Raw genomic sequence first — 70,965 nt, 5'->3', positions numbered from 1 at the left:
TTGAAGGGAATGAAATCCTCCTCCGTAGGGTAAAAATCGCTATTTTTTCAACTTTCGCCTTAAATTTTTTACGAATTCCCAGCATAGCACAAAGTGTCTCAGGAAACGTTAGTTGGACTTGGACTACATAATTTTGAAATTTTAGCCAAATTTCAGCCCTTACACTTAGCACCATGGCATTGTAAGTGGTAAATACCATCAAATTTTGTTTCTAATTTCTAGAAAATAAATGCTGCTTTTAAGTATTAATTTTACAATTTTTCTATCTAACTATTAGAAGGAAACGTGACACATGGGGGAAGATGAGATAACTCAACCTTAAAAAGCATGTATTATATACTCACCAGGATTCAGAAGGGATTTGATTTTTGTAAAAAATTCATCGTAATTTTGTTTCCCGACGTGCTCCAACATTTCGATGATCGAAATGCGGTCAAATTTGCCCTCCATTCTTCTCCAGTGTTGAGTCTTAATGGTGACTTTACTCCCGCGGCAGTGATTCGTTGCCTGCGTGGCCATCGACTCGCAGACCGTGACTCCCGTGACCGTCACGCCGTAATTGTCCGCCATGAATTTTGAGAGACCGCCGAAGCCACAGCCCAGATCCAAAAGCGTCATCCCTGGTTTTAGTTCAAGCTTGGATGCGATCAGTTTGAACTTTTCGATTTGGGAGTCGGCATACGTGGTGGCCCCGTTGACGTAGATACCGCACGAGTGTTGCATGTGCTCCTTGTCCGTGAGCAGTTTGAAAAACTCGACAGCTAGATTTATAAATCGAAAATGCTTAATAATCAAAATATTTGTATAATATTTCTACACCCACAACTAAAAATACAATGGTGTGAAGTGTAACGCTCGGATTTGGTTGAAATTTTGAAATTAGGTATGTAACTACAACCAAAGTTTCCTCAGGCAGTTTGTGCGATGGTGGGAATTTATCAAAATATTTGAGTTCAAGGTTAAAAAACGGGCGATTTTTGAAAGGCGAAGGAAGCAAACTCTGATCATTTTCTCTACAAATCGCATATTTTTTATCTTTTCCCTCAAATATTTTGCCATATTCCAACCATCGCGCAAACTCCTTGCGGAAACGTTGGTTGTATTTGCTTGGACCACACAGATAATTTCAAAATTTCAACCAAATCAGAGCGTTACACTTGACACCATCGCATTGTGAAATGAGGGTCACGTACGTAGTTCGTATTCCCGCGCCGCGTTGAAGTTGGTCCCATCTCGCCCCGTGTTGAGCACGCCCCATCTGAAGAGCCCCTCCCAGTAGGATATCTGGAGGCGGAAAAGCCATCGGTGCTTGTCACCCAGGGAGAAAAGCTTGTCATAGAAAACTTCCAAGTTTCCCGAAGTCCACCACCCCTCGGCGAACATTTCCTCGAGACCAAAAATCTGGTCGGCCCATAACCTGGCCAAACATGTTCACATTCATTCATTTCATGATGAATTAACAAGTTATTCATTCAGTATTCAAAATTTGAATGAATATTTTATTCTTAGTTTTGAATAAATGAATTGTGAGTGAATATCTGTTGGAATGAATAATGAATGAATATTATTTTCATGATTCATTTTTAACTCAATGCATAATACGTATGTCGGGAAGTTGAGAAATTCATCTAAGACTGTGATTTTTGAATAAAATGAATAATGAAGGAATGGTGAATAATTAATGAATATTTTTTTACAAATTATGAATAAGGAATGAATTTTTTGGCTATGAATGAGTGAATTTTGAATGAGTATATATTTTTTGAACAGGTACGAACCTGGCGTAGAATCGTTTGTCCAAAATGCACAGGTCAGCCTTCGGACTCGAGCCGATCGTCACCCCGAGGCGGGACAAGGCATGGTCCGTGATGACTTTCAAAATCGGGGTAAACGGGAGCAGGAGGAAGAACCGGGCTTTTCGAAAAATTGGGATCAGAGTGTCGTAAAGGTGCACGCCGACCGTGACGAACCTGTCGGAGAGAGAGCGGGACGTTTAAATGTTACATATTTACTATCGACTTTTTATAGCCTAATTTTGCATAATGTGACGGATTAGCGAGTCATAAAAGTTTATTCAACATGGAAAGCCCGCATGGGCATAGTGAGATTTACGCAAATGAGGTGACACACTTAAATACGAGGATAGGACGTCGTCAATTTCTTCAATTACGACAGGTGACCCAGTTTTGACGACGCAATATGTGTACACTGGGTATTTCGTTGATTGACTAACAATGCAAGCCTTTTACGTGTAGAACTCAGATCTCAAAGGGACCAATTTTATTTTGTTCACCACAAAAAATAAACATAACCGTACTTTTGCATTTTTCCGAATGCGCTAATTTGAGCGCGAATTGTAAACAGTTTTCCAGCCAACAGCTCGATTTTATAAAATTCGGTATATTTTTGAAGTTTAGCGTGTACAAAAAAATTCGAAAACATGTCTCTTCAGAATGATTTACCTGACTTACTTGAAGCATCATAAAGTTTTATATTTCTAAAAATTTTGCAACTGGATTTTTAATACATCAAACAAGTCAATCTGTAGAGATATGTCTTGGAGTTTTTGAACTCCTGCTAAAATTCTAAAACTTGTGGGATTTTTAAAAATCGAGTTTTTGGCTGGAAATATATTTAAAATTCGCGCCACCCGTTCAAAAGAGCATTGTGAAAAATGCAAAAATATGGGTGTGCTTATTTTTTGCGGTGAACAAAATAAAATTGGTCCCATGTAGATGTGAGTTTTACACGTGAAAGACTCCCCGCTTACCATCCGTCCAGAATGTCCAGCACCATTTTCCAACACCAAGTAGTTCCAGACCCGTGACGGTAAATAATTCCTGGCCGAGTCCGACTAAAGAATAGTCTCACTTCTTCATCTCCATGGCATCATAAGGAAGCAGAAACCTTGAAGCATCGTGGTGGGGGAGCGTTCATATATTTCGTCATAAAAAACCCGGTCGTGCTTCAATTTCTTTGTCCTGCCATGCTTTTTTCTAGCTCTTCAATTTCATGTTCTTTACTTACTCATGTCAATTTTAGGATATTTTTTTGAATCCGCGATGCAGACTGTGGTTGAATATTCAGATTTTAATCCAAAAACATAGTTTTTTATGACCCTACATATAACCTACTTTTCGAATTATGGATATCCGCATTTAAAAAAGTATGTGGGCATCATTTTTGCTTAGAATTTCTTTCATGAATATAAATACGTTTCAAAAAATTGGGTAAATTTGAAGTCTAATTTTTATAATGTTCCGGAATTAATTGTAGTTTTTTTCATCTCACGTAGTCATACTGCTTGAAGGGTTAAAATATCTATTACAATTCAGACAGGATTTATTTACTTGGCCGCCCGGGTGAAAAATTTAAGGGATTTTATGCAGAAATTTGGCTGGGTTTTATGCAGGGGATTTTATGCAGAAAAATTTATGCCGAAACAATTTGTGCACAAAATATGCAGAATTATGCATAATTATGCCAAACATTTCTGGAGAATAAACCTGTCAGAAGTTTTATGTAGAATCATTCCTACTTTTTCTGCACAAACCATGGTTCCGGGCAGATTTATGTCAAATTCGACAAACAATTTTCACCGGAGAAGATGACATTATTTTTCATAGGGGACATTACCACGCGGTAATGTTCGGTGTTATGTATGTACGACCCATTATTACACAAGGTTTCCTCCCAGTTGTTACATATGCATAACGTGAGAATAAATATGTAAATACATGTGTAAAATTCACCTGATTAGTTTTGCGTGTGAAGAAAGAATTAAAACGTATGTAAATCAACCTTCCCCTGGAAAGGGATCGTTCATATGTTGCGTCGTCAAGAAGGTTGAGTGGGCAGTTTTTTTGCCTACTCGTGTTAAGCTTAACGAATTTACATAAGTAAACTGGAAAAGAAAAGGTTGTCCCAAAATCCGTGATGGTTTTATGCAATACGTAATGTGTACAAGCTCCCCTAAAAAAATATGGCTCCAACAAGGAAACTAAAATTCAACCTGTGGGAATCAAAATTACGAGACTTGTGTAGCACGAGTAATTAATTCTTCCTCGTGGTGAATGCCTGTTGCACAATTTCCCACGCGTGGTACGTACGTACGTATGTGCATATTTGCATAACAATGTAGAATACACTCTTAATAACCCGGTAAAGTTAAAGATTTCTCGGTAATAAATTTGGGAATAATATGTATTTTACCAGGTAATAAAAATTCGCTATTATGCAGGTAACCCTTTATTACAACACGGCACAACTTATCATTACCACTGTGGTAGAGTCATAAATATACTTGTGCTTTTTGGTAATGTTTATTACCAGATTATTTACGGTGTAGTTAAATGCTTAAGTAGTGTAGTTATTATGTACATACAATTTGTGAAGAATGATACATACTGTGTGTACCCAAGCAACTGTGTGTCGTGAAATCCACATTTACAAAAATTTGAGGATGGCGCTGACGTCACGAAAAGTGATACTACCTCCGCTGTTGCATAAGGACGAGTTTTGCCGTGCAATCTCTCGTTCAGCCAGATTGGAGCAGTGGACAGAGGATGAGACTCAGATATATTTTTCCTGGGTTCGAGTCCTTCCAATGTTTATGTTTTTTGGTACTTTTTTGTGATAACACGCTTTTTCAACGCATATTAAGATTATTTTTGGCAGGAAAATTTATTCTATAATTCCACCACCATGAATTCGATAAACAAAATTTATTTAATTATCACATTTCTTTTACCATGATTTATATCTGATGGATGTAAACAATGAGGTTCATTGAAGCCTCGTGACGGCCTTCATTAACTTTCCTCATTGTATAGTTGGAATTGTTCAATTCATAATTATATTCGTTCTTGTATCACCCATACCATGCATTGTGTAATCGTTGCGTATTGGTTTTTAGTGTTAATAAATGCATAATGGAAATGTTTGAATGTCGTAATAAGTTTACAACAATGTGTTTACGTCAATTAACTTTACATAAAACCCAGATCGATTTTTTCACCCCCAGCCATTCAATATCGACATTTTCAAGTAAACTCACGACTTAATCTTTAAGTTTTCTGCAAAATTCTGTCTAATCTCACTCCACCACAAACCAAACGCTACATTATTCCTCGAAACTGGACAAAAATGTTCAAAAGTGAAAGTAAGTTATATGCCAACTGTACTGTGAATCCTCATCAGAGAATAATCATACGTAATTGATAAACGTTTCTCTCAGAGTTGCTGCTGTTTGTTTTTCTTCTTACCCCATGTCTCGTCCCACAGGATTACTTGTATTCTGAAGGGTAAGTTTATCACATATTAAGGGTAATTATGACGTAAAAATTTCGCTTTCTCGATTATTCGTATAATCAAGGTTAACAACTGATTTTGCTAACTAGTACCATTGTTCATCCACATAGTTTTAAAGCATGCATGCCATTGTGTTTAATAGTGTACACTTTTTTAAAACACTTTTAAAGGATGTGCATTTCGTCCAAATCGGTGCCCCCATTTACAAAGTTCAACAAGTTGGATCATGAGGATCTTCAAGCAATAAGCAAATTTGGAACGTTATCATGGCCTTCAAGATTAGTTCTTCATATCAAGACCACTAATACGAGCTCGGCAAAATATGATTTTTTTATGAACATAAATCTTGCTGCAAAAGGAAATGGACTTATATTCAAGATCAGCTTATGCGACAACGATAAAGCTTGAATAGTAATGAGGGACCCTACTCAATATTATAGTGTTGAACTGTCACAACCATTGTGCGAAATCTTAGGCTACTCTCTGTGTATTTTTGAAAAGAGTGGACAATATCCAGCAAAAGAACCAATCAATGAAGTTATGCTAAAAGAATACAACGATACTGTTTCTCTCACAATAATCAAATGGACACCTGAAGCCGTAAATATTTTCCCCCACACAACAAATGGAAGTACAGGGAAAGGGGTCATTACTATACTACACTCCGTTGACAGGTGCCAAGTCGCGATTATAAACTCCAACCACACAGCCCGATTTACACCTTCCCAAGACTTTGAAAGAATGTTTAACGTCCCCCACTTTATCTCTGACTCTCCTTTGTTGGTGTACAAAAAAAATACCTACACAAAGCGAGTTTGTTCCTCTGTATTTCCTGTAGAAAGTAATTGCTCCATGAGTCTTGCCATAACATACAATTATAAAGCCATGTCTGTGGGCTTCAACTCTGTCAACATCTCGGTTGAAATGTTAGTGGACGACATTAATTCCACTTATTTTGGAAATGAAATCAGTTTAACAATTGGTATGAAAGACAATAGGACCACAATAATTATGAGTGATCCGTTTGACACATACAGCTTACACTTGTCTCACGAACTAAGCAAAGTGTTGGGCTTCAGTAACCCAAACCTCACAATGACCGGAGTGTTTACCTCTGATGGCTTTATTTACAATATCCCGTTGCAAGGTTCAGAAATGGCAGACCTGAAGATAACAGTCATGCGCACTACTCACCATAATATCCAAATAAATCCTAGGGGAAATACACTGGAATCAGTGATTGCAAGCATAAATGAAGCCGTGTGGACCTTTGGAAATCATTTATTACGAGTAATTCAATCGCCTGACTCTTCATTTTTGGAAGTAAATCTAGCGGAATATATGACTCTCCAGTTTTCCACATGCTTGAACGCATATGTTGGATTGGAAAGCAGTTTTCAATTTTCTCAATCAACTACTACAGTTTCAATTGTGCCACTTATTGCCGCCATTGAACCTGGAAGTTCCGATATTTCGTTGCCATCGAACAGTGCTATATGTTCAGGCGACTCCCTTACACCTTCAGAAACTCATCCAGCTGTTACTGAAGAAAGTTACGAGGAAAATGATGTGTCAACTGAAAATAGCTTAGTCCGGTCAAATACATCGTCGGGCAAAAAGGGTTGCAAAGTACTTCTTAAGGAAATTTTACCCGGGGCAGTGGGTGACTTGTCAAACATACAGTTTATCGAGTTGAAAATGGTTTGCAATGGCGTGTCTGTTCCAAAAAGAACATCATTGGATGGTTACGTAATATTGATTTTGGAAATGAGACCTATATTGCAAATAGTGTTTAGTGCGCATCTTGCGAAAGAAAAGTTTGTGAAGGTGACCCGCACGTCCGCAGATGGATTGCGTCCCATGGAAGGTTGGTTTTTCGTTCTGGGAACAAAAAATGTGTTATCGGTTACATCTGTTATTACGTGGAGCCAATATGTTACCGATGCTTTTCGAACAGACTCTATCATTCCGTCGGACAAAGGATATCCTATCGCTATCGTTTTATTACGGTTCACAATCTCCGACATTTGTGCTGGTTGACAAAACAAGTGAGTTTGCCAGCAAGTCAAATGAAACTACGCGTAAATGACGCCATTAATCAGATAATTTCATCCAAACTGGTGGATATGGTCGTTTATGGCAACGAGTGTGGAGATGAGGATATAAATTACTTATTAGAGATTCACCCAGATATTCCGAAAACTTGCTCCGACTTGATGATTTCGACAAACCCATCAGCTTGTCAGGTGCATGGTATCAGTCGATGCGGTAATGGAATACCCTTGGAGTTTAATACATACGTCTCCTGCACTACGTCACCATTAGCAGAAAATTCCTGCCCGAATTGGGATGAGAAACAAACATTACAGTATCCCTTTTTATTCCAAGGTCGCCCGTTGCAGAGCACTGCTCAACAGTTAGCCCTGAACGTATGGTATTCTGTTAAAATGCTTAAATTATATCCTGCCATACTTGAAGGACGACCAATACATATTGCGGCACGTTTGCTAGGAGTGGGCACAACAACCATATCTAACAAATGCTAATAATGCTCTAAGGAACAACGCGATAATTACACCCGGGAAGAAACGGAAATCATTCTGCCGTGTTCAGTCAAGCGTAGATTCATTCGACAGAGATTGGCTTAGGAATCTGATAATGTCTTTCTACAAGAAAGCACAAATTGCAATTGTGGAGAACTTGTATAACGCGTTTATTAACTACAAACGCGATTCGTCAGCAAAGAATAATAGCCAAAGTCTCTGTCCAGTTTTTCCCGATCTCAATCTAGATGCTGGATTCGAAACTTATTCTAGTTCAATAGCCGCATCATCAGGTGCAGTAGAAACAAGTGAAGGAAAGAAGGAAATGTTCAGATGCAGTCGACAAACCTTTAGAAAAATTCTGCATGCCGAGGGATACAAATTTGGGAAAATTGATACAAGAGTAGGGCTGTGTTACCGTGATGATATCGTCAAGTGGAGAGGAAAGTATTTACGAACATTGCGACTAAATGAAGCACTGGAAAATCCCATGAAACTTGTGTACTTAGACGAAACATGGTTAGGTAATAAATACTAACAGATTTTCTTCTCCTTGCCTCAATGTTTTCAAATTATGAATATTATTCTAGTTATTGCTTTGTATAATAGATCCACACCAGAGGGTAAAGAAAGGATGGTTTCCAAAGAAGTGTGCGAGAATAAAGGACATGGTGGACTTCACGTGGAAGGATCATAAAGTTTCTCGAGGGAGCAGGTGATATGTTTGCCTAATAAACCACCTTTAGTACTATAATATTGCTAAGAATTTTGTGGAATAGGTTAATTGCTCTGAGTGCCGTCAATGAAGATGGAGTAATTCCGGAATCGAGTCTTGTGTATGAAATATTAGGCTTCCAATGCAGCTGCAGATTACCATGAAAATGTAGTAAACGCTCAGCCTTGTTCAGTACAAGAATGATTGTTGCCTTTGGTTAATTAAATTTTATGTAATAGGTTAACAGCGAGCTGTTCATGAGGTGGTTTAAAACCCAAGTGCTGGATGTATTGGACAAAACTGGTGATAGATATATCATAATCATTGATAACGCACCGTATCATTCAACGTCACTGAAGCCCAAGGCAAGTAACAAAAAACAGGTGTGGTACGATTTTCTGGTGAAACACAAGGCCCAATTGACACCTCCAGTCGTCGTTGGACCTATTAACATGTATTACAAATGGGAGATTGAAGAAATGGTTCAATCAATAGTAAAAAAGGATGGCATGCAAAACAGCCTATACCAGGTTGATAAGGAGGCAGCAGTGAGGGGTCATAAAATCTTACGACTGCCCCCTTATGGATGTGACCTTAACGTTATAGAGTAATTTTGCCATATATATTGTCGCAGCGTAATGCTTAAAAGTTTAATATATAAATTTATCACAGGTTTGTTTGGAAAATGATAAAGGAAGAAGTAAGGAAACGCAATATTCATCAGAATATTAAGGAGATCAAAAAATTGGCGGAGGAAGTGCTTTCAAAATTTGGGAGTTGCAGATCGTTGCAGATCAAGCCGTTCTGGGATCACGTTAAAAAGTACAGTCAAACATTTCTAATATTTCCATTACTTTACATGGTTCATGAACAGGTTAGAGAAGCGGTATTGGAAGGAAGATGGGTGGTTTGATGAGGCAATGGCTCAATCCCCAATAATTATTACCGAGGATGACGACGATGATGAAATGTTGGATGAAGATGATGACAGCGGAGTGGAGGGGAACGACGACAATGTAACCTTTGACACTTGCCATTCCCCTATTGATATAGTTCATGATTGAAACGTCATGAGCGATCCACAGTCTGAATATGAAGACAAATTGGTAGCCATATGTACAATAAGAAGAATCAACCCCCAAAGAAAAGGAAGAGTTGCAACAGAAGACTGACTTTCGCTGATTCATCACTGCCAGGTGAAAGTTTAAAATACTAATTAAAAAATTTGTATTTATTTATATAAGTTGAAAATTAATTTTTTAATGTTTTAATTTTCAAACAGCGGAGGACATGGAAGTTGATGATTAGTTAAGCCTAGTTATATAGTGTTGCTTACTTCATGTTTGACTATAAACTAATAATTAATCATGGTAAAAGAAATAATATGAAATAATAATGTGATAATTAAAAAAATTTTGTTTATCGAATTCATGGTGGTGGAATTATAGAATAAATTTTCCTGCCAAAAATAATCTTAATATGCGTTGAAAAAGCGTGTTATCACAAAAAAGTACCAAAAAACATAAACATTGGAAGGACTCGAACCCAGGAAAAATATATCTGAGTCTCATCCTCTGTCCACTGCTCCAATCTGGCTGAACGAGAGATTGCACGGCAAAACTCGTCCTTATGCAACAGCGGACGTAGTATCACTTTTCGTGACGTCAGCGCCATCCTCAAATTTTTGTAAATGTGGATTTCACGACACACAGTTGCTTGGGTACACACAGTATGTATATCAATTATGTTCAATTTGTATAAATATGTAAGTCGAGGTGGCATTTTTTCAAGATTATTGAAGTTTGCATTTATTTGTTTAATAGCGAATATTAAAACGGGTCGTAATTATTGCACAGAATATTATTTCGTATGAATTCTGAATTCGTAAGATGGATAAAATTATTTATGTAGTAGTTGTCAATATGTAAATATATCCCGTGAATGTGTAATTTTAACCCGTGACAAATTTAATGCGCAAACAAAGATTACTCCGGTGTATTTATTAAACACGCCGCCCTCTGGTTATTAGTAAAAAAAAAATGGACTACATATGTAGACATTTAAGGTATAATACACATGTAGTGACGCTAATGGAAAAAATCACTACGCGTGGGAAATTGTGTAACAAGTATCACCATGCAGGAACAAGTTTATCCATATTCTTTGCGACTCGTGTTGGACAAGTCGAATTTTTTTACCTCTTACAGATTGATGCTTCTATTTTATTTTATTTTCCTCGTCTTCAGACAACGTGCATACATAAAACCACGGATTTTGAGACAATCGTTCCCTGATTAGGTTAGGAACATTGTAAACTTTCAATAACCTGAACAACGAAGGAATAGTGAATACTGAATAAATGTTGAATAATTAATGAATATTTGTTTTACAAAGTATGTATGAATTAGTGAATGAGGAATTAATATTTAATAATATATTAATATTAATAATATTAAAATTTATCTTTTGGAAGTTTTGAAGATTATTGCAAATTATAATAAAAAATTTGAAAAATTGATATCATTTTTGCATATTCGTGATCAGGATTAAATTACGGACGGTTGGGATATCAATATCAGATAAAGAGTAGCGACTTGATGTGTGTCTGATTTTTTGAACGAGATTTTCTCCCGGCACTGGGGGCAGGTTGAGATAGGCCGAGATAGCTATTATGCACTATTGAATACTGTTGATTATCTATTACACACGCAGGGATGGGCAGATCAGTAAAAATTTAGATAAAGATCGTAGATCAGATTATTTTACGATCTTAAAAAGATCTAGATCTAAGATCAGATCACCTTTATAAATAATAAAAGATCAAGATCAAAGATCAGATCACCTTTTTAAATAAAAAAGATCAAGATCAAAGATCAGATCACCTTTTTAAATAAAAAACATCAAGATCAAAGATCGGATCATTTTTTGAAATTAAAAACATTAAGACCAGATGAAGTTCTGCTTACCAAAGATCATGATCAAATAAAATTTGGAAATTAGCTTTGCATCATTTTTTGCAGCAATTGTGTGCAATTTTATGCAAAATAATTACTCTGGCATGTACTTGATTTGAAACAATTTAAAATTTATTTTCGTCAAACCAGTCTCAATATCTAATCTAAATTAACTAAACTAAGTGTTTAGCTTCAAGAGAAGTGACATCTCAAAATTCTTGTCAGAGATCCGCTGCCTTTTGGGGTCCAGGATCATTTGCCCAAAATTAAAAATCCTCTCCACGGGTCCTGAGGATGGGAGTGGAGTGTTGAATTTAATAAAAATTTCTTTCACATGGGAAAATTGATGCAGCATAGACAAATTAGACTCTGCGGAGGAGAGGAACCTTTCACATTCAGATTTCACTTCATCAATTAGAGTCATTTTCTCACCACTTGCGCGAAATGGTACAAAATCAAAGAATTGATCGTCGGCTGACTTAGGCGATAATTGATTTTCCAATGAAACGGATTGTGTTGATGGTGTAATATTTGGGCTTGTGCTTGATTTTTTTTTCATCACATGCTTGACGACAACATTAATGAAGATGTCCTTCGTTGAAAATATTTTGTTCTCAGGAACCCAACGCAGTTTAAAATACGGGTGTGATACGGCTGCTATAATCGCGTCCTCGTGATCAGACGAAAAAGACAAGTATTTTTCAAATCTGCGGTTGAAATGTTCGAGTAGGATGGACGGAAGTTTCTCACATAAATCTGGAGTCCTGTGATTTATATTTGTAAGGGCTTCTTGAACTCTAATCAACGTAGGCATGACACATCCATAATAGGATCCACATCCATTGTTGATGTTACCCTTTTCACCCTGAAGGCGATCAAGTGCTTGAGCAATTGGCTGTGTACATTGCTTGTATTCTTGTAAAAATTGGATTTCTGGGGCGGTAAGTGCAACACACTCTACAACAAAAGAATAACGAACTTAATGTCAGCTGATATTATAACTCAATGCATATTTCAGTAACTCACTAGCAGCAAGAAAAGCTGAAGACAAGTCTGATTCCAGACTTAGTAAACAACTTATTGAATCGTAAAGGGAATTCCATCGTGTTACAACAGGGGTGACTATGGATTTGTTGGTTATTTTGAAAACGGCCTCATTTTTCTGGACAGAACGACATAAGCAGTTCCAAAATGCATGGCATTTGGAAAATACTTTACGCTGGACTCGATTTCCCCTATTACACACATCCTGGCTTGTGCAGATAAGGCTGAGTGTATGACTTGTGCAGGGATGGCAACGAGGCATTGTGATTTGCTCATTTACTTTTTCACAGACCAAAACTTGTTCAAGGCATTCCATTGTAATATCATTAACATCGTCGCCGATACTTTCATCTTCTTCTTCCACTTGATCCTCCTCCTCTTCTTCATCCTTTGCTGAGTATGCGTAGAAGGCCTTAAGGAAATTAGTTCCATTATCACACGTGCCCTTAAGCACCTTTTCCATTTTAATGTTGTAAACGTCCAAAATGTGGTTAAGGAGTTTCGCTATTTTGTCGTAGGTATGAGAACCAGGAAAACGACGACAAGAGAGACAATCGGACATACGTTCCAAAGTATGCTCGTCGATCTGAAACATTGAAATTAAATTAACGTCACGTCAACCATAAACATTATAATAAATTTATTTACATCTCAAAATTCTCACCCAGTGCAATGTGGAACCTAGAAATCCCCTTTTATTCCCCTTTGTTGACCATGCGTCCAGAGTCACGGCAAAGTACGGAACCTTCGCATACTTCTCTTTCATATCGTCGATCATTTCATCGTACAGTTGACTCACGCGCCGTCCCAGGGTCCGCCGTGTTACGGGGTTTATTTTTCCATCGCTCAATCCTGGGGGCAGTTAAACACTTTGATTATGTTTACCACGAGTTAGTAGATGAAACAATGTGTTGTTACCAAGAATTTAGGCTTTATATGAATCCTCCTCAACGGTTGAATAGGGATGAAATCCTCCCACTATAAACTTAACTTGGAGCCGCTCTCCCGTGGGCATCACCATCCTTGGCACCTTCGAGAAAAAATTAGTTACCGTAGGTTGGTCGGGGTTACGCAGCTTCCTTTTATTCCCCCTTTGCTCTCCATCAGTTTTCTTTTCTCTCTTAAACTGATCCTCCAAACCATCATGTTCCTAAATAATAATAAAATATTTTACTTGTGAGGATTTCAGGAATTTGTGTTTATTAATTAATAATTACCTTCAAATGTCGGTGGAAGTTACCAGTTGAATCTAGGCTCCCTTTCACTATTTTCTTACATGATACACACTTAGCTTCCACTTTTCCCTCAATTTTAGATACCACTTTAAAGAATTTCCCACGAAGAATGAACGGCACAGAACTAGAATCATTTGATTCCTCAACATTGTCCAAGACAGTGTTCTCCATTGTGTTAAAATTGTGAGGGGTTTTACTTTTAAAATAATTTTGTGAAACTTTGAAATATAAAAAGGTGTAACCAATAATTAAAATGATCGAGGAGAGAGGAAGCAGTTCAGTTGAGAGTGACGAGTAGGTACTGATTTTGGAATTTCATTATCCCACGCTTGCAATGTGCTCTTGTCTCCCCAGGTCGTTCTATGTGAAGCATGTTTTCACTTGAGCGTAATCAGATGAGATTAGATTGCCAGATAGTTTTTAAAAGATCAAGATCAAAGATCAGATCAGTACCTGGATATGCAGATCAGATTAAGATAAAGATCACGCCGAAAAATTTGATCTAGATCAAAGATCATAGATGATCTTGATCTTGATCTGTGATCTTTTGATCTAAGATAATTATCTGCCCATCCCTGTACACACGTATAACTCACAAAGCAAACGCTAAGGTTTATGAAATACAGTGGGTTGTCAAAAGTGTTGGTGGTCCATTTTGCAAATTATTGCATTGCATTCCACATCGCATTCAGCATGATACATTTGGCTGTCTTTATCCGGACTGTGGGTGACCTTAAGAGGAGGATAATGTGGTTACAGCCTTCAACTGGAGTTGAATGTGGGGCGGAGCCTCACAAATTTGGTCTCTATTTTGTATGAAGAGGTAATCTGGTTACATATTTAATCTGATTAAAATACATAATTCTGGGATTGCATATCCCAGAGAATAAATAAACATCTTTTAATAGCTTGAAAACTACTTCGTTAGAAACAAGTATAGAAAATTTATTCATGGATTCTGCAAGTCGGCGAGTCACAAAGTAGTTGAATCAGAGCTATTTAAGTGGTTTATCTGATTACAATTTGAAGGCACTGTAAAATAGGAAGCATAGAAATAAATATTTTTGAACCACAACTTATTTTTTAAAATTGTATTACTTAAATGTATGTATACAAAATATTGTAATTAGTCCGCCACGAATTCTTTTGACAAACGTTTTTTAGTATATAAAAAGAACGGGTAATAATTTTTATTTAAAATTTTCCGCAGGGATGCATAACATACCTGTATATATTATAAAAATACTAAGTTTCAAAATTTCCTCTTCTGGAGTACACAAACTTAAAAAATCTGACGGCAAATTACTCGCTCGGATTACGCACGGTTTCCAGTGGAAATTTGTCACACGCGTTGAGAAAAAAATTTTTGAGCACTTCTGCACTACTGGAAGTTTTAGTCCAGTCCTTGGTCTCAATTTTAAGCCACAAGTCGTAATTCAGATTATTAAGGTCTGCCATTGCCGATAAATTTCTTGTGACCAAATAAAATCAATGAAATGAGCTCATAGCCAATTTTTGATAACTTTTGCACCTTATGACTCAGCCGTGACCTGTTTTGAAATCAAGTTACATTTTTTAATAGTTCGGACTTCAAAGGTTTTTCAGTGGGTTTGGAAGCTTTGTCCCTATAACTCTTGTTCTCCACTGTAACCCTTTCTGGAACGAAACAGCGTCTCGCGTTATCCTGCCGACTTGTTCTAATCCAAGCCATCACAGAGATAGGGGGATGAGATCTTCGACATTTTCTTACTCCCAGGAGTATGTATGATAGAGCTCGAGATAAATCTCGCAGAGCTCGAGATAAATCTGCAATGGAAACCGTGCGTAATCCGAGCGACTAATTTGCAGTCAGGTTTTATAAGTTTGTGCACTCCAGAAGAGGAAATTTTGAAACTCTGTATTTTTATAATATATATAGGTATATTATGCATCCATGTGGTAAATTTTAAATAAAAATTATTACCCGTTATTTTCATATACTAAAAAACGTTTGACAAAAGAATTCGTAGCAGACTACATAGGTATTCATGTTAACCCAGTAAAATTTCAAATCCTGAAAAACGTGCTTAATTATTTATCTAGGGTTACACAATTATCGTGATTTCATGAAACTCGCATTGTAAGTTTAACTTTTAACCAAGCTACAAAATAATTTGTGAAGAATTTTTCGGAAACTACGGAATTTGGGTATCAGGATGTGACGTTTGTTTAAACAAAATTCGAATATTTTGTCGACAACTACCTCAGTGTAAGAAAGAAGGTCCACGAGGTCGGTACTATGTGCCCTCAGCTTGTATTTATTTTGTCATGAAATTGATTTCATTACATTAGTTAAAATTGGGGCAATATTGAGACTCAAAGAATAGAGTGGCCGTAACTGTGTAGCAGTACATGAAAAGTGGACCGTGAGGAAATATATAATTTGAGTTCTACAGGTAGACAGTCAAGGCAGGGTCAAGGTAGCTCAGAAGTATAAGTCATGTACGAAGATTTCATAATATTTAAGAATTATTATAACAAGTACAACATTAAGTAAATCACATAATGGAATTAGAGATAAGATTACGTTAGTCTGGAAATTAAAATATATGATAAAATATGAGACATAAGAGTTCATGCATCAATATATATATATATATCTTAATAAATATCTTTCTTATACAAAAAGTATAAGACATAATTCTGATGTCGAAATTTTTTTTCCGTTCAAGCTTAAAATTTAAAAAATTCTCACTCCTATTTCGAAATGTGTGAAGAACAATTCCCTCCACTTTTTAAATCCTAAGAATTTGTGTTTGTTTCTACATAATTTATAAACTCATATTTAAAGTAGAAATAATATTGACAAGCTGCAAATACTAATTAAATTGTAGATAATGATATTTTACACATAGCTAAAGTAAGTGTGTTGAAAATATAATTAAAGCGGTATTAATCTCTGCATCGTGTTGAGAAGAAGCGTTACTACCAGAGATAAAAATGTGTTCTAAGAATTTTTTACCAAGTTGCTAAGATTGTGGTCATGCATTTATCGCTATTTATTAATTTTTCGCATTTTTAGGATATATTTAGAGACCTTCCTTAAAAATGCGGTGGAAATGACGAGGTTCCAATTGAAATTTATTACTCATTTGCATGTTCGACATCTCAGTACATTAAGATACTTAAGAATTAAATACAATCTTTCCCCTCCACCCATTCCTTCTCAACATTATGTCTTGCGTTACCCTAGTGGGGTGCAGATACAGCTTTCACCCTGAGCCCCAGTGTAAGCAGAGCATCCAAATTTCTCCACGAAGAAGGACATGATTCCTTTAATACCTAAAAAAATAAATAAATAATTCAACCTAGAATGACAAATATTCGTTCTCATACCAAAGTTATAACCTATAAAATACGTATTAAGGAGGGGAGCTTGCGAGGTCGATAATAACAGATCTTGATGCCCTTTGGATATGTGGTAGGGACCCATGAGTGTACTAAAACCCTGAATTGGTTTGACTCCATGGCCACATTTACGCCCGCCACACAGAGCCGTACCGTGAAATTGTCAGCCCTGGTATGAGCTTCAGTGCCGGGCCTTTTCATAGGTTCAATATCTGCGATATTATGTTATCGTTTTCTCTCCAGAATACTAGAGCATTCTGAAACCAAGTAGATAATATTCTACGAGTATTAAGAGCACATTATTTTCCCAGTTCCATGGGAAAATGGTGACAATTTACTTGCCCTCTTAACTCAGCCATATTTTTGAAAACATCGGAGGGATAGAGAAAATTCAATTATGTGCACCTAACTTGCTTAAATATGCGAATATGACATACTTTTCGCTTACCTCCCAAAGCTTCCCTCTGCGATTAATTACTTTTCTATCCTTTTTAAAAGTTTGAAAAATTGCCAGACTCATTTGGAATTGACGACAATGCAAGTCCCAAAAATCAATTCCATTTAATTCTTAGAACACTTATTGTATTATTCCTTGAATTTAGGTACATATTCAAAAACATACACTGTTTTGAAAAGCCAACGTTTTGGTTGGCTGAAAATACTTTTAAAATTGTACCAAGCGGTAAGAATAAAAAATAAAAATTGTAAGCATTTGGACCTGAAGCAGTCAGACTAACAATTCGATGACGCCAGCGGTATCTTTCCGATTTTGACGAAATCACGATAATTATGCAACCTAAGACAAACAATTGAACACGTGTTTCAGGATTTTTCATAATTCTCAGCTTAAGCGAAGTTATGACGGAATGTGTGAGCCAGAATTTCTATTTTTACCGTGACAATTCCTCGCGAGGATGAAAAATACAGATTCTCGCTAATCATAATTCCGGTTAAACTTAAAACGCGTGGACATAAAACTGTTTCCTCCGATTTTGACCCGACCAATTTTAAATTTCTCACACACTGAAACAACCCGACCCGTAATTCTCGTTTTCCTGAATGTTCGTGTTTTCGGGTGTGACAGAATTTTTCATAACATTTTCAGCCAATTCAGGATTTTTCAAAAAGTTGTTAATCTTCAATTTTTAACGCTATTTTAAAAATGAAAGAACGTAGTTGCTCAAAATTACTTCTATAAATTTACAACTGTCTTTCCAAAAACTTTTAACGTTCAAAATTTGTATACTATTTCGGGATTTTCAAAATATGCTCCAGACCAGAAAATCCGAAAACTCTTTCCCTGAAAATTCGAAAAAGTTTTTGAAATTTAGAATTTTCTTCAACTTAATATAATTCTGTGCGAAAATGTTCTTTCACTTTTTGAACAGGGTCAAAATTTAAAAAATTTCATCACCTTGAAAAATACAAATTTGGCTGATAATGAATTCAAAAATGTCCTCACTTTGGACCTGTGCAAAAATTGAACAGATCCAAAGTACAACTACTTAAGTATATCATGGCATAAAAGTAATATTATTAGGAATAGCGGATGTTCGTCGTAATGCATATTGTTTAGATATCCTCACGAGGGTAGAACAATAAATACTCCGAGAAGGTAGGAAGAAAACGGATTTGAACCAAAACTTTTGCATGATGAAAACCCTCAAACATTTTTAGAAAGTTTTGATTTTTTCAACTTCCTAGGTTAACCGCATCGGCTACACTAAATTTCCAAAATTTATAATCTGACGAAAAACGGCCGATTTCAAAATGCTACTGTAGCAGTGTAGTTTTTACTTTTCAATATTTTGCAGGCACTTGGTGTCACAAATTCACGATGTTAGGTTTATAATGTGCAATGAGAAGTACACAATTCAGGAAATAATATACAACTGAGTTAATTTATCTTAACTTACATAGTGGGGTCATAAGTTCTCGTGAATGCATTTCCGGTAATAAATCCCAAAGTATTAGAGCTATCTGTTCGAAATTTTTATGGATTAACAAGGTATTAATATTGTTTAGAAATCATAACTTCTTTGTCAAGATTTCGTCCACGGGCAATTAGACAAGACATAACTCGTGACGGCCACAGGTTGATCGTGGTACGCGCCAATTTTCGTGCAAAAAGTATTTCAGACTTTTCACCGTTGGCAAAAAATTTAATAGAAAAAAAGGCCAGATATTTGTTGTACAGAAGTCTGACATCCGTTTAAGTATGCGGAAGTCAATACGAAGTCATCACCGTGGTGTGAATGGGAGCAAGTTGGCTGGAGAAATGAAATCTCTGTTTTTTACCGCAAAGGGTACAAGTTGAAGCCAAGAATTATTTTCAGAGTGTCCTAGAGACAAACGTTAATAGCCTGAACCCTGGACCCTCCGAAAATCGACATTGGACCTTTCAACAAGAGTCTGCTCATGCGCAAGGTGCAAAATTGTCCAAAACTGGCTTCAGACGAATTTTCATGACTTTTTTTGCTCAGTATCTGCAGACCTTAATCCCCTAAATTATGACTGGTGGTCAAAATTATAGGTACAAGTATGCTCTAAATTTCACCCAAGTGTGGAAGGGCTGAGGTCGCACTTACTGAAGATCTGGCGCTTTTCCCTGGAAATCCGTGCGTGCCGCGATCGAGCAGTTTTCGCCACGACTTATGTCTTGTGTACAAGCTAATGGACGAAATTGTGAAAACGAAGTTATGATTTCTAAACAAGATTAATACCTTGTTCATCCACAAAAATTTCTATCAGATAGCTCTAATACTTTGGGCTTTATAACCGGAAATGCATTCACGGGAACTTATGGTCGGACTATGTAGAAAACAATAGTCTGGAGAAAAAACGGCGAAACGCCATAAAACCGGTTTGAATACCTTCGCAAACTTGAAATACCCTGCACTGATTTTGATAAAGTATGGTAAATTATGCAGCCTATGCAGAAGGATTGGCGCAGCTGCATACAGGGTGCAAGGTTTGTAACCGTGTGGTCCACAAATAGATTTAATGGCTTTTTAAGAGGGGTAGGCACTAAACGTTGTATAGGGATTGTTACAGGCGATTTTTTTTACAAAATTGATGCAATAGTATTTAATCGAATTAATCCATCGTATGTGCATTGTAGAACTAATAGCATAGATGTATTTTCTGATAATATTTAAAATCGAGATAAAGGAGAACTAATTTGAAACCGACAACAAGGTAGAATCGTAAATTTTAGATTATTTTCTGAAAGTGCAGTGTAGCCGATATACATAATTTACCTAGAAGGCTTAAAAGATCACAACTCCTTAAATGCATGTGAGGGTTGTTAGTAACAACCCTCGATTTCGACGGTTAGTGCGATTGACAATTGTTGCACTACGAAATATGTAAAACATATCAAAAGTTGGGGTAAACCGCATCGACACTACTGGAGAAAATTAGAATTATTGGTACTTAGCGGGAACCTCTGCCAAAATCGATCTTCCTACAAAGTACCCTTAATATTTGACCTACGAGGTTCAATGAAACGGCATTCGAAGCAGAATATAGTGTTTCTGTAGAGATATGAAGCTAGAAAGATACCGTTTCATAAATTTCGAAAATATTTCAAAAAAACGAAAAAAATTGTCAAAATTTTCAGGTGGATGGCATTACAAATTTTAACCTAGGCAGCCAATTCTCTGGGGCGATGTGACGAATACGAAATGAGGATAGCATGCCAAGTTTGGAGAGAATTAACCCACTAGTAATGTTGAAATGTGGTTTTCGAGTATTTGGGGCACATTGAGAAAAAACGCTGTTACACGTATACACTAATTTTTGATTCTACTGGACACGTGTAAGAGCGTTTTTGGTTTCGCGACAACTCTGCACACACCATGTACCGGTTTATGTGAACCTAGTTAAAGACATCGAAAGAGACCCAAAGACATCGAAAAAACCCGAGTTTGTCTAGGGAAGTTAAAGTCCATTAGTTTTTTGGAGGCTTGTATGTTTCCTGTTAGACTTTTTTTCGGTGGGGGCGCAGTCGACTAACTTCTTTTATCATATTTATGATATTAAAAATTTTAACAAATGACTTACAATATTATATTATAATATTATATCTGCGACGCGTGCGCCCGTCGGCGCCTCAGCGCCTACCCTCTCCTACCCTCGCCTATCCTCTCCCTGCCCTACCCTCTCCCTGGCCTTGTAAGAACGCGATTGTATAAATTATTGTGTGTGTTTGTGAATTACTTTTAAGATAAGAAATTAAGCTATTAAGAAATTAACACCCACTCAAAAATGCCCAAAAAACGCTTTCACTCCAGTTTTCACTCACTCAAATCCACGCCAAAAATCCAATTTTACTCGGATTTTGAAATTTCTTTCACCAATATACTCCCAGATAGTTTCTTTCTTCAATCCAATATCAAACTCAATTTTTTCGAAATTTTTAGTATTTTTAAAATTTAAATTTCTGAATGAGCATTGTTGTAGCAATCAACAAGGCAAATTATGCCTGCGAAATAATAATCAGCAAAATTGAGTTTGATATTGGATTGAAGAAAGCAACTATCTGGGAGTGTAATGGTGAAAGAAATTTCAAAATCCGAGTAAAATTGGATTTTTGGCGTGGATTTGAGTGAGTGAAAACTGGAGTGAAAGCGTTTTTTGGGCATTTTTGAGTGGGTGTGCCGGGCGTAAATGTGGCCATGGAGTCAAACCACTTCAGGGTTTTAGTACACTCATGGGACCCTACCACATATGCAAAGGGCATCGAGATCTGTTATTATCAACCTCGCAAGCTCCCCTCCTAAGTGTGATTAACATATTCGAAAATATTTATGAACTATGAGGGGAAACTTTAAAATGTAACTAACATTAAACACAAACTTGGCAAATCCAAACCCATTTTTTGCATACAATCTAGCCCATTTAAATACGTGTTAATCTGGACGCACTACAATTTATATTGAGGGTATTCATTATCTCTTCGTATCGTAAAATACTTACTAGATTTCATAAGCGTCGTAAGATTTTCTCATCGAAAATCGCATTACTACGCTTACGATTTTTACGAAACCCGTCCCCTTGTTTTTTCTTTGTAAATTTTTATTTTACGATACTACGGATACGAAGAAATCACGAATACCCTCATTATAGTTTAAATCCCATCCGTCAACACTTACATATTCCCTCTTCCGGAAAATTGTCACACACTGCCCAACCCTGGAAAATCTTACCTACCTACGAACCTGGTTAGTAGTACACTTAGACCCCGGGTAGTACAGTTCGACCGGCCGATAGCCGGTCGAAATTATCTTCGAGCAAATATATAATGATGAGCAGAAAATACACAAGACCAGTTGGAAGTACACTATAACTAGTACAAAATTGATAGAAAAGCACACCAATCGTTAAAAGTAGTACACATGGTGTACTTCACATCGATCACTAGATAAATAAATAGAACATTCACCTGTCCTCGATAATGTAGTACACCTCGGCCGATACAAAATGAGTAGAAAATGCACATTACTAGATGAACTAGTACACTTCGACCAACAAGAATATGGAGAAAATTAATTTACGACCGAATGGAAGTAAACTTCGACCAACACAAGATCTGGAAAAAGTACACGATCGATTGGTAAAGATCATCCACTATCGAGTTGGACTGCCCCGTAAAGGCACGCTAGGCGGGAACACAGCGAAATTAAATTTCGAAAAAAATTATTTTTGAATAGACCAAGTTATAAGCTTTCCATTGATATATGTCACCAATTATTGAGTCATGGCTAAGACTAGAAAAACTTGGGTTGAAAGGCAAGAGTTGAAAAAAGAGTGATTGAGTTTCATAAAAATCGAAGAAACTATGATTCTAAAATCACTTGGCACTTTTTCAAGCAAGAAGGTATTCATCATTCAAATGTCAACTCTTACATAAAAAAGTACGAGGAATCCAATGAACTCAAATTCAAAGTCGCCACTAGTCGATCTGTAAAGCTAGCGACGACAAAAGTCAAAAGTCACATAAAAAAAATCTTCAAAAATCATCCATCAACGACAATGGCTGCAGCGGAAAGTAAGGTCAAGATTTGAAAAAGCTATCCGAGCAAAATCAAAGTCCATAAACTAGGGATTGTAGCCAGGGGAAAGAAACCAGCACCAAATTACAAACCAACACAACAGGAAAGGATTGATGCGTTCTGCCAGAAATTGTTGAAGAAGACTTGTGGAAAAGTGGTCATCATGGACAATGAGCCCCACGTCACAGCTGACCCTTCAAATCTTCCAGGAAGGCATTTTTTCCATAGTTCCAACCCCTGTGATTAAAATAAATATGAAGACAAAGTTCGGAAGAAAGACCAATTACCAAAAAAATGAAGAATTTGGCAACACATGGCTAGAATTGGTCATGTTTTCGATCTCATCATTTTGGAGGGCACTGTAAACCAGGAGGTTTATCTTAAATTCTGCATTAAAGGGGGATTGGAATCGTTTATTACCAAGGAACATAAAAAAAAAGTTTTGTTTTGGGCTGACCTCGAAAGGTCTCATGACGCCAAAAAGGTCACTCAGAACCAAAATCTAAAAAAAAATCGAATTTGTGCCGAAAAATTAAAACCCACCAAATTTTCCTCAACGGAGACCAATTGGGAAATTCTGGGCGCTAACTAACTCCAAATATTCTAAGCTTTCAGAATCGCTAGATACCTTACGAAAATTTAAGAACAGATGGAAGAAAATGAGCTTGAAAGTAGGTGCAGTCGATGGTCGGAATTTGACGCGAAGTCGGAAGAAGAAAATGCAATCTGCAGCAGACAGCGGAATTGAATCATTAAAATTTGAACTGTATGGCAATCAAAACCCTTTGGTAGTAAACATATGCAACTTTTTTGAAATTGCATTAACTGTGTAATAAGTTCTGACCATTTTATTTCGTCAGTCCAACTCAATAGTGGATGATCTTTAGTACACTTCTGCCAACACAAAATCTCGAGGAAGAATGGTCGAAAACGATAAGACGTCAAGGTGTGAAGGCAGAAATTCGACCGGAAGAACAAAGCCTGGTAGAGCTTAATGGAAGTGTTCTCACTTGTTTTGTATTGTATGGGGTTATGATTTTGCTGGCACTGGTTTTTGTACAAATAGAATTACGTAGGCAAATTTTGTCAAACTCAGCAAAATTACAGTGGTTGCAGCTAAGAAAAAGATTAAAAGAATGCCAGTGGCGTAGTTATTAAGTAGCTTCAGCTACTTTATGTGAAGACTTTGTCTGTCTGTCTGTCTGTCTGTCTGTCCGTCTGTCTGTCAGCAGGATAACGGGAGAACGGATAAAGATAATCGAAATCGGTTTTCGCCATCATACATAATACCCCAGGGGGAGGATCCTATCAACTTTTGGGTGCAACCGGACCACACCCCCGGTCGCCAGGGGGTGTGGTCGGGGCAAAATGAGATTTTTAGTGCAATTGAATCTATGGATGAAATGGAGTGAAATTTTGATTTCCCCGGTTGTGCCACACCCCCCGGGCGCCAGGGGGTGTGGTCGGGGCAAAATGAGATTTTTGAAAAAATTGAATGCATAGATGAAATACAGTAGAATAAAGTGCTCCCGAGTTGTGCCACACCCCCTCGTCACTAGGGGGTGTGGTCGGGGCAAAATGAGATTTTTGAAAAAATTGAATGCATAGATGAAATACAGTAGAATAAAGTGCTCCCGAGTTGTGCCACACCCCCTCGTCACTAGGGGGTGTGGTCGGGGCAAAATGAGATTTTTGAAAAAATTGAATGTATAGATGAAATACAGTAAAATCAAGTGTTCCCGCGATGTCGTGGGAGTGCTTGGAGTGAAGTAGTCTGAAGCTACTTCCGTATGCGCGTTTGCGACGGTTTATTATAATGTTAACGGGTTGAGAAATAATCAGAAGGATTTCAGATAAAAATTTGCACAATAAACTTGAATATATTTATCTTAATAAACTAAAAAGTTACAAAAAAACAAGTATTAAGGCTATTATACTCATTGCTTTGACATCATGCTCAATTTATGGAATGTCATGTTTTTGAATTATCTATTTTCTGTTCAATCTGTATTTGTGAAAGTTTACGTTTGTGCAAATTATTTGAAATTTTGACCAAATATTTGAAAAATATGTAGCTAACAATCTCAAAAGTTCAGTTGCTTCGAATGAAAGATAAGATTTGGGGTTCGAAAGCCGAATATTTTTCACACTCACTAATAATTTGCAGGGTTTTCGTTCGCTAATTGTGAAATATTTCGCTGGGATCTCAATTTGCGTTGTATATTAAAGATTTTAGTTAAGCAAGCTTATCGGTCGAATGAAATGAATTTAAACAAAATCTAGTTTCGGTTAAAGTTGACTTGTCCGAAGTACAAAATTAGACTAAAAAAGTTGAATTAAAGACAAAAATTATGTATTTGAATTTATTAAACAATGAATAAAATAACTTTAGGAGTCATAATTTAACAGAATAAAATTAAATAATTCAATAACCAAAATCCACATCACGATTATCTAAATTTTGTATTACGCGTTTTAACATTTGTTGTTAAAATGATTGGTTCATCTCTCTCGTCCCGAAACATATGACTGATTGATAGATTCACAAACTCTTGATTAATATTGACAATAGTGAATAATTTGATGGTTAATTGTCCTCATTTGTGTTGCTACCATACTTGTGTAATATTTCTGTCACCCCTTTCTGCGCAACCGCCATCGTGGCGGCGTTCAAGTTGGCATTGGTAACCTTTGGCATCACACTGGCGTCCACAACTCGTAACTTTTCAATGCCAAACACCCTGAAAATGAAATAATTTCATTATTTTCTAGAAAATACGTAATCCCATTATGTATTTATCATTAATAAGCTTAATTAGTAAACTAACAATGGAGGTCTCCCAACGTATGCTCACAGATTTGGACCAAGCCGGTGTCAATCGATCACAAATATAATTAGTACGAAATTTGCAAATGGAATTATCTGCCAATACGCAGGTTTGGCGGAGATATTTGCACCCAAAGCGAGAAAAATGCGCTGCAAATTTGGCAAATTAAAAATTTGTTAGCCGTGGGGATGTGTTTTCTCCTATTTTTATGCAAATATCTCCGCTAATCTTGAGAATTGGGAGATAGTTCCATTGGCAAATTTCATCCTAATTATATTTATGATCGATTAATGCTTGTTTGGTCCAAATCTTTCAGCATACGTTGGGAGACCTCCGTTGTAATTAGAACACAGGGGTAGTGTGAGAATTACTCTTTCCCAGAAACTTACTGCATTTTCGAATTAACCACAGCCATAGGATCGCTGGCCTTGCCCATCTTACAAGTTCCCGACCAATGCCACTGCGTCGTCCCCAACCTTTTCAGAACACACTTCCACATCTCTGCTGATCTGCTCGGAAACTTTTTGCATGCCGAGGGAACAAATGATTCATCCAATTTGTACCCATTCGCCTTGAAGGCTTTCGTCCCTTCCATAATTTTGATGGCGAGATTGATCCCCTCGACCATTACGTCGAGGTCGGTCGAATCATTAAAATACTTGAAGTTGCTGAGGCCCAATTTCCCATTTGCGGTTTCTCCCTGAACGTAGGCTGAAGCGTTGAAGAGGAATTCGCCCGAGCTTTTTGGGCGGGATAAACTAATTTCCCAGACAGCGCCGCCCGGATTTTCTTCAATGAAGGGTTGGTCGATCATTTGGACTTGAATATCCCCCCATTCTGGTTCACCGTCCGTTTTAGCGCGAGAGGAAGAGGCGAATGCTTGGGTGCGACGTTGATGGGCGAAGTAACCGGTGCGATCGGTTTGGAATTTTTTAAGTTCTTCGAGGAAATTGGGGTCACGGTAGGAAGGATCGTTTCGGCGAAAGGTTAGAATGAGCATGACGTGATCCCATAAATTTTTTCCGACGCCGGGTACGTTTTTCTTGAGGGGAATCTGGGGAAGGAGGATTAAGATATTGGTGAAAAATGCTAAAGATTTTTTGTTACGAGGGTCACAAAATTTCTTCTATTTTTATGTTCAAATTACAATACTGTTCAGTTTGTCCGGGCTCCTTAAAATGAAGATAGAGTTTTGGAAGGGAACTCTGCAAGGTGTGCAGCTGCTCCTCCCCTGCCTGATGAATCGGCGATTATATTAGCCGAATCTGCCGAATATTTTTACTATTTAACACTTATTTTTACTTTGAAGTTAAAATTATTCAATTTCCTACGACTTATACGTCAAAATAAAAATAAGTGATTTTAAATAATAAAATAATTCGGCTGGTTCGGCTAATATAATCGCGGATTCCTCAAGTAGGGAAGGAGCAGCTGTATACCTTATACTGTTCCCTTGTAAAACTCTATCCTCGTTTAAAGGAGTCCGGACAAATGAACCAGTAGCTAGACACAATTTTTCGATTTTAACTTCGACGATTAATAGTTGTTTGCTCAGTTGTTTCAAGAATTTTTCTTGTATTTTTTAAAAAATGTGGCTTACCTTTGCCGCCTTGAGAACATCTTGTTGCCCAATCCCAGATTTTGTTAGAAGGATTGGGGATCCAAATGATCCCGCCGAGACGATAACTTCCTTCTTAGCATGAGCAATTTGCGGGATTCCGTGACGTGTATAAGCAACCCCATAAGCGTTGTTGTTCTCGTCGATCAGTATCTGCGGATTCATTAATATTGACAATTTGTTGGAAGTTTAGTATTTTAAAATTTTAGTGGAAACATTGACCAATGATTTTATATTTACCCTGTCTGCTTGTGAATATCGGTGGATTGTTGGTTTCCGACTTGTCTTCTTTTTGACAAAGGCGTCATAAGTGCTTTCTCTAATTCCATTCCGAATGGAAACGCATTGAGGAGTAAATGCTAAGAGCAGAATTTATTTTTAAAAAAGCTCCAAGCAACATACCCACCCTAATCACTTACAAGGTGCTTGACGAGCATTTGGATCGCTAAAGTTGAATCTTAGTTCATTAGCAGCCATCCGCCACTTGCTTAAAAAGTCGGGGACGTCCGTGTCCACCCGCAAGGGTCCATTTACTCCGTAGTAGTCTAAATATCAGAAATCAATTTTAACTCTTGAAAACTTCAACTGTGTATCACTGCATATTGTACCGGAACGTTGCCTCTCGTTGACAAGTTGCCCAACAAAATTTTCAGTATCCTTAAAATGCTCTAACATATGGTTATAGTCCCAGGTAACGTCGCCCAAGAGTTTGGCCCAGTAATCAAAGTCCAGGGGAGAGCCGCGGTTGTACACGTTGGAATTGTGGGAACCAGAACCTCCCAACATCCGACCGGCGTGGACGGTTGCAATCTACATATATACAGTTTCAAAAATGGTTACGGGAAAATTTAGATGGAAACTTCAACTGGAAACGTTGTGTCAGTGCCATATTTCTAAACTCCGTCTGGACAGGGTAAGGAAAACCCCGGGGTTTAGCTATTGAAAACCAATACCCAGGGGTTTTACGTGGGGTTTGTGGGTAGTCGGGGTAGTCGGAGTTAGTGTCTAACGTATTAAATTGTGAAAAAATCTGTTTTTCAGTAATTTCGTAACAAAAGTGCTCATGAATTACATTTTAATAAGTAATTAATTTGTAGAATGCCCTGTTACCAAATTTTGTAAGATTTGAAAACCCCGAGTACCCGTGGGTATTGCTCAAATTTGCCACCCTAAAACCCACTAAAACCCGCAATACTTCAATATTCCGGGGTAGCAGACCCTTCGTCTGGGTATCCTTGGTAACCTGTTTCTATTAAAGGATTTATATACTTACCCCATTGTCATCTAATGCCGAAGTGGACTGAGGAATAGACTTGTATATTTCGTTAATTGAGGGATGCGTCCTTATATCGTAGGACTTGATGGAACCAATATACGCCGGGTAAATAACGGGAGGTGGGTCGCCACCAAGTTCGAGTAAGAGAACGTTAAAATTGTCCGCTAATCTACCCGCCACTAAACTACCCGCCGTTCCGCCGCCAACTTTAAAAAAACAAGGTCAAAATTTATGAATAATTCAAATTTTAAAACGACAAAATATGTATTTTACTTACCCACAATAAAATCATACTCGTCAACATGCGGGAGTCCAAGTTGAGGTTCGACGTCACATAGGGTAGAAGCTAAATCGCGTTGCTTGTAGTAATCAGCATAATGCTGAATTAGCACGGGCAACCCGGCAAATACGAAAGTGGTTAAGTTCATTAATTAATTAGCTAGTTGTAATTGTATAAAGTTATTTAGTAGCTTCAGGATCGGGTTTGGGAGAACTGGGCATGTCACCCTTCGTTTTTATTGCCATCGTTTTGTGTTGCATAAATGCACGTTTATTTAAACAGTTGGAACTTGACATATAGAAACTCAAAAAAATATTCAGATGGTCTAAATCTATTTGAAGAACTGAATAGACGGGCACATTTTAAGGAAAACCACAAATTGAAATGGAACGGAAAATTACAAAATGATAATACGAAGGATTTGCCAAGAAACGCATACAAAAATTGCGGTTTAATTATATAACACCGACCAGAGATTGGTGGAGAGGTTTGGAATTACGCCGTAGAATTGCTCAAAGCTTGCCATTTATAGAGCCAAATGGTTGACCTGGTGAGAAGAAAACTTTTTCTAAGAAATAGATTTTAGTTTTTGCAGAAATTCGCTGTGCATATTTTTTTGTACATTATTTAGTAACAAACACGCCTTGATATTTGTAAAAAAAATGTATCTCTAATGTAGTGTAAGCAATAACTTTAGGGTGTCAATATTTACATATAACTTGGGAGTTATTAATTTATGTATCTATTTAAATAAAGTACTAAAAAACTAGATGTGACAAAAACACTGAAATTTCTTGCAATTTTTCACGTAACGAAAGCCACATTTTTTTGTAATTCTGCGAAAACCTCTCACCTACTATAAATTTCGTTCAGACTTCCGAGCCATGTCCTACGAGTGAGAAAAGTAAATAAAGTTCTTCTGGTACGATCATTTTTAGACGAACCTGCACGTGTGGTGCAAGACCTTGATAATTTTCCAAGGGCATGCACGTGCCAGTATATCGCGATTGTATAGATGATTAAATATAATGAATACAATTATTGACATGTCTGCGGTTTTATGTAGCGAATAATATTCAGATTTTATTTTTCAAAGTTAATCCAAAAATTCCGTATTCCTCGGACAACGGTATTAGAAACAGCTTATTCGTGTCACATAAAAAATAACGGACGCTTGCTGCTTCGTAACATTATTTTGTTCTTTAGCTTGATTCACCCTTTAAAATTACAAGGACATTTCTTACTATGATTGAATGACTTCTAATTAAATAAGTGTTTAATTATATACCAGTCGGTTTCAATTATATATAATTTTATATAAGGCAATCTTATCCAGTGGCGGAAATAGGGGTACGTAGGGTACGTCCCACGTATCGGCCCCCGCTAGGCGACGGCCCCCGGGCCTCAGATAAATTTTTCAATAATAATTCAAAATTTCCAAAACAACACATAATAAAATGAGAAACAGTTTAGTAGTTAACAAGGGACTTATTTAACTACTAAATCTGTTAAACTTTGGGCCCTCAAGCGGCTACGGTCCTTTACATCGCATTTCTAAATATACTTTGCTGAAACCACCCACTCCAAACAAAAATTTGTCAAATCAACACCGCCGGTGTCAATATATGACTTAACCGGCTTGGTTACAATTGTGATTCTGAGTGGTAATGAAATTTTTCCGTCCGGTGGTAACATTATAACTACCAGTACCAGAATCATCATAACTCGGAATCAACGTTTTAACCAGGGCGGTGAAGTCATATTTATGTATATTGACACTGGCGGTGTTGATTTGACAAATTTTTGTTTTGAGCGCATAAATAAATTTAACTATCAAGCTATTATTTACTAGCGTATAAGCCCGTCTCCCCCTGGGCGAGAGTGAATTTAATGTTAAAAATTTCACCAATTAATATTATTGCTTTCTCTACTATCACTTCCGTCACGGAAAATTATTTTACTTCCGTTGCAGACAAACATTTCCAGTTTATAATATAGATATTTCAAGGTAGGTATTCCTAACTAGACATCAAGTTTGACATCTAGGTACGATGTTACCGTTATCGGCCCTGATTTTGAATGAAATTCCACAGGAGTTATATTATTAGTAGTTCAGAAATATGGGAACATGAGAATTATTATCTTCGAAAATTCGCCAAATTCGTTTTTTTAATTCAGCAAAGTGGCAAGAAACAATTTCCACAAGTACCAGTTTTTATAAAAACTACTCTACCAAGTTTTTTTTAATTTACAAAATGTTTTGAAGACATCGAAATCTTCTTAATTTATACAGTTTTCTGGAATTATGGAAATGCGGTTAATTTGTACAAACTTTTACAAATGTACAAATGGCTATATTTTAAATCGATAAAATCTTTGTAATTGTTTCGAGATTCTGTAATTTTTGAAATTATTCTTTTGTTTGAAGATTTGTTTGATGAAGAAATTAACGCATAAAGATTTTCGTTGATCATTGGTTCTGGAATTTCGAGTTTTTGGAATAACTTTTTTTTAGTATGAGTTTTTTTATTTGCAAAAAATTGTGCAAATTATTTGAAATTTCAACACAATTTGAAAAATTAGCGAAATTCTTGGGCTAGGGATGAACATCGGAAAAATGATTTTAGCGCTGGAAATCGGTTTAACCGAAAATCGGATGTGTATTAAAAAACACTTCAATGTGAGTTCCTCTTTGGCATCCAACCGTGCACGACTATCTCTCTCTCGCTCTGCAACTGGATCCTCTTCCATCTGGCTCGCGGGTGTGCCAGGGCAAGTAAAGTTTTTCCCAAGGCCTTATCGCCATGTGAGCCTCGTCCACTCACACCCCTACCTGCATGCCTGGTGACACCCCCTGCCACACCCGCCCCAGCAACGACAAGCTGAGCCATCAGGCGAAGATGGATTTGCCGGACCCAGTGCACGGGAGGATCTACGCCATGGAGGACTCCCCCAGGTAGGTCATTGTTTGGTATATCGGGGTAGTGACCGTGGTGGTTGGTGAAGAGTGAGGACAGGGTCGTGCATGGCGGTGGGCAGCGTAGTCGTGCCTACGGGGGTCCCATGATCCGGTTGTGTTGTGAGGGGTGGGTGAAGGGGCAAGTGGGTAGTGTCGTTCGGCCCTGGTCACACTGTGTGACTGTGAAGGGGACACGTAGCCCGAACCTGAAAGGGTGCTAGGGAATTTCGTGGTCCGTAGACACCCCGCCCAACAACCTACGCTCGTCTTGCTTCCGCCTTCCCGACGCCGTCCCCGATACACAATCAAATTCGGTCCGAATGCGTTCCACGGGTGGCTAACGAATTCGGCCCACATGTCGGATCTTGCCGCAAAAAAGCCTTCGCTCCAAATGTGTGATCGGAATTCGGTCCGAATGCGATTTTCAGCATTCTATGCGCTTTCGGAATACAGCTTTCTATCCGCGTGCTATATTTTCCATTCGCTCCGAAGAATATTTCTCGCATTTAAAATAATAATTGAAATACACAAATCGAAAGTTCACAAATCATTTTATTTTATTGAGTGTAGCAATGGAATACATATAAACTTACATTTATAAGGCATCCTAATATATTTACAAATTATATCATTTTGTTTAATATGTAAATATTCTTCTTCGGATAAGTTAGAAGCTTCATAAACTCCTAACTTCGAGCTATCAATTGGATAATCTTTCACGGGTTTGATTTCTCCAAACAGTTGACAACTAAATTTAGTCTTACTATGATCCTTAATGAAACGGCGAATTACAACAATTTTCCCTGAACGCAGCATGTAACAGTTATTACCGTTCTTACAAATATTTCTAGGAGAAAACACATTATGACAATATTTACTAAAACCTGCATTAGTATCGATTTGCAGAGCTTCTGCTTCCATTAGTAGTTTCGACACTTGTTCTAAGTGATAATTATGCGAATGAATTAGACTTTTAATTTTTTGCATGAAATTTTCAAACGGAAATGTGCTAGCATTATCCAGTGCGCCAAAAAGGTTTGCATCTTCATTAATGTGTAGAAGCCCATGCAAATTATACACAGCAAATTCCTGTCCATAAAGTGAGATGCATCTCTCCACAAACTTTTTTAACAACTTTTTAGCCACTAAATTCCATTCAATATTATCGGCTTTTGGGGATAACAAAATTAATACGGCAACATGGAAGCGTAAAAAGTTTTTATATTGAACTTTCGGAATTATTCCTTTAAAGACTGCTACTCCTGTGTACAGTAAAAGCGTTCTAAATTCTGTCCCTTTATAGTGATCAATGTGATTGATTCCTCTTGGCTTTCTTTGAAACTCTGAAGGAAAATAAATTAACAAATTATTCAATCTGCCACTAATTAATAATATATTCCTGCTTTGTAAACGATGGGGTAATTTGCCTTTCACCCACATGCGAGTCAATTTTCTTGTAATCCCTAAGCATACAAGATGCAAATAGTCTAAAGGAACTTGTGATATAAGACCAATTTTCAATTCAGATAAAACAGTATTTCCTGTGTGATGAGATTTATCCATCTGCAACCTGAAACTATCATCCGTTCTGCTTGGGAAATTACCTTTACAATATCTGACACTATGTATCCACTCACCATCTTCTAGACATTTTTCACATGCGTGATAACTGTTATGATTTTTACAAGCTTTTATGAAACTCCTAGCAATGGCATCAGCTAAAATACGTGAAACCCTGAAAGAATAATGCATATCCAGAGAGGTGCAATCCCTTTCTAAAGTTTTACACTCATTCACAAAATCGGTTAAAAAATCTAAATTATTTGGTTTCGACTCTCCATAAAATAAAGCTATAACAAGAGGTGTCGAATTAAAGGATTGATCAACACTACCTAGTATGGGCCAAAATTGTTTATTGGTGCTTCTAGTTAGAGGAATTCCATCAATCCCTACAGAAAGGCTAATTAATGGACTATTAACCTCCGATTGCAATGTGCGTAATATCTTGCTGAAACTATTAAAATTTTCCTTAATCCAGTACTTCATCCTGATGAGCATATTCTTTCTAATTCCAAAATAAAAATATTTACCTCCGCTAATATTACGAGTGCGAATTTTAGCTGGTGTTCGCATGAGAGTTCTCGAGTCTAAGGGTAAAGTAGGAAAAGTTTTTTGCCTCTTAAATAATTTCAAGAGCTCACCAAGAGCGAAATGTTTAATGTTGTGAGCTAAGGCCCACTTCCTCAATTCTAAATCAATTGAAACAATTTCTGTAAGTTCTGTCGCATTCTCGCTACAATCTGAATCTAAATTTGAATAATTATGTGACATATCTAGTTCTTGTAATTCTAAATTCTCATCACTTGCTTCATTACTAATTATACCAATTAATCTACCATTACTATTATTTACAACATCTGGAGCTGGGTTATGTACACTGACACTATTAACAATCGAACCGACTGCTGGGACCCTCACACTATTCAAAAATTCATTCACGGCCCGTAGATGTTGCCATCTTGCTGTTCGTTCGGGAATCTGCCTGTTGGACATCCTTCCTTATTTCGTTGTTTACGCCCTCCGTTTCGATCTTTAGAATTCTTCGGCCACCTCTTTGTAAAATCGTCAATTTCGCTGTTCGTTAACTCACGAGTAGAACGATTGAGCTGAACCGCTTCTGTGAAACGATGAATTACGAACCAAAGTTATTAATTGTATCCAAAATTGTATCCTAACTCTTGATTAAAATTTGATTCCATACCATAAAGCACCTGTTGTAACTTCGAGTTTTTCAATCCTCGTTTAGCACATTTGCCTGTTTCAGTTAGGCTGACTGTTTTAGCCAATTTGTCTAACAGTAGCTGTTCTAATATTCGGCTTACAATTTCGTTAGGATTTTTACCACCAAAATATCGTAATTTTTCGACCTACACAGAAGGATTTAGTTGATTAAATTTATAAAACTAGCAGACGTATTAAAACTGTTTTTCTCCTCACTATATTTTAAAACATACCAAAATAGTTTTACTTTGATTAGTTTTCAACCAGTCGTTCAACAAATCCAAATTTTGTGGAGTAGACAAGGGTATGTCCGGTCGATTTGGATCGTCTTCTAGAAGAGATTCGTCGAATGATCCCGCCGTTCTCCTTAGAATCTCTTCCTGATGACCTCTAATTTTAACCAATTCTTCTGTTACTTTTGTTTGAAAGGCTAGAACCAAATGTATAAAATAAAATAAAAAATGTTAACAAAAAATTATCGCAAGGGAAAAATGAACCGATGATCAAGAAAATGAATGATTTACCGTTATTCTCGGACTTGAAATAATTAATCAACTCGGTCAGAGAAGCAAAGAGTGGCACCACGTCAACCACTGAAAAAATTTGAGATCCCGGCTCGTTTTGCGACAAATCTACAATTTGTCCTCCTAGTGACGCTGCTGGGGGGTGGTGAATCGGGGAAGACAAATTGACAACTGTTGAGTCCACTGAAGCAAGGGTTGGTTGACGACCTGGTTGAGGGTCACTGCTTGGATTTTCAATTACAGTTGGCACTAAATTGAATTAAATTGGAATTGTTAAAAATATACCAAGATCGTAAATTTGTGCTAAAAATAACTCATATTAATTTTACCAGAATTAATCAAATTGACAAGACCCGAGACGACAGGATCACCTCCAGAACTGACGTCCTCTTCCGAATTATCTCCCGAATCCGTACTTGGTGTAACAATTTTCACTGCCGCTGCTACCTTGTTCTTTCGCCTGCGTCGTGGCGGTGGTCTGCCTTTAGAAAATGCAGCTATCTCAACTTCGGATGATGATAATTTGTCACTCGTCCGGGCGGCATTCGCTGATTTTGTCGCACTTTCAATTGTACCTGCAAAAGTGTGGACATAATTAATCAAGTGATGATGGGAAGAAGTGAAGCCTCCATTTTTTAACTATTTAAAAATGACGAATCAAACAGTAAAATAGAAACTTACTTGAAAATTTAAGAAGAGAGCATTGGTATTTTTCCCAGGTCACATCCGGAACAATATGGTTAATTAATTTTTGATGACTTCCTGGACCTGATGGCCAATAACACTGTGTATTGGCAGCGCTTAAACAGTTTGCTGACACAACTGAAACCAACGTTTTATCTTTTTCTACGAATTCAACAACGGCAAAAGGTTTACTCTTTAAAATATTCATGGTCAGAACTGTTTTCTGGGATGTACTTGCACGAGTGAAATGAGCGACTGGTGCTAAGAGCGAGGAAGGCATGGCATGACAACACTTTTAAAACCTCCGCCACTGAGCTGAACTCGCCCCGCATTCGGGCCGAAGTCGGCAGCAGAATTCCGATTGTGAGAGAAAATCCGAATTCTGCTCGAAAGCGTAAACTTGTCGGTTAAAAGAAATCTTTTTTTAGCTTTGAGACAGAAGGTGGCCCACCCGCTACTTTGAGTGACTGTATGGAATCTGAAATTAGAAATCTATCCGTAGTCGTAATTGAGGCGACATTTTCGGCCGCCTCTAAACCGAAAAATCGTATGCGGGGCGCATTCGGACCGTATTTGATTGTGCATCGGGTCCTCATTTGGATATCACCATTATCTCTCGGGATCTGCCTATGATCCCTGTCACTCATTTGTCCTGCCTGGGTGTCTGTAGCCGGAGCCGAATGGACCTCTGGGCCACATTCCCAGAGGTGATAGTGGTTTTCCTAGCTCTCCACCATAGCTAGGTTTTCCCACTATCCTCCGACTACTCTGTTATACATTTACATATCTAACTCTGTACTAATTCCATGTATTTGATGAGGGCCACCGGCCATATATCAATAAATTTCTATCTATCTATCTAAAAAACACTTCAATTAATTCGATTTTGTGAAACAAATGGTTTTAAGTTTGCCCCAAATAAGTTTTTTTTACAAAAACAGGTTTTAAACACTCGAAAATTGGTTTTAAACTTGTTACATAAGACAAATTGTGTCCGAGCTATCTATATTATAAGCTGGAAATGTTTGTCTGCAAGGGAAGCAAAATAATTTTCCGTGACGGAAGTGAAAGTAGAGAAAGCAATAATATTAATTGGTGGAATCTTTAACGTCGAATTCACTCTAGCCCGGCGGGAGACGGACTTATACGCTAGTATTTAACATTTCTTATTGTTGAGATAAGAATTAGTCATTCTTCAAAGAGCAGAACGACTAATTGCAATAAGGTATAGCAGACTGCAATACCTTATTGCCAAGTTTATAAGTGCTGCTGTGAATTTGGCCACCCCTGGTCAAACCACCACGGGTGGCCAAATTCATATTGTTTTATTTCTATAAATTACGATGCGATGTCAATATATGCGCTCGAATAAAAACACGGTGCAGACATTTTGTTCATCTGTTTTTTAAACAATTTCGTGTTTTTATTAATCCATGTAGTGCTTAGAAACCATTAATACGCCGGTAAAATCAAATGTGGGAATATGAACATTGTTTTTGGCTTGTATGATAGCTTGTTTCTCATAATTGCATTTCTTTATGATCTTAAAGTTCCTTTTCAAAATTTTCGGGATTTCGGTATACCAATATTTCAGTGTGCACATTACAAAATAGTCTTTCCTCACAAATGCACCCTGGTCACTAAGTTCGAATCCTATCGGGCCAACCGATTTGATTAGTGCCGGCAGGTTTTGGTGTAGGTGAAATTCCGAATACTGCGAAAAAGACCTTTTGAGCGTTAGTGATACCGTCAGGTTTCCCGTCGTTATCACCTAGAAATAAATAAGATTGAACAATTTTTGTGTGTGCAGGAAACATTTTATTCATATTTAACTAAAATCCTATTGTCTAGTAGTTAAGTCTAAAGGTCCGTCCAAATCGAAGAGATTGTGACACTCGATTTTCATTTCATTCAACACTTTCAAAAACTCGCCAAACTGACTTCTGTTCATTGAAATGAACTCAAAAAGCGAATTTCCGCCAATGGTGATGGTAATTTCTTCACCGATTGTCGTACATTGCAAGTAAGACTTTCCTCCGAACCCCTTATTAAACACGATACAACCATTTAGCAAATGATCTGGAAAAAGGTGGTCCATAAGATCTGCATTTACAAATATTAACTAAGTATTCTAAGCCTTTACAAAGTTTTTAATATTTGAGCGGAGCAGTTTGTGTAGGAAGTTGGGTTTCATAAATTTTCGGTATTTCGTTCAAAAAATTAAGTAATTCATGTAAATAGTGCCCTCGGAATCTCACATGATTATTATAGTATTCTATACATCTGTAACCGCAAAGCTTAATGTCTAAAACGATCTCATTGCCTAAGGTGTACCACTCAATCGAGTGATCATCAATTCTAGCGCTCAACCTTGGCTTGAAAAATAGCTTTGGCATAATTTTGCTCATACCACAAACTGCGGTAAGGTCTGTTCCATGAGCCCCTTCGTTGTCGGATGATGATGCCGACGATGAAGATGTTCCAGACGATGAAAATTCAACACCTACATATGAATATACGATCCTTAGCCAAGCAATGATTCGGAAAAATTCTTCCTATGAAAAACATGAGTACCTGATGCTAACGGAGCTTGTGAAGATTTTTCGATTTTCCTTCTTTTACAGATGAACTTTTTGAGTTTCTGAGCAGTCGACGGTTTACTCGAAGAACCGGCTTTCCCATCCAGATCGGGCTTACCACGCTTGAGTCGCTCATTTGCAGAAACAGGCGCATCTTCAGGCACTTGTTCAGATGTAATTTTTTCGTCGTCTGAGGCTAAGTCCTTCGGACTGTTTTCCATCTTATAGACTTGTGAATAGGTTCGAACTCAGCGAACAAATGCGGATAATACTCGCAAATTTTCTCCTTAAATACTATTGCCTCTATTTATATTTTTATTCGGATATTTTTTTTAGGTATTTTATGTTTATTTATTGCTGCTTATTTCATTTTCAAAACCGGTTCGGAAATGCTAATTTAAAAAAAAAAATTATAAGCCTCATAATTCAGAGGTTTCCGAGAAACTTTTTCGGGAACTAATTTCAAATTTTTACGAGAGATAATTCCTCAGGATAAAATACACCTAAAATTATTTCCCCTGTATTATCACTTAACTTATATGTCACAGGTATGCTGTTTACGATTTCTCGAATTTTGAACAAGTCAGTGGTGAACGTCGAAGCGTAACCTTTCTCGAATGTTGGTTTTTGAATCTTAATTCTAACATAATGTCCGATTCGAAATTTAGGAGTAGACGGCTTTGACTCCTGCAAATCCTCGTAACTCTTCATCCAAACATTAAATTGATTGGAAGGCTTTACATCTTTTGGTCGACAGTTTATGGACCTATGCACTGAAGAATTATAGGATTGTACAAAGTCTTGTAAATTGTCTATGTATTTCGTATCATTTGTAAATGTGAAAAACTTATTCAGACGAAGCATTAGCGTTCTATTAAATCTTTCTATCATGGCAGCTTTGAGTTCGGAATGATTATGAAACAAGTTTATTTTATTCATATCTAATATTTTGAGAAAGGCTGCACCTCTAAACTCAAGACCTCGGTCCGTTTGAAGATATTTACATTTACGACCACTGGTGTCTAAAATATCTTGAAATGCTTTTGCTACGACGGAGCAGGTTTTATTTGACAACGGTCTAACAAATGCATAACGGCTTAATACGTCGATTACGGTTAGTAAGAATTTTATACCCTTATTTTTTCTGCTAAATTTCGTAACAGTAATCAAATCACCTTGCCATAAATAGTCAATTGACGGTACAACAATCTTGCGTCTTGGAAATTTGTGACGAACGTACTTATTCCTTGTATATGTTTGGCGGCCTTGCAAAAACTCTTTCGCCTTCTGCAATGAAATATGAGCAACTTTAGAGAGTCGTTCCGGACCACCGAAACTTCCGGGGTTCGCAGGATCGAAATAAATTTCATTTAACTTTTCGAAAGACATTGTTAGTGAACTTTTAGCCTACTAAATATTTTCGTGCAATGTTTACTGGTTTGAGTACACACACCGTTTAAGTCAATCCCACGTTTCATGCACTCTTTCTGACAAACTTGCTCACAATTAGAAAATGAAGGGAATTTAAAGTTTATCGCCACAAATTGCTGTACAAGGTTATCATTACTGGTGAGTTGTGTTTCTGAAAATTCATTTACGATATCTTCGTAGTTGTATGCCATAGAGCTTTTAATTAAGAAATTTAAGCAATAATCACCACATGCATCGCTAAAATTCGACTGATATTGGATTTGAGAATACTTTATACTTTTACCACGCTCACGACAGAACATACGTTTGGGGTACATATTTATTGGCAATGCAAAGCTATCGAAATATTCAACAAGGTCGGTACCTTTACTTTTCCTGAAGCAAACCCAGTGCATTCCAGGTTCGGTGGATGTTTGATTATTACAGATAACTGAGAAAGAGTCTTCTTTGATTAATTTTAACTGATCTATTGCACACACAGCCGTAAAACCCTCGATGGAACAAAGCAGGGCATATCTTAGTTGATATGAATCCATTACTGGACGCTGATTTGTCGAAACTTATCTATTTCGAGAACACGTTGATGCTCAGAGTATACTAAGCAATTAACTGCTTCTGGAACTGCTGAGGCGAATTTTATTTCTACTCGTACTGACCCAGTTTTTTCTAAATGTAACGTCGAATCCGCACTATGGTTTATCTCGAAAGCAAAAAATGTAAACATTTCAGCAAACTTCTTCCGGTCAAATGTTAATCCTTGATCTTGTCCGGCAATTCCAAGCGAACAAAATAGCATATAATACGGTAGTAAATACGCATTATTATCGAAATCGAGATTTAAACCTCTAATTGGGAGTGGTACATTATTTACCGACAAGGAAATAAGATTAATTTTTTAATTCTTAAACACAAAAGGATTAATTTTATAATCACCAATAAAACCCGAACTAGGGACGAGACACAATATAATTCTGGACGGAACAGTGCTCATGAAAACATTTTCTTCAATGAAGGATTGACTCGATTTCGGAATTGAAAAGAATTTTACATCAGATTTTTTAAAAGGATATCTGGCACTGTGGCCACTATCTAAGAGTTTTTGATGAGAGAGGACGATACTAGGATAAAGGACATGTTTTCTCACAAATAAACTTGCATCCAAAAATTTTATCTTTGGGTTCAGATCAGGATCCCCACTTTTAGGTCCTGGGTAAAGTAATGAGAATAGTTCTGTGGCCCGTGTTAAGCTAATGTTTACAGTGGTGTCATTTAATATATAACGTTGTTGATAGGACAAATCAAATTTTAATTTATCAATTAGCTCGAGAGGGCTCGAGGATGCGATATATTTTTTTCTTCCTTCATATCCAGTGTTTGCTTTATCCAGTTTTCCTTCCTCGGCATCTAAGATAAATAGGGGACAAGTTCCCTGAGAATTAATGTAGTCCCTTCCAAACGTCAATAGAGTTTCCATATATGCCTTGTACATGTAACAATTATTACTCGTAGACACCAATTGTTGATTGATACTAACATCACAATTCGTAAAGAGTGAATGCATGAACAAATTTGCTGTACTAACGTCAGCATCGGCAGGTAGATCTTTTCCGTCCCCGCAGATTATTTTTACACGGAAATAGCAAAAATGATCGAATAAATCTAAGTACTGTGAAGAATTTCCTACAATTCTGAATTCTATCTTAGCGTCGCTATCCTGAATATTAACCACTGGTTTATATTCGGCGAAAAAGCTCGATTCGACGGTGGTATCGGTCGCAGGCAAACTGAAAAGATCGGCTTGCCCGCGAATTGATGGACTTGAATATTTATTAATCATCGCCATTATCCAAAAATATCACTTCTGCTTCTTGGCTTGGCTCTATTTGATGTCTTAGTTTTAGATATTTTCTTGATTTTATTATTTCTTTTCTTATTATAACCCTTGGTTTGTTTCGATCTAACAACCGAGCAATGTTTCTTTGCAGGCGACCTAAGCGGTAATGAACTTATGGAACTAGATTTTACTCGCTTTGTTCTTACCATGTTGCCTCCCGCTTGACGACCAGCTATATGATTACCAACGTTATTTAACAAACTCGTTGCGTTTGAGTTAATTGAGCTCTTTAGAGGTACACCGCTCGTCACATCAGAAATAGTGTTAATAAGAGCATTTTTAGCATGCGGAAGAATATATTTATTTAAAAGAGGCAGAGCATATCGACCTATATATCCTAATATACCTCCTAAACCACCACCCTTCTGTCGATAGCCGTTAAATACCGGGATTCCATTTCCAATTTGTTCGTGTAGAGCCTTATGATATTCGGAATGATCAAATATGTGCAGACGTTTCATTTTGCGCCTTAGTTAGTACACTACAATTATGATCTTTTCATGAGCGACGATTCGACACAATGTATCTGTAAGCTACGAGCAACGATATAAATATGAGGACATATCCTCAAAATGTCTTCATTAATAGTTTAATGTTTTATAGAACTCTGAACTCTCGACAAAATGTCCTTCTATTTATTCCTACCCTCAAACGTTAGCCCTCTTTACTTTCCAGATAACAGAATTTCTTCCTTTAAGGTAAAATTACCGAAACGTTTTCAATTTTTACCTGACGAATACGAAGTTGCTCTAACAGAATTAACATATAATCACTCAATGAAAACGTTTTTGCGAGATAGCGATAGACTAATTCGTTTTCGTACCCTTGTTAGCGAGCGTGAAATTTTTACTGGGGTTTTAGAACCGCACTGGCGAGATACCTATGTATTACCGAATCTAAATTATTCATCCATAGTTACATTATGTACAGAATTAAATAAAGCACTTCAAGTCGAAAGCGGGAAGCAGATTGCCACTTTCAACTACGATTCTGCGGTAAATCGTGTATCGGTAAACGCTGAACACAGTGAAATTCAACTATCGTCCTTATTGTCAAATTGTCTGGGTTTTCCCGATATTATAAAATTTACTGGAAAAAATACTGCTACAAATCCACCTGATTGTTTCGGGAGTATGTACCATATGTTCGTCTATTGTGATTTTGTACAACCTCAAATTGTTGGTGACAGTCTAGTTCCTCTATTACGAATCGTGGATATCACAGGTCGTGAGGGTCAAACCGTAACGCAAACGTTTCGTCCATATTATTTACCAATCAGTAAGTTGGAATTCGACACCATCGAAATATTGCTATGCAATGAATATGGAGAAGAAATCCATTTCACCAAAGGAATCTCAGTCGTGACAGTTCATTTCAGAAAAAGATCCTTTAAGCATAACAATGGAAATTGACCACGGTAATACATTTCAGTTGTTACATCCTTTTTCTATGAGTATTTCGGGAATTACGCAATCAGGCAAGACACAATTTTTAAAATCCTTATTGCTAAATTCAAATAAGATTGTCACTCCAGCACCAGATAGGGTTGTAATATGCTTCACAGAGGAACAAGAAGCGTATAGAGAATTAGTGTCAAAATTACCTCATGTCGAACTAATCAAAGGCTTGGAATTCGATCTGGAAGAATTTAATCCGGATATCAATAATATTATTGTAATTGACGATCAAATGAATGACGCTGTTCAAAGCGAAAAAATTCATCAACTACTTACAAAGGGGTCACATCACAAATCAGTCTCTGTAATAATTTTAACCCAAAATTTATTCCCGCAAGGTAAACACGGTAAAACCATGAGATTAAATACCCATTACACGGTAATTATGAAGTCGCCTACGTTTGCTTCACAAATTAATTACTTAAGCAGACAAGTTTTCCCGAACAAATCACGCTTCCTTCCCGACGCTTAGAAAAAGGCTACAAAAAATCCTTACTCCTATTTAGTGTTAAATTTGCACCCACGTTGTGACGATCAGTACAGAGTAATACAAGGTATTTTAGGTGAAACGGATAAATTTGTTTATCTACCAAAATGAAATATATTATTGAAATTGAGGGCTTTCAGTTGCACAGTGCATTTATTATAAAAGAATTGTCAATCGTCCAACCATTTATTAAAATTCTCCAAATCCTCGAGCAATAACAGCGGAAGTGGGGGATTGTCAATTCTTTCTACTGGAATCTGGTTATTTTGTGGATTTGCACGTCTCACAAGGGACACTCATGACCTGTCGTTTGAGTCCAGGGTGGCCACTATGTTTTTTAGAATCTGCTAGGACCCCAGATGAAGGATTCATTCATATTTCCGTGTAAAACTCATATTTGGCGTCATGCCGTGGCGCCAAATTCGCCAAATTTGAATGTTTTTATTTTTGAAACCGCCAGAACTTTTGAAATCCTGGACGGATTTTAAAAATTTTTGGCAAAAATCATGACAAGGAGTTCAACTTTCGTATTCCATGAAATTTTTTCCAAAATTATCGCTTTTAACTTTTCGAAAAATTTCGTAATTTTCTTAGAAATGGGGGTTCGTCGAAAAAATGCTAAAAATATCTCAAAAATTAGAAATTTTTTATTTTTATTTTTTTCTCAAAAATTTCGACTTTTGTGATCATTTTAAGCATAAAATTTGGAAAATCCGACATAAACTGCAAAAGTTATGAGGGTTTGAAATTAGTCGAAAATGCAAATTTCTAAGTTTGGCGCCACGCCATGGCGCCAAATATGAGTTTTACACGGAAATATGAATGAATCCTTCATCTGGGGTCCTAGTAGATTCAAAATAACATAGTGGGTTCCCTGGACTCAAACGATAGGTCATGAGTGTCCCTTGTCAGTAGTTCAAGTAAATTTGCATTAATGTTGACCAGATGCCCTCAAATTATTTCCTGTGAATCTTCAAAATGGAATAAATTAGCATTAGAGATTCTAAAGTTAGATCATTTTATAAAAGACAAAGGTTTATGCAATTTATTAACTAGCAATAATGACTCACTATGAAATTCCGTTTTTAGCCCTTCCAACAGACTTATCAGAGTGAATGCGTATGATGGAACCTCCAGTACTGCTAAATCAGCTGTTTCTTGGACGTTGATATCATTATCGGCTGCTGCGTTCGAGTTGTTATGGTTGGCTGGACTTGAAAATTCATCTTCATCTTCATTTGTCATTTCTTCATTTCCCTCGGTGGATATAAATTCTACTAGAGCGAAAAGTATTATTGTAATATAAATATCAACTAGCATGGTAAAAATTTAATAGCCTACCATTTCTTGTTGAAGGAAGATTAATATTATCTTCACCCGAACTCGAACCTGAGGAATCACTACCTGGTACTCTTGGTAGGGCTTTTCCCGTTTTCTTTTTTCTAGAAGCAACTGGTCCGATAATTCCGCCTTCGGCTCCTGAGGACACAATATTATCCGTTACCCGTGCTTGCTCACAATATCGTGTGGCCTGATCCAACGAGTCTAGTGAAAATATTTAACACGCATTAAAGGTCATGTAGAATAAACTAGAAAATTTTAAAAGTTTACAAGCAAATTTTAGATGACGACAAGGAAACTTGGGCCAGTTGCTTTCCGGATTTGCACATGTTTTCAACTTATCTTCACAGCCAGGTCCTATGGGCCATGCACATTTGGTTAAAGATTGATTTAGCGAAACTGTGGCCACCACTGCCACTTTTTTCTCTTTAGGAAAATTAACAACTGAAAACTTTTTCCCTGAAGCCATTTTTATATATTTGTTAAAATCTCCTGATTCCGTGCGGCGTGGCAAAGCCTTTCTTTTGGGTTTCCCACTTCAGTAATGACGTATGTATGTATCATTCTATTAACATTCTAATAGCAATCTATGCATAGCATGGGTGTAGAGTAGAACTCTATTAGAATTCATTCGTTCGCAGCAATATAGAATGCACTAAATAACAAGAATGCTATGCTAATTCTTGTTGAGAATTCTTCTTTAAGTTTTTTTTTCGTACGTTTTACGCATACTAAAAATGTTCTGTAAAGGGTCAGGACATTCTTGCGCCCGTAAATAGAACGTGCATCCCACAAATAGCATTCTTTTAGAACACTCGATGCACATCGGGAAGCGTATTTATCTTAAGTAAAGGAAATAATGTTTCATCATTAAACTGCAAATGCTAAAATTCATAAAAAATTACAGACACGTATTGGTAAAATTTAGATAGGCCCCCAAATCTGGGTCACGTACCGGCCCCCAATCTATAGTTCCGCCACTGATTATCCAAGCCCTTTCCTTAAACCTATATCAATCAATACCACTCTAATTTGGTGTTGGAATACCCGATTACCTTCAAACACTTATCAAACCCCTTAACGAACCTTGAATTCTAGCAATCCCCTATATACCACAGATGTAAAAATAATTCATAGAGTTAATTAATGTAGACCTTTCAAAATCTTATTGGTTTAAGATTTGTGGCGCAGATTTATATAAAAGCGCATAATGAATGACTAAATTAATAAACTAGAATAGAACGAGTTTGCATAAATCCCAAATCTGAAAATGGTTCAACAGTGACTTATACATACGGATAGTTGATCACTAAAACTTATCTGTCAACAGAGCCAGATCCAGGGGCGGATCAGAAATTTTGTATTATAAGTTTTGTATTATAAACCTTACTTACCAAATTCTTCGAAATTTAACTGCGTGTAAATACCTACAATCACAAACATCTCAAAATACGGCTAAAAGTATTTGAAACCCTCGTCACGTCACGCACGCCCCTGAATTCACATTCTCTTATCTAGATAATTAATCTGAATATCCCATTAATTCATTAATCAACATTGTTTCCCTACAAAGTCCCAAAGTCTATTTATAAGCCTTTTTGCCAATTTACATAACCAAGTGAATCCTCTACACATTACCATCGCCCACTTACATACTTGAGTTTCACTCTTCGCACTGCCACATCTCAAATATGTATCAAAAAGAATTTCTCCCCCTCCTCACTCCTCAAGTGAGGATGTGCCAACGTCTGAAATGCATTCCATTCGAATTCGACGAAAAATCCGGACGTTTCAAAATAACCAAGCGTTGTCAAATAATTCGCATTTGTAAGTTGCAATCCGTCCTTAGCGTGGTATGTTGCGGGGCAATGTTGCTCAACATTTTCTACGGTCCGCTGACACTGCCCAAAAGGTTGCAGGGCCTTGTCTTACTCGTCACTTGTATTACTGCATCAATTACAAGATGGAATTGGTCAATTGATGTGGGCCCTATCCAAGTCATAAATGCGTTCCTGAAATTCGAAGAAAGAATTATAAAAAGTAAGTAAAATTTCATATTTAGTAAAGATTTAGTACATACTTAGTAAAGTTTTATTTCTAAATTTTTACCATATGATTTTATACTTTTGATCATTTCTGAAATCATTTGTATACCGTAAGTGCCAGTTTCAATTTATTGCACTGACTATATTTGGATATGTATGACTTAGAGTTCACTTAACTTACTGATCTCCATAACTTGTATCTTATTTACTTCCAGATCTACCATTCATGCCAATTTCAATGGGAACCAGGACAATGAAAATATTTATATTCTTGATACAAATATTCGAATTCGTATATGCAATTCTTCTATGGATCTTGCTACGATTCCTTCCCTGCACTCCTCCATTCATCTTGTCAATGTTTGAGAACTGCGGGGGTGCTGAGTTTGGTGGCCTGACGGAACTCGGGGTGCATATTTTCGAAACTTGGATGATTGCTCACATTCATTACTCTGGGACAACTTGGATTATACATGTTCTCTTTGTCGGAATATGTTTTATTCTGCACTACTTCCAACTACTGAGCAGGTTAAGACTCAACCTACGTAATTTCATAACAATATGTTCTAACGAACGTAGGCTGCAATAGGTCCAACTGGTGACCTGCGCAGCTGGATGTCTACCCCTATGGGTAGGTATCCTCCTCACATAATACAACGAACGTAGGAGAGTTCTATATGCACTCCCCGATAACAGGGACCTTGGTAAAGATTTGACACAAATAAGCCTGAGTATAGGACTGCTTTTATAAAACTTGTTTGCCAAAAGTACTACCGAATTACACATTCATTTTTTACCAAATCATGGTTGAGTTCACATAAACTCCAGCGGTTATATAAATACATTTACATCGATTTTGCTTGGATGGCAATCTGAAAATCGATGAAAAAGATTTTTTCGCACTAATTGAACTCAGTCATATCTAAATATTTCTAGTCACTGCAAAAATTTTGCAAAAAATATTAAGACTGGCTCTTAACATATATATTATTTGCTGAACCCTGCGGGACACCCATATCCAAATATCTCATTGTCGTCATTGTCGTTTATTACCTAAAATAATACCTCATTATTTTCCTCATTACCTTACTAAATTATTTTTAAAGGTTAATTAAATCAAATTAATTTAAGCACTTTATATTTAGAGAAATTTCTAAAATCGAAAAGGACACCGACATCTTCTCCTGCATTCGGCTCTACCGGTATGTCCAGGCTTTAGAAAAATCACTCAACGCCTATGTTACCAAGAGCATCGTCCCCGTCATACTAACTAGGGTTGCCGCGGGTAGCGAAAATGCTACCCGTTACCCGCTACCCGTTATGAGAATTAAGTTAAAACCTCACCAGCCACCAGAATAAATTCGATTTAATTAATTATTGGCTCATTTTGGTTGATATGTATTTTGATACAATGCTACGCAAGTAACGCATGCCATACTTTGGTATGGGAAAGTCACTAGATGTTTCTGAAACCAAACTTTTTGGCTTACAATGGAACATTTTTCAAACTACATCGGAATTTCTTAGCGTGTTATATCAAAATATAAATCCCAAAATTAGGAATTATCGATTATATTTCCCTTAAATAGCCAGTTTAAAGAAAACTATTGGGGGCAGAGTTCAAAGTCCACAATGGTTTCCGTCCAGTGGAGGAAAAACATGAAGAACATTTACTTAAAAATTGAACTTTGCCGACAATATTTTTCTTCAAAGTGGACATTCAACGGAAAGTATCATTCAACGGAAAGTATTCCTAATGTGTTGCTTGACTTATTAATATGTATACTCGTTAGACAATCTTGGTGTAGCTTGATCAAGGTTCAATCCATAGTTTGGTTTTTTAAAATTTTGGTATAAATGAAGTTTTCATTACAAAATTGTATACAAATAACATTATTGCTTTCAATCAGATTCAGGTTTTTCACCTTTAAAGTATAAATTAAAATCTCATCAGTCTTACACAAAAATTCAAGTCAAATTATTACTCATATTTTAGAGCAGGCAAATTATGGTTGAGAAACAATAATTTCTCCGCATTTTCGGGGCGTGAAAAGTATTTGAGACTGCCGTAGGCTTCTGTGGCTTCCGAAAAGACAAGCTCGTTATACACCCTAGCTGTTGTAAAATGGCAAATTTTGAAATGGATAAATAATAAATTGACGCTTTTGTTGGTAAATGGACTAATTTGCTGCTAACTTACTTTGTGAACTGATTTATGCCGAAAATTAAATAAAAACAGAACTACCCGTTACCCGTGCGGGTAGCTCTCGCTACCCGCAGATAACGGGTATCCGCAAGAATTGTGCGGGTATGCGGGTAACGGGTACCCGACCCGTTACCCGCGGCAACCCTAATACTAACGTCATACTAGCATTCCTGCCCTTCAAATCTTCGGGTTGTATGTCTGCATCAAACTTCATGAAAAAATTGCCCTCACTTGATTCGCCATATTTGTATTGCTCGCCATTGCTGCAACGACACAACATTTTCGTCATTACTTTGGCATCCAGAGTAAACGCATCTTCAAAAAGAGTACTAAAAATACTATCGGGAAAAATCGTTGGCTTTCGTGGAGCAGAAATGAGACACTTGCGAAGAGAATTGGCAGCATGTGGAGTCTTGAAGATCAAATTCGGCAATAATTTCATCGACAATGGAACACCTCTGGTCATGCAAAATTTCTGCATTAATCAAACTTTGTCGCTTTGCATGGTCAAGGATGGAAAATTGGTGAATTAGAAGGCACTCTCATGTGTATATTCGATTGATCTCCCAAAAATGCTTTGGGCATGTATGAATTCACGTTGTAGTTTGTTGAGCATTAAATTTTAAATTCGACATTCAGAAAAATTATTTATTATTCCGAGGCACCTCTTTGTTAAGCGTATTAAAGAACGTCCGGGAATGAATGGGAATGCGCGCTCTAGCGAGTATATTGACAAATCAATAAACCCGCGAACTATAATAATTTAAATTTCTGAAAGCCCACTTCATTAGGGTCAATTTGGTATATCACTCTTAAATTTCAAAAATGGATAAGGGTAGAAGAAGCTTGTTTGAAAGGGAGCTGTTAGCAAAACGAGTGATGGAGTTCTACAACACGACAGCCAACCGAGACTCCAAGGTGACCTGGAACTTTTTTAAGCAGGAAGGAATTCCAAGTTCAAATGTGTATTCCTACATAAAAAAGTTCAAGGATTCCGAAAATGTGCAATTCAAGAAGCCAGCTGGTCGTCCGGCGAAGCTAGCGACCACTCGAGTGAAAAATAGAATTGAAAAAATTTTCAAAACCAAGCCATCAACGTCAGTAGCTGTAGCTGCCAGGAAAGTCAAAATTTCCAAAAGCTACCTGGGGGAAATTAAGGTCCATAAATTAGGAATCAAAGCAAGGACCAAAAAACCTGCACCAAATTACAAGCCCGTACAAGAAAGTCGGATCAAGGATTGCTGTCAAAAATTGTTGAAGAAAATGCGTGGAAAAGTAGTGATCCTGGATGACGAAACGTATGTTCCGGTTGACCCTTCAAATCTTCCAGGGCGTCATTTTTTTCATAGCTCGGATCCCTCTGAAGTGGCTTATGAAGAAAAAGTACGAAAAAAAGACAAATTTCCAAAGAAATATTGCATTTGGCAATGCATCTCCAGTCACGGACATGTATCAGACCCGGTAGTTCTCGAAGGGAATATCAATCAAGATATTTATCTGAAAAATTGCGTCAAGGCTGGATTGGAAGCATTTATTAATAGGTTTCACAAAAATGATAAAGTTTTGTTTTGGCCTGACCTCGCCACTTGTCACTATGCAAAGAAAGTGACCGAGTACCTCAGAAAGAAAAATATTGATTTCGTACCAAAAGATATCAACCCACCTAATGTACCCCAACTCCGCCCAATCGAAAAATTCTGGGCACGTTCTAAGTCAGTATACTCCCGGCTTCAAGATGTGCCTGACACCTTTCGAAAATTCAAAGGACGATGGAAGAAAATCACCTCGGAAGTGGCAAAAACTTCGGGAAAAAATTTAATGAAAAATCTTCGCAAGAAAATCGAACTAGTCGCCAACGGGGGTGTGGCGGCCTTAGCTATTAATTAAATTATGTAGGTACGTATTTGGTATTATACATATGCAAAAAGTTTAAAATTCCGATAACTCATTGTGATTTTATGACCACATTTTCAGACCATTCCCATTCATTCCCGGACGTTCTTTACTTGGATGACTGGGCAATTTATAATCTATTTATGCATACATAAACCATTCCAGGTTATGTGGTTATATAAAAATGATGAATCAATTACATATCATTCGTTAATAGACAAATGTACATATACATATCAATTTGTTCAATATTTGCAATCGGTACACAGCACAGTAATGAGGTCAATACTGATACCAAGATAATATGCAAAGATACTTCTGGGTGATCAATAAATTATGTGACACTGCAATAAGCCAGTTTTTTCTATTGCCCATTTAAGAAAGCATGGCTTCATGCACAGACTTGGCCTTGTACAACAGGTCAACACTAATAATAAATCCCACTTATGTAGATATTTTTAATTGATATTGATAATATCTAAATTTCTGCATAGCTTAATCCCCCTTCGGGGCCATCCATATATTACGTCATAAACTTTTTTAGATATTACCTAAGCACCCAACATATACATTAAGGGATAGGGAATTTTAACATGGGCAGGATAGGAAGACGTAAACCACCCATCGACTAAAATGATGACGTAATATATGGACGTTCCCTTCTGGACTTGCCTGCATATAACATCATTCATTCCACACGACTTATATGCATGCAATTTTACATAACCCGTGCATATGTACATAGTGGTATGAAACATTGACCAGAATGTGCGATCGGCCAGTGCAACTTCTTCTTCCAGCAGAACATGTGTGTTATTGCAAACTTGTAAATTTCTTAAGAGAACGTTTAAATCAACATTTTAAAGTATTTCGACCTCTTAACCAATACATCAAACTCGTAACAATATTCGCATATTTCAGACGTAGGCAAGTTAGTTTAAATAAGCAAACAAAAATGTCATACGAGAAGTCCATTCATAAGATTCTTATATTAAAATTAAATGTGCTCAGCAAACCATAAATATTTGTTCATGAAGAAAATAATCTATTATGTATTTAACTGATTCCGAAGTACATCCTTAAAAATAATGTTACTTTATTGAAAAGTGCATGCCGTCTAAATTCCTTATTATGTTAACAAAGAGTAACGGTGAATTGATTATGGGAATTTTATTCCAGATTTAGTCTAGTACAGTTGATTACAATTTTGAAATTGCTCATTTGCTGGACAGAAGGGTAACATTATTTTTGAAGTGGCAACTACGTATGTAGCTCAATTAAAGAAACAAAATAAAAAAAATGAAATAAACCTTTTCCAATATTTCTCATAAATCGCTTCCAAACCATTATGATTTCACTAACTTATTAAAAACAAATTTCAGTTTGTCATCATGGCGACACCTTCACCGGAAGATCTTCCCGTACCGGAGGACGACGGAAAATGCGACCATTTAGTCCCAGGGACGCCAATTCCACCGATAAGCTTGCCAGCCACGGATGGCTCTTCCGTCAATTTATCCACTCTTTCCGGCTCGACGGTGCTTTACTGCTACCCACGCACGGGAAAACCGGAAGTTCCTTTGCCGGACGGATGGGCCCTTATCCCTGGCGCGATGGGGTGCAAGCTGCAAACATGCTCGTTCAAGAATCACTTGAAGGAACTCCAAAAACTTGGGGTGACTCATGTTTTTGGGTTATCAACACAGGACACGGCTTATCAAGCGGAAGCCTGGCAAAGGCTCCATTTACCATTCAACTTGTTGAGCGATGAGAAGAGGGAATTTATTGAGGCGTTAAATCTGCCAACTTTCGAAGCTCCCGAGTGTGGAGTGCTGGTCAAACGGGTCACACTGGTGATTAAGGATGGGGTAGTTTTGAAGGTGTTTTATCCCGTGTTTCCGGCAGATAAGAGCGCCGAAATTGTGGTTGAGTGGGTGAAGAAGAATAAAATTTGAGTCCACAGAACGAGGTGGAGATTGTCATGCTATTATTTTGCGATTGGTTTGTCATGCCCCAGATAACAGGTCGCTATGAATTCGCTTAGAGAATTCGCAGAGAATGTCGCGTTAAAACAGAGAACTCGAATTCTCTCAGATTTCGTTATTATTCTCGTATCGAATTCGCATCGAAGTCGGTAATTATTCGTATCTAAATTCGATATTACGCTCATTTCAGAATTCGTAATGAATTAGACTCGAATTCTCAGAGAATTATTCTATCGAATTCGAAACGACTTCACTATGAATTCTTAAACGAATTCGCTGTTATTGTAGTGAGGAATTCTCCCCGATTTCGATAGGAATTCTTCTTACAGGAATAGGAGACTATAAACTGTTCGCCTTGAATCTCGAATTCGTAAATAATTCTTAGAGAATTCACTGTGATTTCTCTCTTTCACGCTGTTATTGTATTTTTAAGTAATTTTAGCTGCCACATTCAAATCTTTCCTCATGGGAAGGAGACGACTTTTTCAGTTGAGTGCTCGCTACAAAAGAAGACTTGTAAAAACACCAAGTGAAATTTTCGAGGAAAATTTCGATAGTGACCTAGTCCAGGCCGAAAGGGAAAACATTTATTCCGAACAAGTGTTCGAGGAAGATCTGGAAGAAATTGAAGTCGGAAGTAAGTTCAGCTGAAACTATTAACTCAGAAAGTGAAGGTGAAATTGATACTTTTGATATTAGACATAGTATCCAAAATTGGTCCCTTGAATTTAAAATTCCTCATAATGCAATCTCATTATGCAACACTCTAAAACATTTTAAAAATATGTTAATCTCAGATGCGGTAGCAGCTCACCCAAGGACTCCAAATTATCCAGACGAGGGCACAGTTGACGAAGAAATACAAAAATCTCTTAAGAAAGTCGCAGATAGAGTTGGGAAGCGTATGAGGTACAAATATATACTATCGATAATAACTGTTGCAAAAGATTTTAGGAATAACATTAGTATATTTTCAATAGGAAGTGACTTAACGTCGCGGCCAATTTCAGTACCAGGGTCATCTGATTATTCAACTTATGTTTATTTTAATAGAAACAGTTATGTATATTACATAATATTTAGAATAAATCAAATAAACTATAAGCTGGATTAACTCGAAATATAGCAGAAATCGTATTGATTTATTACTTAATTCGCAGTGAATTCGTATAGACGTCGCATTAAATTCGTGGAGAAGTCGCATTGAATTCGTTTAGAAATCGTTATAAACTCTTACATGTTCATCGAATTCAAGACGAAATCGCGAAGACTTACCGGCGAAATCGATATACGATTCTCCATCGATTCCCTGTCGAATCGGCGGACATTTCCCTTCGATATCTCCTCGAATTTATCTCGAAAGTTGGAAATTCGAGGCGAATTCGATATCGATAGCAAAGCGAATGTAATATCGAAACATAAGAGAATTCAGAGCGAATTGTTATCTGGGGCATGATTAAATTTGTCAAGTCAATAATAAATTAATTGAAAAGCAAGCAATCCAGTTTCTGTGTTTTAGCATCCGTGTAACTAATTCAACATGCAGTATAAATATACGAATGGGTTTGGTTTATAATTGAAAAAATAAGATGAACAAAATGTAGAACATGAGCATCTTCATAACATTGAAGATGTTCATACGTGTCTTGTTCATTGCAGGGATGGAGGGCATACATAACACTTTAAACTATTATTATTTGGTAAAAAAAACTTTACATATATGCAAAGTTCGTTTTTACAGAAAACGCATATTGTGTGATTGGTTAAAAAAATATGCAAATATGCATATATGTATACCTGCGGATATATGCGTGTGCACATATTTCCGTTTATTTGTGCGGGTCACCTTATTTGCAGCACTTGCATATATAATCGATCATGTAAATGTGTATGCTTTATTAGCATTTTATGAGTATTTAGCATAATTTATTTACTGGCAAATAATGTTACTTATGAGGAATTTTGACAAAATCAAAATGTTTGTACAGCTTGTTTTATAAATGCGTAGTCCTTGGTAAATACATAAATATTGAGATGGTGATCCCATAAACCAAATAAAATTTTGTTCTTGGTCTTAAATTATGCTAAACTGAGCATTTCAAAGTTGACCAAGAAATTTTTAATTGCATTCCATACACATAAATATTGCTACTATTCATATTCAAATTTGAGTGGATCCTCTCCATAGTCGTCATCATCCGAAGAATAGGAATTATTGCCGCCAAAAGTTAACATTTTAAAACCGACGTGTTCACTTTCCTCGTCCATATCGCTGTTGCTCTCCTGCTCAGATTTAATCTCGCCGAGCGGAGATAAATCAAGATCACCGTAGGATTCTTCATCTTCAGACTTGATCTCAACGTTTGTCCCGTAATTGGGCTTGTCGTCGTCGTCGTCCTCGGAAGAAAGGACGTCTCGGATGGTGCAATCTTCTTGCTTAATTTCAATTTCGTCATCTGGAATATGTTCGATTTTTGTACGGGATCGCGTCATTCTCCTCGATGATGGTTTGGATTGAGCAGGAAGGCTGAAATAATGGAAATGTAGTTACTATTTGAATCTTGGAAAAGAAATTTTATAACAAAAATATTTTCATTTTGATTAGGGAACGTCTATAAATTATGTCATCAAAAGGTGAATAGTGGGTTTTACGTCGCCTAACTCGCAAACAGTTTCATCAGACGTGGGTAGGGGCCGTCCATAAGTTACGTAACGCAAAAATCGCTATTTTCTAGACCCCTCCCCCCTTTAACATGTTTAACATATCATTGGAGCCTTAGACGGCCCTTTTGCATTACGTAATTTATGGACGGGCGGGTCAGTGCTTTCAGTCGGATCCGTGTTTTCAGAAATCCGATCCGATCCGTTTTTCGAATTTTTCAAAATATCCGATCCGACCAGATTTTTAGATTGAAAAAAAAATCCAACGAGCAATGTGCGACTTCAGGTTAGGTTGGGACGTAAAACGGAGCGAGGAACAGGACGGATCTGTAAAAATAGGACGCTTTTAGAGGAAGATGTACGTATACATACTCTCAGAAATCCAGTACTAAAATAATACCAGCCGCTATTGGTATATTTATGTATATACCAAAATTGTACAGAAGTGTTACCATAGCTGCAGCAAATTGTTACGGACCGGTATAAGTTTCATACCAAATGGGTATAATTTTAATATGAATAAATCAATGCATGCGTCACCACACCAGATTTCTAGCAAGTTATCGTCCGCTTAATTATAAATCCGGGCAATTGTGTGTCAACCCCAAAGAAATTTTATACACGGGTAGGAAGGATCCAATCCATGTTTATAATTTCGAGGAAGTTATCCGGATTTATAATAATTAGTCCGGATTTATAATTAGGATTACGACATTTCTCAAATTATACAATTTGTCAAATATTTTACACATATACGTATTTTTCTAATCTCACCAGGACAGCGCAGTCCGGCGCTACAATTTTCACCGGAAGGAAGATCAGATTCAGAGGTCTGATGCATCGTTTTCATGTGCAGGTTTAGATAAACTTTTCTCCCAAACTTGCGTCCACACCCGTCCCACTCGCAGTGGAATTTGGTCTTCTCCTCGGGCTTCTTATGCGTTTCGAAGTGGGCCTTGTACGCGTTGTGGAACACGTGGATCTTGCAAATCTCACAGCGAACCTTTGGCGACGTCCCGAGTCGAATGCTTTCCTCTTTTTCGGCCTCGTTCTTGTGCGTCCATTCGTGCTGAGCGTGACCGTAAACGGTGACCGGTCTGGCACAGATGCGACACGGAATTTTTCGGTAGGAAGGGTTTGAAGTGTCCGATTCTGCGTAGTCTTTGTTCCCTTTATAAATACAAAGAAATACATAGTTGTAGCTGTTTCTGTCATAGTTTTTAAACCAGTTTTGTAAATTGATCACGATTAACACGTGAATAAAGGACTAAATCAAATTAAATGAACCTTTGCAGCGGTTGCCTTGAGTGAGGTGCGCGGCGAGTCGGTCCTGCCCCGAAAACTCTTTGCCGCACTTGTCGCAGGGTAAGAAGCCTGCCCCGGACTGGATGGCGGCCTCTTTTTCGAGGGGAGATTTGTGCCCCCATAAGTGCGCGAAGATGTTGGACACGATTTTTCCGCAGAGGGTGCAAACGTGGGTTGGCAGCCGGCCCAGGGAATGCATCTTTTTAATGTGTTTTTGCAAACTGGAAGGGAAAATTTAATTTTATTAGGGATATTTCTCTCAGAATGGAAACTTTTTTGGGAAAAAAATGAAGCCAAAAATTAGGGATCACATGGAGCTTTTCTTCGCGTCGAATAATCTTATGGCTCTGGAGAATGCGTCAAAACCTGCAAATGTGGTGACTAGCACAAATAATTCACTCTACTTGGCACGTGGTTCGCATTTTTGGCTTGATTTTTTGGCATAACTCGTTAGAAAATATCGGTATAGCTTTAAAAAAGATTCCAGTGTGAGCAAATTTCTGAGAGAACATGAATACATTTTTAAAGATGCATACATGTATTTGGAAGTGTAGTTCTTTTCGCAGGGTTCACATCGAAAGGCGTCTGAAAATTGGGGCAATCACATTTTAAATTTGAAACAAAATTTGACCGACAAAGTGAGGGTGACAAATCTTATCAAAGTAAACAACTTACTGAAATGTTGCGATTTGACGTGCAATTTGATAATGTCCTTGCTGTTGTAATTTTTACGTGGTTGCGATTTCGCCACAAAACCGCACGCGAGGCAGGTGTAGTTTCCACTCTCCACGGCGATTTCATACCCTTCGTACATCTTTCGATTGGGGGCGGACGTGTCGATGAGACGCCGGCCGAACTTTTGGCGGACTTTCTTTGGCGATTCCTTGAGGGAAGTTTTCTCCTGCGGGGTTGGACGTCGGGGAGTCTTCTTTGCTACTTTGGAGGCAGGGTCAGTTTTTGCAATCTTACAAAATGGCGGACCCAGTTCGGCCTGGTTTCCGGTCTCGGGAAAAACGGGTTCGTCCATGTCGATGTTGTGGCTAAAGGTAAAAATAAAAAAATACTAATGAGCAGACGACGGGTATGTGCTTGCGAAAAATCGCGAAAATGTGTATTAAATATTTCGGATAAGATGCCAAAATATGTATTCACCAAAAGAATACTACTCGTACAAACAAATTAAGTCGGGCCACTACAAATCGAATTGTCAGATCGGGATTATCATTTTTTGAAGGTAATAATTTGAAATTGACCAGAGTCATAAAATTTGATTCCTAAATGCTTTGCATGCAGTTCGTTTCTTTTTCTTTACAACAGCAAACAATTAATAAATTGTCGCACAAAATTTATCTTAACAGAACAAAACATTAAATCTCAACCAGAAATATTTTACAAATCCATTCAACAATTTTGAACTTTAAACGCAAGACTTTAATTTAACTTTTCGTATGCAAAGTAAATACGAATATAATTAGAATAAAATTTAAATAAAAAAACCTTTATAGCTGCATACCGGAAATATCTCGTGTGTGAATTTTACTTTTTAAATAACTAGAATTCGATTTTTTATTATTTAACCCATGGTGGAAGTCTTCCCGGAATGAACGAACGCGAGTACACAGAGCGAAATAATCCAAAATTATCGGAAACAATTCCACGAGCACTTTTTTAATGAAATTTTTGCGTACTCCGAGTTGTTGAGGGTGAAGGCCAAACATATAAAAAAATTGACGAGCCACGCCCACTTTGGGTGTGGTTTTTTCCTGGTAGGGTTAGAGCCAAATGACATATCAAAAGTTGTAGCTCATGCGATGGTACATCTGCAGTAAAAATTTCATCTAAATCCGTTCACAAACAACAAAGATATCCAATGGCGAAACTCGGCGACAGTCAAAATGCGACGACTTTAGGGGCGTGGTTCTCCGAAAGGGGCAAGTACAATACTCTGAAAATTATTGTAAATTGTAGTCCCCACTGATCTTAACGAATTCAAAGAAAAACGGAGATCTTGATTCTGCCCCTTTCCAAGCTATAAGCCCGGGAACATTGGGAACATTCATGGCGAAATTGTCCAAAAAGGGTGAAATTTGACATGTCGTATCGCAGTAAAAATCGATATCTAGCTTCAGCCAGGTCTAAAAAGTGCGTCGCAGGTGAAATTGACCCATGTCGTCAGGGAAGCATGTCGACGTGTCGAAATTTCGACATGGAGCTAGAGAGGTGAAATTTAAAACTAATACTCCCCTGCCCTCCAAAGTACATATGCAAACACTTTTGATCATGTCGACACGCCATTTCGATAGAAATCGACCTTTTAATGTCCAACTTTGAAAATGTAGATATTGGTTTCAAACTCAAAACTCGTGCTCCACAACTTAAGATACCAACATGTAAATTAATTTTGACTCATGTTGACGACTTATTCTTGCGACAAATCATGTCGAAAGTTTAAAAATGGTTTCTTCCATTGGAATAAACAAAAGCATTTCTCCGTAGTACAATATACTAATAAGTATATTGTATACGTTTAAGTTTTTCGGGTTTAACCAGTTAAGCTACTCATCAACACGACATCGCCGCTGCAAGAGTAAAAACTGGCGTATACCGCTTCAACAGGTAAATGACCCAACCACTGTAAAATTATTAATTTATTAATTTATTTTGTGCATTTGTAGAAATCTGGTACGAATATGAACGCAAGGGGACAAGAATTTCCCCAATCTCTTTCTTACGCTGCCATGGGCGAATTTATCAGGAACTGATCTGGACATTATAAATATTACTATATTCTTCAGTTAGGATCAATATCTCTTCGGAGACCACTCTCACGGATGGACATCTGCAAACGAGTACCACTTGCGAGGACCGCCGTGATGCCAAGCGCTTTAGACGTCATGGGCTGGGACACCGTGTCAATCATCAAGACACCGTGTCGACCCTCAGCGAGTCCGCCTCGCTATAAGGGCGGCCCCCAAGGCACAACTTATACAAGTTTACGCCGCGGTGCATCTTATCGGACTAGATCAGCCATCAGCTAGGCTTTTCAGTTCGAGATCGCAATACCGCCCAGCTGAGCTGGAAGTGACAGGAAGAGCTCTGGGTCCATCTGAGGTAATTCTCAGAGTAGGTGGCTCACGGCCCGGGTTTCATTTCCAGTTCAACTGGAGCCGCCTCAGGGAAGTTGTGCACTTGTGGTGAAACATTTTTTATATTAAAAAAATGATTCATGACACCATGTGAACCATCAAGACACCGTGTCAACTGGCGTCAAAGGGCGAAGAGCCCAATCCTGTTAGGATTCCTTGCGGGAGGACCGGGAAGAGGCCCCAGACCTGTTAAATAAACCCCGGTTCCGTTTGTACCCCAAGGAGGAGCAGGCAGGTCTGAGCTATGGTCCCGGGCACATAAACATTACGGGCCGGAAAACGTGTAGATTTTGTGAGTAATAGAAACAAGTTAACTCTAACACTTTATAATCCACAGGGGTGGTTCCCCTTCAAGGACACTGTGAGAGCTTGTTACAAATTTGTTAAGCCCTTGTCTCGTTAGGTGTTGTGGATTTTTCGCAAAAATGGAAGACGAACGAGGTGTGGAAGAGAGTGAAGAGATCGGCGGGGTAACACAACCGTTTGTAGGGATGGAGATGAGCTCTAACGAACCCATGAATAGTTCCATAGGCGGCCATTCTTCTACTAATGATTGCAGTTCAACAGCAATGGGTAGCATTCAAAAATCAGCACTTGTTGACATATTTAAGTCAGGTGACCTTGACTTTTGCTGCAAAGCGATCAAGAAAATCGTTGGTGCATCAATGAAACCGAACCTCTCAGATGAAGAAGAGCAAAAGTTTAGAGATCTAGTCTGCAATGAAAAGTCGACATTTAAAGCTCTTTGGCAAAAAGCTAATAGAATGACTGATCGCTTTACACAAAGACATGGGACGTACCTTCAGTCGACCTTTGATCTTCCTACCGAACTTCGAGCTACCTCTGGAATGGGCGTTGTGGGAAGACCTGCAGTAGAATATTCTGCTTTGGGCGTCCGACGTAAAAGAACAAAAGAGAAGGAACTGTCTGAGCTTCTCATTGACGAGCCCAGAGATAAAATACTCAAGTCTGTGACGCGTGCTCTTGAAGGAGATGATCCAACGGACAAAGACTTACGGGCGATAATAAAAGAACTTTTGAAGAGCCCTACCCGTCCATCAAAAATTCGAGAAAAGCTGAAAGCTGCTACACCATCGCCAATGTCGATTGAAGAAGCCGTATCATTAATGATAGATTCCCGGATGCCTGTCAGTACGTATGAAATGCTTAAGAGATCGGCCGACGCGCATGACTTTTCCCTGTATCCTCCGTACTACTTGTTGCGCAAATACAGGAAGGACTTCTGTAGACCAGCAGAACAGTTGGAATTGTCAGACACATTAGCTTCAGTTTCTTTGCAAGCCTTGCTTGATCATACGGTGGATCGAATTTTCAAACTTCAACAAGAACCACTTTTACAATTTGCAGAAAAATTGAAGAATTCTACCCTCAAACTGCAGTTAATAGCTTCGTGGGGATTTGACGGCAGCACAGGTCAATCCCAATATAAGCAAAGATTAAATGCTAATGAGAATGCGACTGATTCAGGCATATTTGTTACTACCATGATTCCTCTACAGTTGCAAACTGAGGAAGGTAAAATAGTTTGGAGGAATCAGGCTCCCCAATCTGTAAGATTTTGTAGACCACTAAGAATCCAATTCCTAAAGGAAACTGAAGATTCTATTCATGCTGAACGAAATTGGGTTGACTCTCAAATACGAAATCTGGTAGCCCACTCCATAACGGAGAGCGGCCTCAATTAAATATTCCCTTCATTTGACAGTCATTGATGGAAAGGTTTTAAGCATTTTGTCTGGAGCTTCTTCGCATCAAGTGTGCCCAATTTGTGGTGCAACTCCATCGGAGTTTAACGTTTTAAACCGCCCATTGAAACCGATTCCTGATTGCAATCTCCAGTATGGAATAAGCCCACTTCACGCCTGGATTCGCTTCCTCGAATTTTGCCTACACCTTAGCTACAGAAATGTAGACGGAATTAAAACATGGCGTGTGAAAGGTGGAGATAAAAACCCTCAATTGAACGAAAGAAAGCGGAAGATTCAGGAAGCGTTGTGGGAGAAACTTTCTCTAAGGGTTGACTTTCCAAAACCTGGAGGTGCAGGTTCATCCAATGATGGAAATACGGCAAGAAGAGCCTTCAGTATTGAAAATCAAGTGGTATTCGCCGAGATCCTCGGAATAGAGTTGTGGCTAGTGCAAGATTTGCATGTAATCTTGTGTGTAATCTCGTCGTCTCTTCCGGTTGATTCTAAGAAATTTGGCGAATTTTGTCGACCACTTGCTGATAGGTATGTTAAAGCTTATCCATGGTTTTATATGCCAGCCACCCTCCACAAGATATTAATCCATGGGGAACAGATTATTTCTCGATCTGCTTTGCCAATGGGAATGTTGAGTGAACAGGCTGGAGAGTCCAGAAATAAACTGTATCGACAAGACCGTGAGATGCATGCTCGTAAAACAAGTCGGAAAGAAAACTTGTTAGATGTCTTCAATCGGGCTATGGACTCTTCCGATCCATTCATTTCTGAACTTTCTATGAGTCAAAGGCGAGAAAAGAGTAAGAAATTGCCACTGCCATCGGCAGCCATTGCCCTTCTTCACCCCCAGACGACCCGAATCCTGAACTTCCTGCCAGGCAACTCTATTCAGAGGAAGATGACGATTCTGAAATTGAATCTTTTAAGGAAGTTGACGGAGCTTTGGATGATGTTGAACTTGTTACTGAACAAATTGAAGCAGACGAATAAACTTCTATATTTTTGTTCTTGGTCAAATGAAGACTAGTGGGCCGATTACCACTTTAAAAACAGGGACCTTCGGGTCGGATATTACAGCTGTGTCCCTGATGAGGCCAGAGCAGGCCGAAACCCGAAAAACATTGCTCTATTTAATACAATGGAAGTATATTGTACTACGGAGAAATGCTTTTGTTTATTCCAATGGAAGAAACCATTTTTAAACTTTCGACATGATTTGTCGCAAGAATAAGTCGTCAACATGAGTCAAAATTAATTTACATGTTGGTATCTTAAGTTGTGGAGCACGAGTTTTGAGTTTGAAACCAATATCTACATTTTCAAAGTTGGACATTAAAAGGTCGATTTCTATCGAAATGGCGTGTCGACATGATCAAAAGTGTTTGCATATGTACTTTGGAGGGCAGGGGAGTATTAGTTTTAAATTTCACCTCTCTAGCTCCATGTCGAAATTTCGACACGTCGACATGCTTCCCTGACGACATGGGTCAATTTCACCTGCGACGCACTTTTTAGACCTGGCTGAAGCTAGATATCGATTTTTACTGCGATACGACATGTCAAATTTCACCCTTTTTGGACAATTTCGCCATGAATGTTCCCAATGTTCCCGGGCTTATAGCTTGGAAAGGGGCAGAATCAAGATCTCCGTTTTTCTTTGAATTCGTTAAGATCAGTGGGGACTACAATTTACAATAATTTTCAGAGTATTGTACTTGCCCCTTTCGGAGAACCACGCCCCTAAAGTCGTCGCATTTTGACTGTCGCCGAGTTTCGCCATTGGATATCTTTGTTGTTTGTGAACGGATTTAGATGAAATTTTTACTGCAGATGTACCATCGCATGAGCTACAACTTTTGATATGTCATTTGGCTCTAACCCTACCAGGAAAAAACCACACCCAAAGTGGGCGTGGCTCGTCAATTTTTTTATATGTTTGGCCTTCACCCTCAACAACTCGGAGTACGCAAAAATTTCATTAAAAAAGTGCTCGTGGAATTGTTTCCGATAATTTTGGATTATTTCGCTCTGTGGAGTAAGGTGAGAAACTCGAATAAAATTTATGCATGTTAAAGAAGGCGAGGGAACGTCCATACATGACGTCATCAAAACCCAGGGCGATTTTTTTTACCAGACAACCCCACCATTCCTGTTAAGCTTCACAAGAGTAAGATAAGCGACCAAAACCCAGTCACCAATATTTTTGAGGACGTAATATATGGACGTTCCCCAGCACACTCTGCATGCTTCAGAGAGGAAAGTTTCCTGTCATATTTCCTGCCTTTTTTGTTGTCGGTGTATCTATAATGTATGAAATAATTTCATACATTGCAATTTTTTATATGAATTTCTTTTTAATTTGCAAAACATGTTAAAATTGTGAAAAATATGTATTGGACTTGCGAAAAGGCACCACCGGGACAAGACCAGGCCCGTAAATTTCACGGTACCGCTCAAATAAAATGTAATAAAGTAAATTAAAACATTTTTTTGTAAATTTCTAATCGCAAGATTTATAAAAGTAATGATTTATTTTTGGTAGGAATGCTACTTTATGTTCTGAAAATGAATACTCGAACGGTTTGAGATTATGTAAAATTTCTAATTGTCATAATTTTCCTCGTCATTATCGTCCAGTTTGAGTGGATCTTCATCATCCCCACTGTGACCATCTTCCGATGAGGAATAGCCGTGGAAAGTGAGCATTTTAAAATCGTGGTGTTCACTTTCCATGTCGCTGTGGCTCTCCTGCTCGGACTTTATCTCGCTGAGTGGCGACAAATCTGGGTCATTGTCAAGGTCTAGGTCACCGTGCGATTCTTCGTCTTCAGACTTGATCTCAACTTTTGTGTCGTATTTGGTCATTTCATCTGCGACGTCGTCGTCGTCCCCTTCGGAGGAAAGGACATCTCGAATGACGCAGTCTTCCTCCTTTATTTCAATTTCCTCATCTGGAATATGCTCAATTTTGAGGCGTTTTGAACGGGTCTTTCTGCGGGAAGGTGACGATCGGCGAGGGCCACTAGTAGACCTGAAAAATGAAAAATACAAGTAAGGTTATTATAAAGCTGGTCGAAATTGTTGAATTTCACGCAGTTAATTAGGAATCTGTGTTACAAAAATTCACCCCAAAATTGCATACAATTCCCAACTTTTAATTAAAAAAGACTCATCCACACTCTTAGAAATTGGGTTAAGATTATAACCAAAATGTAAACGTATATGACTCTACCGCCGTGGTTATGACTTTGTGACCAACAGGTTATAAATTTATTAGATCTGGTGCCAATTTAATACCTAGTCGGTGAAACTTTATAACTAGTCGGGGACAATTGTAACCACTCGATGACAAATTTATAACCACGGCGGTAGAGTCGCATATGTTTACTTTTTGGTTAAAATCGTAAAACCCTATTTCTAAGAGTGTAGGCATTACGCTTTTTTTAAAAAAAGGGTTTACACCCTCAAAAACCGAAACCGTGATTTTTGCATGGAATACTTACACTTTGTCGTCCTTATCGACAGCCTTCTTCTCCCCCCGCGCTTGTTTTCTCAGCGCGTGGTATGTTTTCTGCCTCGTTGAGTTGCTCTCCTTGGGCACCGCGTGTTCCTTGGTCAAATGGCACCTCAACCCTTTCGGCGTGGCGAACAGGGCGGGACAATGGGAACACGTGAGCGTGTAGTCCCTACATGGTCGGTGCTTCTTCAAATGGTGGGTGAGACCAGTTTTGAGCGGGTAGCTCACGTGGCAGATGTCACACGTGAAGGGTTGCGCTCCAGGTGGCGCTTGGGTTTTCCTTCGCTCGTTGTACCTGCGACACCGCTCGGCCGTGGTGACCCGGGGGACGCCATGTTCCGCGGTGAGGTGTCTGCGCAGGATGTGGGGGCAGGCGAAGAGCATGGGGCAGTGGGGGCACGTGAGGGTGAAGTCCGCGCGGGGCCGGTGGTTCTTGAGGTGTTTCGTGAGGTCGTTGTTGATGAGGAAGCGCGCCTGGCAAATGTCGCACTTGATGGGGCGCTCGGCGCGGATTTTGAATTTGTGAAGGCGACGGATGTGATCTTGCAGGTTGGGGTGCGTCGTGAAGAAGCGGGAGGAGCAGGACGGATCTGGAAAATAAAGGAGCATAAATGTTTGTAAATAAAATATCAGGGTTTAAGCGTAATTTGAAGCAAAAACTACAGTTTGGTCATTTGAATTAGACTTTAGAGACTCAATTTTAAAATTTTCTGGTAACTAAGAAAACTATGTAAGAAAAACCTACTCCAAGCAACTTTGCGGGGACTTTTAAGATAGCATTAATACCATCTTGGTAGTTAATTTTGTCGTGGTATGATGAACTTCCGTGGGGATCCTGGCCAGGCGGAGGAGAATTTGCGGTGGTTGCCAAAAGGTATATACCTTTTCACATTCATTTGTTCATAGCGAATGGATAAAATATTCATTTATTACTGAATAACTTTATGAATAATGAGTTAGCATTTTTTAAATTTTGAATGAAAGGTATTTAATTCAGTTTGGTTAAATAAAAATTTAATCACTTGGTATTCGTGATCAAGTAATTAATAATTTTACTCCATACCTCCTTAATAAGGATTAATTAAGAGATCCATCTCAGTAGACGAAGATAAAATGAATAAGGAATGAAGAACGAATAAATGTGGATTTTCAAATTTTGAGTAAATGAATAATTAATGGATATTTTTCCAACGAAGTTCTCACATAATTTAATGGATTATGAGTGATTAAATGTTTTTGAACAGGTAAACTATCAAGATACAAAGGATAAATTGATTTTACTTAATTTCGATATGTTCTTGGATAAATAGTCTGAAAAGGGTCAGGACGTTACACTTAAAACTTGCGAGAACCATATCAAGCAAAATTTCGCGCGAGGGAATTAATCTAAATTCACGTGACTATTCTGCCTACACCCCTATCGCAGCGTGGTCCTCGTTTCATAAAGATCTTGTAGAATCAAACATCCCGTTGAGCCAGAGGCGTATCCCGCCAACTTTTGGGGAAAGTAAGGACTTCATCCCCTTCAATCAGAATGCACTTGCCCTCACACAATTCTCCTTTGTCGGTTATCCCATCCTATTTCCGGAACGGTTTGGAATTTTCCGCCCAAGCGAGGATGATCTCTGGGCTTTCAACCATTTTTGGGCCATCCTCGGATATGTTTTGGGCCTTGAAGACAAGTACAACATTGCACTCCAACCAGACCTAAAGTCGGTGAGGGAAGTTTACCTCGAAATATTTGAGAGGTACACAATTGCAGCAGGGTTCCACTGGTGGCCGGGTGCTGTATGTCTGGTGGATAGTATTTTCCAGGTTTGTACACTTTATAAGAATTGTTATTGGTGATAGACATGACTCTACTGGCTCTGGTGACCATAAGTTTTACTAAATGGCCGGTTTTGACAAGGGAACTTGTCCAACAATGCGATGGTGTGAATTGTAACCCTCCGATTTGGTTGAAATTTTGAAATTATGTGGTCCATGTCAACACAAACAACGTTTCTTCAGGCAGTTTGTGCGATGGTCAGGATTTGGCAAAATATTTAAGGCCAAAGTTGATAAACGGGCGATTTTTACCACGCGGAGGAAGCAAACTCAACTTCAATTCTTTCGCCGTGCTAAAAATCTCACATTTTTCAACTTTGCCCTAAAATATTTTTATAAATTCTGCTCATCGCACAAACTGCCTGAAGAAACGTTGGTTATATTGACATGGACCACATAATTTCGAAATTTCAACCAAATCGGAGGGTTACACTTCACACCATCGCATTGTAAGCTATGATGTCAAACATGAGGAATGATGTGGTACTCATCTTTCCATTTGAATGGTCCCTTGGTGGGAAAATATTGGGTCAAATTTAAAGTGCCCAACCAAAATTTATTTTCTTCCAACCAAAACCAATAATTTTCGCAACGCTAAAATCTGCAACCAATCAATTTTTTGTCCAACCAAAACGTAAAACAATACAACTAAATACTTAGATATACACATAATTAACTGAATTCAAATGTCCCAGCCATAAAATTTCAAAGAGTGTAAATGATGGAGGAAGCGACAATAAAAATGGATCGTACTATCTGTTAATAAAATACTTATGCTTTCTGTTTATTAATTAATGCAGGGTCTGGAAAGGATTACTTTGCTAGGGACACCAAACTTTCTGCTGTATCGAATATTGCGCGATGTTTTTGACGTGGCTGGTCCAAATATGTGGAAATGTCTAACGATTAGAGAAAAGCTTAACAGCTCGTTTGCAGACCATGTGTTTCTTCCAATTCTGTTAAAGTATCAAGTTACCAGAAAACTCTGTACGTTCGTCATACTTAATTTTGTACACATTATTAACTTGTTTTACAAATATTTTTAATCAAGTACGCAGAAACATATGAATAAAAAGATAGTTTTAAAAAAGTGTACTTTGTACTAAGCTAAATCCTGCGAAGAATGTTTGCTATGACACGTGAGCAACACGTGAGTGAAAAATTTCTTGCTTTTGCCTAAAGTACCTGGCAAATTAAACCATTTGCAAACACGATAGTTTGAAGTTAAATCGTTTTTAAAATACGTTTATTGTTCATTCAAACAATACTTTTATTGTCAAATGTTATTTATTACAAGCTTTAAGAATATGTATGTATGTAGTATGGAAGGGAGCAGTCCAAATTTTTATAATTTTATTGCTAATATCCATACGCCCCGCCATAGCGGACGTCGATATCGTCCAGCTGAATCTCGCTCTCGGCCATGTGCAGGATACACTTGAACTCGTCGATGAGGTAGCGGTCACAAAGTAGCATCCAGTACGCATGACCGTCCATCCATCCACGCATAATGTTGACATAGTCGGTCATCCCGTCTCGACCCGGGTGGTCCTTGTATCTCTCCAAAAGGTCGGGGTACATGGCCTCGAAATCGATGCAGATTTGGTTCGTATCGTCAACCACTGACTGGAAGCATTTGGCAAAATCTCCGCCATATTCGCCATTAAGGTAGCGAAGGTTGGCCTGCAAAGTTGTCAAAAAACTGTCTTTAGATACACGAATATTTCAGAATATTTACGAATTAAAGGAGTAGTAGAATTTAAATTATTTAAACAAAATATAGACTTTAACCCTTTCACGAGTGTCATTGACTGCAAGAAAATGCATTAATTCGAGTTCGAATTGAAAAATCTGAAAACTGAAAAATCAAAAACTTAACATTTCGTTAGATTCGGAAACATCCAAGTTTTTGGTCAGAAAATTTTCAAAATTAGCATTGTTTTGGCAAAGGAGAAATCCCTCAATATTACAAGAAATTTTAAAAGAAAGCGGCGAAGAGAAAATGGTGAAAATCAATGCCCTAGAAAATACAATTGTCTTCCTTCCGGCCATGACCACGATTTTTCAGGACGACTTTTGTCTTACTCCCGAATTGAACCATTTCTAACAACAGGACAATTGTCTTAGCTACGAGTTAAAGGGTTAAACTTGCCGCGTTGAAAGGTTCGCCAGCTAGCACTTCACGCCTCACGGACTAAAGGTCATTCACAAAAACGACATGCACGGCACACATTTTTCTAAGCTTGATAAATAGGTCGTCATCCCGAATGTCTTGGGGGACCTTGACACCCCGAACGAAAGAGACCATCTCGAGGCATGGATAGATTCCGACCGAGTCCCGCCGAACGTCGACGTATTCCTCAAACTTGACCTTCTTCCCTTCAGAACGTGCCTTTCGAAGTTCGGCTTCGGGCGTGAGAGCTCTCGTGTAAGCGAGAAACTCCTCAATCGCGTAAAACCCAGAATTATCGGGTTTCGTGATTTGTCCCCTGAGTTCGGTGATCATATGAGTGAGCGGGGTGTAGTCGGGGAAGAGACGGTTGAATTTGGCGGGTTCTATTCCAAACGTAGTCGCCACGTCGGACACGGACGCGCCACGCATGACAACATTGAAGTTGTCGGCAACCTTTCCAACGATGGAGGCAGGAACCTCTTTGAAAAGAGAGTGATTGTCGACGGTGTCATCTAAATAGATAAGTTTTGAAATATATTTGGTTACGTAATTGTTTAAAAATATTAAAGATATGTGGGAGATGTGCGAAAAGGATGTGATTGGTTTTTGAAGAAAAGACTTAGTTTAAAATTTCTTTTGAATTGGCAAAATTCAATATTGTGAGTTTAGTTCATCCACAATAGCTAGATTTTCCAGGGCCATTGGAGCAACAAAAAGCTGAGGGCCTCCACGGGAAATATCTCAATAAATAAATAAAATAAAAAAAATAAAAACGAAAATATGTAAGTTCATATTTTTTTAAAGTGTTATTTGTTATTGCTGTCGAAATAATTTATTTTTGAAGAATCTCGAAAACAGCGTACAGTTTGACGTGCAATAAAAACGTTATCCTCAGAACCTACCAATAAATAGGAACGTCCCCATCATCAGTGTGAACGGGGCGACGTCATCCATCGACGAGCCCAAAGCTGTTAACGCACACAGTGTCGATATTCCCGTCTTCAACCAGTTCCCGTTCGCCCACTTTTCTCTAAAACCATACGACGCAGACTGTTTCGCGAACAGGTCTTCGGACCTCTTGACGGCCTCGTAGTACAAAT

At 37.9% G+C, this 70,965-nt stretch overlaps 7 protein-coding genes across 8 annotated transcripts in view; 3 read left to right on the top strand and 4 right to left on the bottom strand.

Annotated features, from left to right (window-relative positions):
* The window catches only part of LOC110859493 (cyclopropane-fatty-acyl-phospholipid synthase), a 5,629-nt gene extending 2,780 nt beyond the window's left edge, over positions 1 to 2,849 (bottom strand). The window contains exons 1-4 of the mRNA XM_035859571.1: positions 2,771 to 2,849; positions 1,779 to 1,970; positions 1,194 to 1,417; positions 345 to 761 (exon numbers count right to left, since the gene is read on the bottom strand). Of these exons, the coding sequence (XP_035715464.1) occupies positions 345 to 761; positions 1,194 to 1,417; positions 1,779 to 1,970; positions 2,771 to 2,796 (859 nt within the window). The 5' untranslated portion in view covers positions 2,797 to 2,849. The remainder of the gene's footprint in view (positions 1 to 344; positions 762 to 1,193; positions 1,418 to 1,778; positions 1,971 to 2,770) is intronic.
* Positions 2,850 to 7,757: 4,908 nt separating this feature from the next.
* On the top strand, positions 7,758 to 8,677 carry LOC118438826. The gene is made up of 2 exons (XM_035859597.1): positions 7,758 to 8,377; positions 8,463 to 8,677. The coding sequence occupies exons 1-2, from the start codon at positions 7,969 to 7,971 to the stop codon at positions 8,570 to 8,572; spliced, it is 519 nt and encodes a 172-aa protein (XP_035715490.1). The 5' UTR covers positions 7,758 to 7,968; the 3' UTR covers positions 8,573 to 8,677.
* Positions 8,678 to 8,737: 60 nt separating this feature from the next.
* LOC118438819 lies at positions 8,738 to 9,972 on the top strand. The gene is made up of 4 exons (XM_035859585.1): positions 8,738 to 9,175; positions 9,241 to 9,390; positions 9,443 to 9,764; positions 9,851 to 9,972. The coding sequence occupies exons 1-3, from the start codon at positions 8,826 to 8,828 to the stop codon at positions 9,630 to 9,632; spliced, it is 690 nt and encodes a 229-aa protein (XP_035715478.1). The 5' UTR covers positions 8,738 to 8,825; the 3' UTR covers positions 9,633 to 9,764; positions 9,851 to 9,972.
* A 15,603-nt stretch (positions 9,973 to 25,575) lies between these two features.
* On the bottom strand, positions 25,576 to 29,461 carry LOC110859560 (oxygen-dependent choline dehydrogenase). The gene is made up of 8 exons (XM_022108528.2): positions 29,244 to 29,461; positions 28,964 to 29,172; positions 28,299 to 28,500; positions 28,110 to 28,235; positions 27,931 to 28,049; positions 27,673 to 27,843; positions 26,462 to 27,126; positions 25,576 to 25,985 (listed from the first exon to the last, which is right to left on the bottom strand). The coding sequence occupies exons 1-8, from the start codon at positions 29,392 to 29,394 to the stop codon at positions 25,832 to 25,834; spliced, it is 1,797 nt and encodes a 598-aa protein (XP_021964220.1). The 5' UTR covers positions 29,395 to 29,461; the 3' UTR covers positions 25,576 to 25,831.
* A 22,823-nt stretch (positions 29,462 to 52,284) lies between these two features.
* On the top strand, positions 52,285 to 54,633 carry LOC110859517 (peroxiredoxin Bcp). 2 transcript variants are annotated; one of them, XM_035859565.1, is made up of 4 exons: positions 52,285 to 52,458; positions 52,910 to 54,149; positions 54,310 to 54,421; positions 54,493 to 54,633. In XM_035859565.1, exons 1-2 carry the CDS (start codon positions 52,294 to 52,296, stop codon positions 53,480 to 53,482), a joined length of 738 nt encoding a protein of 245 aa, XP_035715458.1. In that variant the 5' UTR covers positions 52,285 to 52,293; the 3' UTR covers positions 53,483 to 54,149; positions 54,310 to 54,421; positions 54,493 to 54,633. The 2 variants fall into 2 exon arrangements, with proteins under 2 accessions (XP_035715458.1, XP_035715459.1); XM_035859566.1 differs by having other exon boundaries at positions 52,910 to 54,186.
* A 1,784-nt stretch (positions 54,634 to 56,417) lies between these two features.
* Positions 56,418 to 58,505, bottom strand: LOC118438765 (zinc finger protein 846-like). Its single transcript, XM_035859494.1, has 5 exons — positions 58,154 to 58,505; positions 58,015 to 58,063; positions 57,461 to 57,699; positions 56,948 to 57,343; positions 56,418 to 56,500 (listed from the first exon to the last, which is right to left on the bottom strand). Exons 1-5 carry the CDS (start codon positions 58,503 to 58,505, stop codon positions 56,418 to 56,420), a joined length of 1,119 nt encoding a protein of 372 aa, XP_035715387.1.
* A 6,444-nt stretch (positions 58,506 to 64,949) lies between these two features.
* On the bottom strand, positions 64,950 to 66,761 carry LOC110859492 (transcriptional repressor CTCF). Its single transcript, XM_035859493.1, has 4 exons — positions 66,748 to 66,761; positions 66,611 to 66,630; positions 65,852 to 66,455; positions 64,950 to 65,379 (listed from the first exon to the last, which is right to left on the bottom strand). Exons 1-4 carry the CDS (start codon positions 66,759 to 66,761, stop codon positions 64,950 to 64,952), a joined length of 1,068 nt encoding a protein of 355 aa, XP_035715386.1.
* Between the last annotated feature and the right edge of the window lie 4,204 nt (positions 66,762 to 70,965).

Source organism: Folsomia candida, unplaced genomic scaffold, assembly GCF_002217175.1.
Source record: "Folsomia candida strain VU population unplaced genomic scaffold, ASM221717v1 Fcan01_Sc026, whole genome shotgun sequence".
In the NCBI taxonomy this organism is placed as follows: Eukaryota; Metazoa; Arthropoda; class Collembola; order Entomobryomorpha; family Isotomidae; genus Folsomia; species Folsomia candida.
Note: the sequence above shows the minus strand (reverse complement) of the source record. Positions and strands in the feature narration are given on the sequence as shown.

Excerpts from the sequence above, each read along its gene's own strand:
- LOC118438819 (XM_035859585.1), top strand. The coding sequence starts at position 8,826 with ATGAGGTGGTTTAAAACCCAAGTGCTGGATGTATTGGACAAAACTGGT. Across the intron at positions 9,176-9,240 it reads TGTGACCTTAACGTTATAGA|GTTTGTTTGGAAAATGATAA; the intron begins GTAATTTTGCCA and ends AATTTATCACAG. Across the intron at positions 9,391-9,442 it reads TTCTGGGATCACGTTAAAAA|GTTAGAGAAGCGGTATTGGA; the intron begins GTACAGTCAAAC and ends GTTCATGAACAG.
- LOC110859517 (XM_035859565.1), top strand. The coding sequence starts at position 52,294 with ATGTGCGATCGGCCAGTGCAACTTCTTCTTCCAGCAGAACATGTGTGT. Across the intron at positions 52,459-52,909 it reads CATATTTCAGACGTAGGCAA|TTTGTCATCATGGCGACACC; the intron begins GTTAGTTTAAAT and ends AACAAATTTCAG.
- LOC110859560 (XM_022108528.2), bottom strand. The coding sequence starts at position 29,394 with ATGAACTTAACCACTTTCGTATTTGCCGGGTTGCCCGTGCTAATTCAG. Across the intron at positions 27,844-27,930 it reads GATATTCACAAGCAGACAGG|ATACTGATCGACGAGAACAA; the intron begins GTAAATATAAAA and ends ATGAATCCGCAG. Across the intron at positions 25,986-26,461 it reads GTGGTTAATTCGAAAATGCA|GGTGTTTGGCATTGAAAAGT; the intron begins GTAAGTTTCTGG and ends TTTCATTTTCAG.
- LOC110859492 (XM_035859493.1), bottom strand. Across the intron at positions 66,456-66,610 it reads TCCCCGCAAAGTTGCTTGGA|ATCCGTCCTGCTCCTCCCGC; the intron begins GTAGGTTTTTCT and ends TTTATTTTCCAG. Across the intron at positions 65,380-65,851 it reads GTCGATAAGGACGACAAAGT|GTCTACTAGTGGCCCTCGCC; the intron begins GTAAGTATTCCA and ends TTCATTTTTCAG.
- LOC118438826 (XM_035859597.1), top strand. The coding sequence starts at position 7,969 with ATGTCTTTCTACAAGAAAGCACAAATTGCAATTGTGGAGAACTTGTAT. Across the intron at positions 8,378-8,462 it reads CTTAGACGAAACATGGTTAG|ATCCACACCAGAGGGTAAAG; the intron begins GTAATAAATACT and ends TTTGTATAATAG.
- LOC118438765 (XM_035859494.1), bottom strand. The coding sequence starts at position 58,505 with ATGGACGAACCCGTTTTTCCCGAGACCGGAAACCAGGCCGAACTGGGT. Across the intron at positions 57,700-58,014 it reads AACTACACTTCCAAATACAT|TTTGCAAAAACACATTAAAA; the intron begins GTATGCATCTTT and ends TTTCCCTTCCAG. Across the intron at positions 56,501-56,947 it reads CGCCGGACTGCGCTGTCCTG|ATCCGTCCTGTTCCTCGCTC; the intron begins GTGAGATTAGAA and ends CTATTTTTACAG.